Below are 72,089 nucleotides of genomic sequence, written 5' to 3'. Positions count from 1 at the left end.
CTGCAGCAACAGGAGCTACCTTAAGTAACCTTCTCTCAGCTTGTCTCTCTTACAACAGCTCTTTTTCACACTTGTAGCTGCACATGTATGCATGCACACACTTTATGAAGCTAATTTGAAGCCAATATCAATCCTTTAAAGAGATAGGAGCTGTCCCTTGAGCTGAGTATCCATCTGAGGTCCATATTGTGGAGGTATTTTAATGAGCTAACATAGATCTACATAAGCCAGTAAATGGGAGGGCATTAGACGTTACCTCAGTTCATCCCACGCATTTCTCAAACCAAACCACCAAACTCACTCTCTAAATCTTGGTAAAGGTGGCTGTGCTGTGAGAACTTTTGGCTTTGCTTTGCCATCCATTCCCCTGACTTTCCATGTCTCTTCTCAACCTTTACTCCACCTTTTATCTGTCAGAGCGGCATCACTGCTGAAGAAAGGCAAGATGAAGGATGAATAGCATCTTGGCTCAGCCGTGTAAGAGGCAGTTGGCTAAATACCCCCTATAGGCACTTTGTCAGACCATATAAAACAAGCCTAATGACAGTTCTGGAGTCAGTTCAAGCATCAGCATCAGTCTTTCTGCTAATGGGTTATGACTGGCCACAGTGAAAGCTAAATTTCCCCATCCACTACACAGCACCGTGTACACATTTGTGTGTGTGTGTGTGGGGTGTGTGTGTGTGTGTGTGTGTGTGTGTGTGTGTGTGTGTGTGTGTGTGCGCGCGCGTGTGTGTGTAGAAGGGTGGTAGAGCTTCCCGCATTAAGATTCCACTTGGCACCGTGTCCATATATGCCATTCAAACAAAAGCGTTTGGCAGCACACATATTCAGCAAGACTTTGGTTTCTCTGAGTGTCTCTTGTCACTTGAGGTTTTTAAACATGGTTTCAGCTCCCAGGATGATCAGAATTAATTTCAAGCTAAAAGACAGAAGGCTCTTGACTGGGTCTTACATTTTGCAGACTGTTCCTATTTAAAACATTTTGAAATTGAGATGGAGTTTAACACATTAGGATAGCTCTCGTCAGGCTCATACAGATTTATTTTCCTCTTTCTCTGAGGAAAGCTGATGAAAATTAAGTGAAGTGAAACTGTTTAAACATATAACCATCCTGAACTTGTGGAAATCCCAGTGTTTTTCTCATGCTATATTCATCAGGAATTAGATGGAGAGCTGATATTTATTTTGAAAGGTCTCTCAAATGTGTATGCTACTAGTGTTGTGTCGGTCATGAATGATTTGTTCGAAAGAACGAATCATTTGAGTGTACAAACTGACTGGGATCACTTCATGAACTGATTCGTTCCTTTCTTAGTTCAGTTGAGCTCAGCAGCGATCGTGGTGGCCGGGAGTGGAACTGCCACATTCTGTGAATTCGTTCACTGGCGCCGTCACTCACTCGCGAATCTTCGGCAAACGACGCCATCCAACGTGTGCCGAGCGGGGAGGGAGTGACTAGTAAGAAGAACTGTGTCTGCCGTGTTGCTGTGATTCGTTTGCGCTGTCAGTCACTGACTCATGATTCGCGAACTGACACACAAGAGAACTGGAGAACTGTGGCTGAGGACATGAATCTCGTTTGCGCTGTCACTCAGTCTCTGACTCAGGGAGGACGTGAGTCACGTAGCAGGGCACTGGGCTCCTGCGAAGCACGGTGAACGAATCTTTTAAACAAATCATTTTAATGAATGGATTCTAGTGATTCAGTACACTCAAATGAACTGCCGATCCCATCACTATATGCTACACTAATTAATACACTAGGTGCCTTATAGTTGCTATAGTTATTAGCAGTTTTGCCTACGTATGGGTTTGTAGTTGAGTTTTTAATTGCAGGACAGGACTTCTTGAGTGTGCATCAAGATATCAATCGAAGTCAGTAAACATTTTTCTTGAGGAGTTAATGGTCTCAATTGACTGTTGACATAGGCATTATTATGTTATCAAGACTTGAAATTAATGAAAACCAACTATGACTTTGGGAAACAGGGACAGAAAATGGGGATGTATGGCCACGTTTGCATATATGCTAATTAGGCTAGTGAAGCTTACCATCACAAACTGTATATAAGGGTGAGATGTCATAATTGACAGCTGAGATTGCTTCATGGTTGGTCGTGTGGATATAGGAGTAGGACAAAATGAGGATGCTCATATTGAGATTGAGATGTACTGTACTGTGGGAGGTTTAGGAACGTCATGCTGTATGGCTGTTATTTTTCTATTTAAAATAAAGTTGCATTTTCTAATCTGACTCTGGTACACACACAAATAATTGCGTTTCTCACAATATCAATCTTTTTAAAAAAAAATATCTATTTGTTCTCAATTCACGGCCAAGACTGGAGTTAGCGGTCCATCTGCTCTGTGTCCAGACTGAGCCCTACAAAAATAAAAGCTGAAAAAAGGAAAGGCAACAGAAAGAGACAAAGGGAGCTGTCATTACTATCGATGTGACCAAGAGGGCTCAGATTCACATAGTATGAAGCGGCAAATGGAGTGAGGTAATCTTGAAACACACAGAAAAGGAGGGACTGTCCCCCAACTCAACTGGAGCTGATCAATTAACTCCATTATGTCAATCTGGGATGGACTCCATGTTCCCTGTGGCTCAGTATACCCAGCAACCAGGGATAAGCCAAGACACAGAGGACAGGGAGACAAGTTAATTTCCTGCCGGACAGAGAATGAGGTCATGAAATGAGGAGCCAGGGGTCCTCCATTCTCTCGTGTGAGGTCCCCTCAGTGTCACAGACTGAAAATGTAACACATATGAGTGACCACATGATGCCTTTGGAGAAGAAATGCTTAAATGAGGATTTATCTTTTGCCCAAAGATTTTAAGCAGAATTATGCAGACCCAAATTAAACAGCCTTGTAGTCATTGTGATGGTTAAGTGTCTTGCTGCGGGGAGATTGGGGGCTGTCTCCACTCCCCCTACTGTCTGACAGCGGAAAACCAGCCTTGCAAGATCAGGGCCACTGACCTGGAATCCTCAGAATCAGGAGGTTGTGAGAAACACAAATTGCTTCACGGCAATACACACACACCTTTTTGAATGGTGAGAAAAACAGAAGCATAAAAAACGGATTGTGACCGGTATGGACTTCATGGCTTCGTGGCTTGTGTTCGCCGGCTCTGTTGAAAACAATTGCACATGGGAAGGGAGGGAGGAGTGTCAGCGGCAAGTTTTTACAACAGTGAGGATAAAGCACTAGATAATGGTTGGATGGATGTTTATGGAAGTTTCCAAAAAGGCCAAAAAGCAACCAGACTTGCAAAGTTCCACTTTAAAGGGATGGTTTGGAATTTTGGACATAAGACCTATTTTCCAACTCAGCCGGTGTGATGGAGACGTCTGGAGACGTTTTCAAGAAATTTCATTCAGTTCTTCTAGTTGCCGAGTTCGCTGGTGCTATGGCTAGCGCAAGTCAATGGTACAAGACTATCAATGTACATATCTGTGTTGATAGAATGTTTGAAATAAAACCAACCTTGCAATTTGAAGGATTTATGTCTCAGCAGCAGCAGCAGCGTGTCATACTTCCTATAAGGCTATGGCAGCGGCGGATATATCGTGATATCACCTAGCACTTATAAGTTACCGGTTCTATATCCATCCATATATTACCATATGGGGCCCACGGTTGGTGTAGTGGTTAGCACTCTTGCCTTTGCAGCAAGAAGACCCGGGTTCCTGGGTTCGAGCCCCGTTTGGAACAACTTCGGAACAAGGGCCTTTCTGCAAGGAGTTTGCATGTTCTCCCCGTGTGTGCGTGGGTTTCCTCCGGGTTCTCCGGCTTCCTCCCACAGTCCAAAAACATGCGATATGGGGATTAGGTGAATTAGGTGACTTTAAATTGCCGTAGGTGTGAGAGTGTGGAGAATGGTTGTTTGTCTCTATATGTGGCCCTGTGATGGACTGGCGAACTGTCCAGGGTATACCCCGCCTATCGCCCAATGTCTGCTGAGATAGGCACAGCACCCCCCGTGACCCTCTGGTGGAGGATAAAGCGGTAGATAATGGATATTACCATATTTCCCCGACGCTAGTTTTCCAATCTAATATTTTTATTTAATCCAAGTATTGTACAAGTATTGGGCTACTGTGTTCTGCCGGGTTTCTGTCACGTGCTTCTCTGTTGCAGTGTTGTGGTTACTTCACAACTAACCAGAGCAAAGTAAAATTATTATTCTATCAACACAGATATGTACATCGATAGTCTGCCGTTACAATTGATTTGCCTCGGTAATAATGCCATGCTAACTTGTACCATTGACTTGCGCTAGCCATAGCACCAGCGAACTCCAAAATTCCGAACCAATCCTTTTAATGGGACCAGATCGTTTTGTGCAACATATTAAACGTGACGCACTCGTGGAAAGTGTTGCATGTAAACATGTAGTTGCACATTAACAGTTACACAACAGAGTGGAAAAAACAGGTGCATTCTTGATTCCATCACATCCAGGTGACTGGTAACATCTGCAGCTTTCAAGAAGAACAAAGCAACACAAAACAACACTTTTTGTGTAGTCAGCAAGGTTGTTACTGCATTTAAGCATGGATCCCTAAGGTCATTCATGACAGTTAAGGACCCTGGCGGAGTTGATAGCTTTGAGCTGACACACCACATCAAAAGCACTTCAATGAACCAGACACATGGTCATGAGTAAAAATAAAGGGACAGAAAAGCCAAGAATAACCTCACCATGAGAGGAAGGAGTGAATTACTCCTGCGATAAGCCATTATTCCTACACATGCAGTTGGATCCCGATGTGGCGAGGGCATGCAAATTGGTACCAGCTGTGTGGCCTTGGAGTATGCTGCTGCGGACAGGAGACAGTGTCCAACTATGCGGATTAATCATTTACTCATATAACACAGCCACGTTGGAAACCTCAGGCACTCACTGCATTTATCTCCATTTATATGTGGTGGCACTCTTACTTGGCTTTGAGCTGCAACGCGTGTGCATGCGTTTGTGCGCGTGACTCAGATAAGTATCCCGGCCTCAACGGATAAGGTAGCAGAATAAGAATGCCCTCTCAGTGGATCAATAATTTCACTACTGCAAATCATGAGTGATACGATCGTTATATGATACCCGTCCTCCCCTTAGGAAACCTCATCCCATCTCCCACCATAATGTTGTCTATTGATAGTCCAAAAAATTCGCGGTGACTCCAGTTTCCAAGCTGGGCTTTCGTAGAATCCATTTGGCCCACATTTGGTTTAAGATGCATTCCTGAGATTTAGCACCCAGTTTTCTAGGAACAACATTTTCTGGGAAAACCGCATCATACAGTATTTCAGACAACTATATATTATATAAAATTTTGATTTAGGAAAGTGTGATTGAAGCCAGCGATAGATGCAGCCAACAAAGTTTATTACCATGAGAAACATACCATCAAGGAGAAGCTGAAATGTGAGCAAAGTCATGGCTGACGCTGTGCTAGGGAAACAACATCCACACTGCACTCTTTGGATGTGCAGCACCTACTGCCAGCTCTTCTAAACTGCTGGCTTCATAATCATAGAATCTCCCACCCAGCTTTACAGATGGGGGGTTAAAAACTCAGCTTCGTAACATCTGTGTTCACACTCGTATACAAAAATCATTGCCTCATTGAGTTGTTAGTTTACAGGACAAGACCCCCACATGTTACTCAGTGAAGCCTCTGTTTATGGTGTTGTTTTTACAGGTCTATAAAATATTAGTCTGAACCACTCTGCTCTTGTACGTGTGGAAAAGCCACATCTGAGGCCTGTTGGTTTGTCATGAGTGACTGTGGGGAATAAGAGCCGATGCCGTGGCTTGGGACCCTTCCTATAACAACACAGACTCTTTCGAGGGTCCTGCCATGACAGCCAAGACCACTCCTTGGGCCTTGCTTACTGTACATACTTCAAACATCAGACGATCTTCAGGGGACCTGTGCTGTGTTTACTGACCAACTGTCTGGCTGTTTGCCAAGAATATAAATCATTTGTCTGATATCACCACTCATCTCTGTCTGTGGGTGAATGATAGGTTAACGTTATTGGAGCTATAAGAAACCAGCATCAGGCATGTGCATGTGTATTACTGGTCTCCATAGGCACAGAACATTCAGAGATTATTTTGCAGTGGGACCATTTTACAGGTTTCTTTGGTAAAACAACACCTTTTTTTGGATGACTGGATTATAATAATCCTCCAAATCAGCTCTGGCTCCTCAGGGGACGCAACTGAGGCTACTCCCTCCTGAGACCATTACAGCTGTTTATCAGACAGAGAGACAGATCCAGAGTGACAAAGAGCAAGACAAGCACATATCTTTATCATATCTTTAGCTTCCATTTATTAATCACTCCCTGCAAAGTAAAATAAGTTCACACGTACCATATAAACTTGTGACAGAGCTCATTTTGCAAATCCAAGAGTTCAGGTCTTAAAGTATCTGTTGAGGTGAAGCCAGGACATACCAGCAGGTACACTTAAAACAAACCATGAAGACAAATCAACCCAGGAGATTTCTAATTTGTTTTTCTTGGAAAGACTGTGCAACTACATAAAAAGCATGTCCACGAGTAGCAAGTACAGCTCATGCATGGCCTTCAAAGGAGAATGCTTGGAATCTAACATACACAAAACATAAACAGACTGAGTTATATTTGTATATTCAGTGAATAGCTGCACATCTGGGAAATGTAAATAACTCAGACAGACAAACTGAATCTGTAGAGGGGATATTGACCATGAGAAAATGTGAACGCTGTCCCATAGGAGAGTTGGTGAAGAATTGGACAATGAGCTATTATAATGGAAGATGGCCCACGGCAGCGCATTTGGCATACACACCATATGCACCACTTTGTGGACTGCATACATCCATTTACCCCCACCCCACACTCACACATTACAAAGTGTATCCCATCCACTAACCAAGAAGGAATGTGGGTCCAGTAAATATCTAGAAGGGGAGAGTTGACAGATGGCAGTCCTGAACACAATAATTACCACATACTTCCCACCACTGTGCATGTCTGCTACATCCTCAGCTCCTCAGGCCAATTCCCTCTAACCCAAACCAACGATGCACATTCAACCAGCAGAGAGCCCACACAGCTTAGGTCTCACAAGCCTGGTTTTGGGTTAGCAGTTAAATCTAACCCACACACATACAGATCGGCTAGCTGTTAACCATAAGGATTAGCCCACAGACATATAGGTTTAAGCTAGCACGAATCATGTGATACCACAGCCTGGAATCAGTTCTGACCACACAGGCCTAAAACCACTGAGGCACCGGAGGAGCCATTGTCTGCCTCTCTCTCACCAAACCTACCGTGACAGACTCCACTAAGACCAACGATTAGACCCCAGGAGCATAAACACTCAACTTCAATTCACTAGCTGCCTGTAGCTCCTATCCAACCCACAGGTATGGCTACTCATGCTGGAATGGCCGAGTAATCATCAGATTGGGGTTGGAATCTGCAGCCATGAAGATGAGTGGCGCCCACCATCGCAATATCATGAAAACCAAACTGCACCTCACTGTGATGAAGCTCCCTGGTCCTTGAAACAGTCACACTCTGCAAAGTACCCTGTCCCCTGTTTAGAGAGTTCGGAGCCAAACACTGGAGGAAGACATCAACATTGCAATTACTACAAGTGCTCACAGGTCCAGTTTATTTCAAATCATTGCACAAGAGCAGCAGAGCTTCAAATGTTTACAGCAGATTTTTCAACCTTGGGGTTGAGATGCTATTTGTGGTTGCTTAATACAACCACAAACAAGCTCACAGGAGATTTGTCAAACCGATACATGGATGTCTGATATATTTAGATGAAAAATAAGGGGTTTTAAATCCTTCAAAAGTGATTTATTTGGAGTTCTTGAAAACAGAGGTAACATACAGAATTTGGTGACCTGAAAATTGAGTCAGAGAGGTTGAGAAGCCCTGATTCAGACATGAGAAATAACTTGTCCTGAAATCCAACCAAGCGAACAAAGAGCAGATTTATTACATGAGTCAATAAAAGGTGCTCAGAGGCAACGGATGAGAAAGGGTTTAAGGGATAGATAAGGGATTGTGAGAGGGATAAAAGTGTGTTCTGAGTGTGCACAAACAACTGAAGGGAGTCTGCTTCTTTCTTACTGCAATCTTTCAACACAACGTAATGAATTGGCCTAACAGGGTTCACTGAGTTGATCTACAAGCACTCTACTGACTCCCCTCTGTGCACTCAGCTCAAGGAATGTTCACACATACGGTTACAAACACAAACACTCAGGCATGGCCTGAAAACTGGTAGCAGGTTATCTAACATTCCTGACCTGGTAGACATTGGCTAAATTTGGAGACCGGTCCTTACCAGCAGACTCACAGCACTACTTTTTTGCTCAAATGCCTTAAATGACCTAGGCTTGATTTTCTGAGACGGACCTCGTGTGGCCATGTGAATTATAACTGTTGTTTGTCAAAAGCAATCGTGGAAGCAGTGCAATGTTGTTTATGCTCCATACAATATCCAAGGCAAAGGGTCTCTATTAGTGTTTGGTAAACCTTGATACCTGTTTACTTCCAGCTTTATTAAACCATGATATTATCATGCCCTAAACTGAACCGCACATTGTTTTAAAAACAAATCCTTTTTTTAATCTTTGCCCAAATGTCAGTCCACTGATTAGCTATGCCTTAATGGATCAGAACTAATTTGAGGAAGATACTGGTGACTACAGAGCATTTAGTGATCTCTAGATGATGTTTCATGTATTTTTGATATGGCACGTGTTGTGGAAATTTCTCTGCTGCTGGTGAAGAATGAAATAGAGAACTTCTGCAGGCCGACAAGGTTTTATTTTCGTTGCAAGAAAAAGGTCAATCTTCACAGGAGTGATCCTAGCTGGAGAAAGACCCCGAGCAAAGTGAGCACTCCACATTTATACCTGAGTAGCTCCCCTTTTGCATTCCTCCAATAGGCAAGAAATCTACCTTTTCAGGGCGTAGCTATGCAACTCCCCTTTTTCATTCCTCCAATAGACAAAGAGTCTGCCATTGAAGGCAGTGTTTTCACACCTGTTTGTCTACTGGCGGTATTGGGGAGCCGACTCCCTGCGGATGTTGTAGGAAGGTGTCAGTTCAGACTAGACACAATACACAATACACCATACACAAAGGACCTGGTATTCTGTACTGGGCAGGTATCATGGGTGATGGGCAGTTCTAGCTCTGAGTCAGATGAATTGAATTAACCATTACACACAAAATATTTAATGGATATTGCTTGGATTGCCTTTGTTGGGAAGTGTGTGTTTTTCTCTGGGTTCTCCGTTTTCCTCCCACAGTCCAAAAACATGCAGATTTTGGGATTCGGCAAATTGGACCGTAGGTGTGTGTGTCAGAGTGGATGGTTGTTTGTCTCTATGTGGCCCTGTGATGGACTGGCGACCTATTTATTTTATTCACCATCCATTGACCTCCATCAACCTCTGCATCTAATATGCAAAACTAAGATGCTGTATCCACCACATGAGGGTCGCAGGGCCGCTCCAATCCCAGTTGACATAGGACAAAAGGCACAGTACACCCTTGATAGATTGCCAGTCCATCCCAGGGCATAGAGACACACAGAGACAAACAGCCAGTGCTGTGTTTCCAAATTGACATTAGCATTAAGCACTGAGAGAGTTGTTACCCTTGTTTTAAACCTAATCCATGACCATTTTACAGCTGTAGACATTGTATTATTAATTGTGTTAACTTCATACAAAAACAATCGCAAACAAGAAAATCACCGCAGATAGAGACTCATTTGTTGTTAGCTGACAGTTGTAGGTTCTTTTTTTTTCAGCCAAAAGCTCTCACATAGCTTTTATATGAAGTTTTTAATGTCAATTAGCATCAGTAGATTTGCCTTTAACCTTCTCCTGGTCCCATGTTTATTCCATCTGCTTTTTTCCCTGCCTTTTTCTTTCTCTGGGATGAAATACAGTGGCAGGGAGAGAAACAGAGTAGAGCGCTGTCCAACCCCATAAGACCAGTCTCCATCAGTCACGCAGCGTCAGTGATGGAACCACAAGCATTAGTAACTGCAATTGCTTATGTCAGATATTATGAAGTGGCCATGGGGAATTATGGAGGTCCCCAGTGTGACCTCTCTAAATATGGGCTCTTTTATCTTGAAGGCCACTCAGAGTGGACCGGTTCAGTGTGACTGGAGTATTGACAGAAACTGACTGAATATTCTGTCCTTAAATATATTTGTATACATGTATAATCACTTGAAAATAAAAACTTAGGCTTCAACAAACAACAACATCTATTTTGGTATATGAAGGCCACTGTAGTTCTCTGACAAACTTGGGAAAGGGAGCGGTGAGTGGAGGAGTCCTGTGTTTGTTACAATCTCCAGTCTCACCACTAGATGTCTCTAATTCTTACACAGTGGACCTTTAAAGAAAAAAGCAGGGGCCACTTACTGTGATATGATTAAAGTGATTCACTACAGTCACAGTCTGACAGCAGCACTAATATAGGCAGTCTTTTCAGAAAGCATTGGGATGAGGTTGGGAACATATTGGTCAGCAAAGTTGTTTACAGAACTGCCAAGATCATAAATTTATCTTTGCTCACTGTGAGTTGACATATTGTCAAAATAGTAGCACTTAATCAGTGAGAGATTCCCCAAGGAACAAAGAGCAAACAGAAACACCCCTGCTCGGTCCATACCTCTCACGACTCACAGCACAGAATGTTTGTCCCAAAGCTCTCTTAGATGAATGGGCTGTACATAAAGCAAGGCTGACAATACTGTTAACCAGCTTTAACCTGTTTCATGTGAATGGGAAATATGAGAGCAAATGTCTTGATCACTGAATAATACTTTTTTATTATTATTTTAAGTTTTAATATTTTTTTATTCTGTATGTTCACAGTGCCAATTTGTGTCCACCAATCTCAATTTGTTCTTGTCAGATTTGTTTGTCTCTTTACCTTTAAATGCTGACCTGTGTGCCTAAAAAAAGGGCGGATAATCACCCCAAGACTGACCCAGACAAATCAGGCACAAGTTAGACTTTAGTTAGTTAGTATGAGGACTGTACATTTGGCGAACTAGCTGTTAAATGTGCTTCTTTATTTGGTGTTTCATGTATAACATGTTTACAGTGTTGTTTCCTGGTTTGCTTCTTCTCAGATTAGAGCTGTTTACAGCTCTAGAAGACCTGGTACTTGACATTTGACCGTTAAGGAACAAGCACAGCATGTGTTCAAAATACCTGCAGAGACAGAAGGGTAAATATTAATGACTGTATTACCAACTCTGGGTAATTCTTTGACTTTCGCACTACCTTGTCTTCCTCCCTTTATTTCTCCATCACTCCAGGACTGTCTTCTGGGATGATGGTAGTACAGGGGCAATCGGAATCAGAATACTTTTATTATCTCAGAAGAAATTGTTTTGTTACAGTTACAGTTGCTCCATATCAGACTCATAAACATACAGCAGAAGAGTATAAGAACAGCACATAAATTAAAAGGAAATAAATTAAAATAAATCAAATTAAAGAGCACCAAAAGATTAAAGGAATACTTCACTGATTAGCATGTGGCTTTGTATTGCTAGAAAGCAGTAATATTTTTTAAAAAATGTGCTTCCCTCCCTCAGTTTTTCACTGAGCTGTAAAAAATCTGTTCTCCATTTTCCAAGCGGACCCTATCAACGCCTCAAATGACGCATAACGCGTCATTTGAGGCGTTGGTAGGGTCCGCTTAGTTTCAGTGTTGAAACTACAACCCTTCTGCACTTTTTAGACTCACCCATAGGGGGACGAGACTTCCCAGAATGGACGAGACTTCATTCCCAGAATGTAAACACAGTGTCCACCATCTTTGCTAAAAGTTACCAACCGCTCTGGCTCTTTAATTTGGCCTTGTAAACTGAGAAGACAATGACAGAATGTAGTTTTCAAACTGATATGCCTGCTTTTTGACGGTGCCCGCTGCCGTAACCAGGTACCTGGAGAACTTTTTGTGCCGGGCTCTGGCTAGCAGCTCTGGCCAAGTGTAGCCAGAGCCAGGCCGCAGCGGAGCGGAGCTGCACGCACTTCGGCATGGCACTGGCCGGATCTGGGGCAACTCGGCCGGACGGGCAACGGGGGTAGCGGGCGCCGGCCCGGTGGATGAAGGAAACGGGATAAACGGCCGCCTCCGTATAAAGTGAGTATTTTGTTTTATATTCATTTTCACCACCACATTTATCCATGTTTACATGTAACGCCAGCTTAGCTAACGTTAGCATATTTATTTACATGTAAGAACAGATACTTCGATTCGCTAACGATATAATCATTGTTTTACAGACAGTCATATCACTAACAGCTTACCGTCACTGGAGTGGATCCACAGACTGGGGAAAGACGATCGTCTTGTTTTACCTGCCTGTGTTGTACATACGCAGCTCCTGAAAACAGTACTGTGTCTATGAAGACTGTTGATAATAAGTCAGATTTTTCTTTTTATGACTATTAATATTAAAAATGTAAATTCATATATGTTTTGGTTTATATTCTAGCCCTTAGTGTTGAAAAGTGATTTAATTTGGAGAAAAGGGTTGATAAACACTTCAGAATTAGAGCTACTTTGTTTACTGATGACAACTGCATCATTTAAATTGTGTAAATCTAACTTGTCTAGTATAGTAGTATAACAAAATTAGTAACTATTCAGCTTCCTTCCACAAGTCTTTACTTTACACAAGTGTACAAATGCATGCAGGGTGTGAAGGTGAAAAAAATAACTTTATTATTCACAAAGGAAAATGTTTTACCATCATATTCAAGAGTATAAATCAAAATAAACAAGGATCCAAATCTAAAAGCATGTCTAACACAATATGCAAACAAAAAATAAATAATGAAACGTGTAGAGTGGTGTCAGAATCTGATGTGGGACAGCTGGAGGAGTCTGGTGAAGAGGAGCAGAGCTGGATGATGTGAAGAGTTTCTCCAAGACTTGATTAATCCATGCTTCAACTGTAAAGGACAAGGAATACAATTACACATAAAATATGAACGAAGATTTTACTTTTTTCAGGAAAACAAACCTTTCAGCAAAATATACCAACTGGGTGAGCTGTGAACATTCTAATGTTGTCTATATAGGCTTCTTGAACAACCATGAATAACAATAAAACATTTGAATAACACTGACATTATTCTCCAGCGAAAGCAAGGTGACTTTACTTCGCTAACAGTTTACGTGTATATAACATGTGTGTAATTGTCTATCAAACGTTACGTTTACAAAGTTGTTGCTTCACTGCCGACAACTATATCACATCGATTATGAGCAGAAATAGAGTGGCATATTATCGTTGGTCCCCTCAGTGACGTCTTCCTGCTGGAAATGTAGACTGTGAACCCAAAAATGACAAAATGGACAACATGTACAGGACAGGCGTTATCAATATGATAATTAATAAATAAATGAACCGGATGCAACTACAGATGGGAATTGTAAAGTCTGATGGCCACAGACAGGAATGATTTCCTGTGCCGTTCAGTGGTGCATCTTGGTGGAATCGGTCTCTCACTGAACGAGCTCCTGTGGCCGACCAGCACGTCATGGAGCGGATGAAGGTTGTTGTCCAGTATTGTCCTTAACTTGGACAACATTCTTCTCCCTGACACCACTGCCAGAGAGTCCAACTCCACCCCCACCACGTTAGTGGCCTTGCGGATCAGTTTGTTGAGTCTGTTCCCATCAGCGACCTCAGACTGCTGCCCCAGCATGCAACAGCATAGAGGATCACACTGGCCACAACAGACTCATAAAATATCCTGAGCAGAGTCCGGCAGATGTTGAATGACCTAAGCCGCCTCAGGAAATAGAGACGGCTCAGGCTCTTCTTGTAGATAGTGTAAAGTAATGGGTAATGGAGGTGGTGGTGGGGATTCAGCTTCTGCTCTGCAGATGTCATAATTAGGAACTGGAATTCTGGGAATTCCTGGGAAGGTTGGACAGTCCTAGAGGGCTTTTTATCTGCCGCAGACCCAACCCCCCCAACCCCCCAGAGCCGCTGGCCATACGGAAAAATACAACATGTTCCAACACACACCATCACAGCAATCAATTACCGCTAACTGTAGAACACACATCGTTAACAACAAATATCCCAAAACATCCTACAATTGTAACCTCATTGCAGTGAGGTTCACAAGCATCTGTGACATGTTGGTTTGATCTGGACCCAACCACTAATTTATGAGCTGGCTAATTAACCTCAACTATTCTAAATATATCATGTGCTTTATACCACAATCAAAAAATAGTTGGCAGTTGACATTTTTTTCCAAGCAGGGAGAAAAAAAGCTAAATACATATGGTACTCCTCAACACAGCAATAAAATACTTCTTCTTTTCATGCAGGTAGACTTATGTAAAACTCTTACTTCAATGCTGTTTTCTATAAACACAGGCGCCAGTTTTGAAACAATGTTTTTCAGTGAAGCCATGTCAAATAACATTTTCTAATGAGCTACCTAACGGGGATATTATTTCTCACTAATGCATATTTCTGCAGAGCATTGGCAAATCACAGACACAAATAAAATTCTGGATTTATTCTGCTTCAGAATCTGCCTGTTTATACACCAATAACTCCAAAGAACCACATTAAACCAAGCTGACAAGTTGGTGAAATGAAAATTGAATATTGTTGCTTTGGGTTTTGGCACTGACAACCAGCAGTGAGTCAGCTCATTTTGCCATTTTTAGTGTCTGGTTTACAATTTAAAATGGGGCTTTGGTTAAAAGCCTGAAATTATTTTTGCAGTTTACACAACTTTAACTCAAATTTGTCCTTCAATGTGTAGACATTCAGTGCATCAAACATACATTTGTACAATGTTCAGAAACCATCAGGAATGTTTTTTGTTTTTTACAGAATCGTTGTTACCTAACTAGGTATGCAGCAGAAAGATGCCGTTCACGTGGCGCAAAAAAACCATGACAAACACATGAAAAACCATAGTTGTAGGGTTGCTCTTCTGTAATGTTTGTCGTTACTAAGCAACCAAAACCTGGAAGCTGCTGTGATGACTGCAGCTGTTCCAGCTTAATTAACACATTACACTAAGAAAATTAATATAACTAAACAAAAACAATAGATCATCAGCGCAGCCTTTCCCTCACTGAAGCTTTGCTGCTGGATGCATGTGTGGAAAAGCTGTGTCTTCATCTGGATGATGGAGGTTCAAAGCTCATTTCTGAGTCGAAAAAAGACCAGTTTGACCAACTTCTTTGGCCTGGTATGCTTTGAACACGGTCGCTGTTTTCCAAAAAGTTTTGATATTTTCATCTCGATGTGACTTGGAAGCACCCAGAAAAGCAGGTGTGTCACAATGGATGTACTGCGACTATGTGGCTTTCATTTGCACATTACAGAAGAAGTCCTTCTGGAGTGTTTGCGCTGGCAAAGGTCACAGGCCTGCACCTCAAACAATTTATATTTGGCTGTGATCACCCAAACATGTCTACAGGCCCTCACCTGCATTCTGTCATGTGAGTGGTTGCAATTTATTACACACAGTTGGTTTTACCCAGATTTTTGGGCACCATTAAGTTGTTTACTCCTCATTTAGAGGAAGTGAAAGAGTTGTGTCTGTTCCCAACTCATTCCAGTGTGGATGCCTTCAAACACAGAGACCAGGATTAACACCCAGTAGCCTAGACCTCACAGTGCCATGTGCAACAGACATTTCAGACAACTGCCAAATTCACTTTGGTTTGCCAGCCTTCCTGATGCTGGAGGCATGCAACCTATTAGTTTTTCACAGGTTGGCCTAACATTAGCTTTTATTTGCTATGTTTCAGCCAGTGTTGCTTTGTGGAGATAATTACATAATAACCACACTGAAAAGCATGAACAGATTTTCAGCATTAATGCAAGAACATCATTTTTCATAAAGTCATTAAAGGAATAGTGTGGGACATTCAGGGATGATGGGAGAACTCAGCACCAGAACACTGTATTTTCTGGTGAAGGATTCAAAATTGGATCTGTGCGGTGTGTGTGTGTGGACCACATGGTGGAATAGTGGTCAGTACTGTTGTCTTGCAGCAAAGAGAGCTGGGCTTGTGGCCCGGTCGTATCAAAGACCTTTCTGCATGTTCTCCCCATCTGTGTGGGTTTTCTCCGGGTTCTGTGGTTTCCTCCCACGGTCAACATGCAGAGGTTAACTGGATACAATAAATTGCCCATAAGTGTGAGAGTGAATTAGTGTTGGCCCTGCCTAGGGTGTGACACCGCCTTTTGCCCTGTATCTGCTGGGATTGGCACCAGACAAATTAACTGGCACCAACCGTTCCATTTTTGGTTCCCTTCCCTTGGGGTACCAGAGTAATGGTACGGTACAGGTAAAGCTAGACCCATGACAGTAAGCTGATTGAGCAAAAGAAAAGCCTCACTCCTTTACAACACGCGCAGTCTATTCTCATACAAAGCTTGACATCTTGTTGAGACAAACCGAGCCACAAACCGAGCAGAAAAAAAGAGCTGCTGGATGTCCTCCATTGTTGTCCGTTGTGTTGTTGTCTGTTGTGTCGCTGTCTGTTGTGTCGCATTAATGTCGTTGTTCGTTGAGCGTACTGGCCTCTGCTGGGCTGGGGGGCTGGGTGGGCGGGGATACACGGTCTGCTAGTCAGGAAGCTAGCAGCCGGCCCGGGTGGCCAACCTTGCCTGCCCTCCGTACTCCCCCACCAGATCTGGTATATCACTCTCACACACACAACTAGGGTATTGGGGGAGATACAGGAAGACCATTGGGGGGGTTGGGGGGCGGGCCCACCAAGTAGTGGGCCTATCCCCCATCTTCCCCTCCAGGGGTCTCCGCTCTCCCCCAATATTTTATGGCATATTAGACACTAGGGCCTGGGGGTGGGGTGGGGCATATCGACTACCCCGCTGTCAGCAAGCAGCGGGGTGTTGTCACCTCATCCTCCCCCCCACATTTTTAATGCATACTAGATACCAACATCCGCCATACACACATCCCACAGCACACATACATACACACCACACCACATCCTGGTGGGGGGGGGTGGGGGATGGGTGGGGGGGGCCTCCCGGGTACCTGTGTCCCGCCCGCCTCCCGGCTGGGCTGGGGTCGGTGGTTTGGGCTGGGGGGCGGTTGTGGGGCTCCGGGGCGCTGGCGGCTGCGGCGGGTAGTTGGGTCGGCTGTCGGTCTGTCGGGGGGAGCCCCGGGGGACCTGGCCGTGGCTCTCCATGACTCCTGGGAAGGGTGATGGTGGGCGGCGGGCTGGTCGCTCGGCGGGGGCTGACTTTGGGCGCCCTGCCCTGGGTGGACGGTGGGTCCCTGTGTCGGGTGGGCGTGGGGTCCGCTGTGACAGGTCTTACGGCCTCTGACCCATACCTGCGTGAGGGGGCTTGCCCGGGGCGGATCTGGGACCCTGCTGCCTCCTGTTCCTTGGGGGCCCCCGGCTGGGATCCCTACATGAGCCTCTGCCGGCTCCCCTCTGGGGGGGAAGTCATGTGGTTGGCTCCGGGGTAGGCGTCGGGGATAGCTGTGGCGGGCTCCGGCCTGCCTCCTGGGGGGGCGTTCTGGGGGAGGCTCTACTGTCCCTGGTGATGGGCTGGGCTGCCCTGGGGGCCTGGGTGGGTCCCGGGTGTGGGGACCTGGGGCCTCAGGACCTGCCTCGGCGTGTGGTGGGCTGGTCTGTGCTTGTGGTGCCGTCGTCTCCTGCCCCCTCGGGGCGTGCTCTGCGCGTGGGGGGCGCCGGATCTGCGGCGCCCTGCCCTGGTCCTGTGCGGGGTGGACTCGCGGCTGGCCCTGGGTCGGGCGGTGGCGGGTATCTCCGGGCCCGGGGGGCTGGTGGACGCCCCGTGTGCCTGGGTTACCGCCGGTCTCCTTCCGGGGGGCCGGGGGGCGGCGACACGGTTTCACCACCGATTCCCGACCACACCAAGTGACAACCTCCGCACATACATATATATGGATGCGCGAATACACAGACATACAGATACACACACAGACAAACTCTGGTTCATGATAAAACCAATATAAACTGATACAACCGTTATATACAAGATCACCTTATCTATATGTGGTTGTTAACAAATTCTAATGGTACTGTAATACAAATGCATATCAGTGTTATTAATGTTGTAATGTTGTCATTACTGCCTTAGTGTGTTATGCTACTAATTTCTATCTAGTGTCTCTCTTTCCCTCCCTCTCTCCCTCCCTCCCTCCCTCCCTCCCCCTCTCTTATCTCTCCCTCTTTCTCCCCATCTCTCTCACACCTCCCTTGTCTGTCTACCCACCCTCACCCCCACCCCCCCTGTCTGGCCCGGTCCTCCCACACAACCTAATAAATAAAAACATAAATAGCAGGACGGGCATTACAGCGCTGTAATCACTCGCCCTGCAAACAGCAAAATCTGTTCAACACCAACAGACATGCAGTCAACCATAGTGCATGCCCAAGGTACTGGACAGGACAGGTTAAAAAAAAAAAAAAAAAAAAAAAAAAAATGTCGTTGTTCGTTGACGCGCACCGATACAACACCACGCTATCATAACGACCATCGGGCACAGCACACCTAACAAGTAAAACAGTGGTACAGGTACTGTTCTTAGTCGAAACGCAAGCCTGACCGGGGCTTTACCTTTCCAAACCATGCCGTACTGTACCAAACCAAACCGCACCATGATGGGATCACAACTTTACAGTGGGAAGAGGCATTGTTCCTCCGCAAGAATACTGTGAGCCAGCTCATCATCTAAACGAGTCGAATGAGGCAGGAACAAATGACAATCCACTCTTAACACTCTCCCTCTCTACGTGCACTTCCCTGAATGTTGTCAATTATCCCCCATGCCTTGGCTGACCTGACTCTGAATGTGGGTCACAGGCCACACAATCACCTGGTAATTACTACAGAGTAAACAAGCCAAACCAGGAGAGAAGTTTTAATGATTTTCAGGCTTCCACAAAGGACCCTTCATCTCTAATGAGGGGTAAGTGTCATATTATGTTGTACCAATGTTGCACCTGTCCATCCGGACAAATGTAGCATCCCTGGATCCAATATTATGGGATCAAGGCAAATTTGGGGGATCAGTGTGAGCCAGATAGGCTCCCTGTGCCTCGCTGATGCTGTCTAAACTGACCTTACACAATAAACCCTTTGCCCAGTTCTTGAATTGGATGATTAATTGCTCACCGGTCTTTTCAGCAGCTATGACACCATGTGCCACCCACGGAGTCTGCGCTGGCCTCATGTCTCACTCTCATCAAATGGGGCCTTTGTATCCCAGCTGCCTGCTTTTGTGCGAGCATGTCCACCTATCAGAGGGGTCGACCCCTGTGTCTCCAGCAATGATGACATCACCTCTGCCCTCATCGGGCTGTAGCAGCCAAGGTGAGGGCTCTCATGTGTAGCTACGGCCCATCTCTTTCTCCTTATCACTCAATCACTTCTTTGTGCTGTGAGGCCTCTGGGCTTATATGGACAGTAATGAGACAGGGGACTGTGTAATCTGCCAGCACTGTAGAAATATAAACCATACAGAGCAAACTCTATAATTGCACACTGTTTGAGGGAAGTTAAGTGAGGGTCTGAGATGTGGTGCTTTCACACTGACTGGAATCAGAGCCCAGTGCTGGCCTGATGAGCTCTTTCGAGAGTCACGTCAGTTAACACACCATACATTGCATTAATGGTGATGAGCGGAATGTGCTTTGCAGCGCACTGTTTGTGTTTTTTCTGGTTCTAAACAAACAAACAAACAAGCAGAATGTGCCCCATTTTGCTTTTTGTTATTCTGTCAATCCTGCCCAGCAGCCAGGGTTTATTGAAATAGGATGTGAGTGCCTTTGAACACACTTTCTGCATTTATTCTGCTCACAATGAGGCTTCCATGCCCCTCAGTGAGGTCAACCACTCTCTCTTGAGAAACTCTCTTGTCATTCTGCTGGAACAAGAATGTTTTCCCCCCCAACTGCCGTTCCCATGTCAACATTCAGGAGAGGAGATGTAAGTTTTTCTCACCTGACACCATCACACAGATGCATATACATAAACTGAGACAAATTTAGAAACTAGGCTATCATGTTTTGAGTTCCTCGAAGACATTGGTATATAATACTCTATAGGCCCTTTCTAACTCCCAGTTATTTTTCCAGTCAGCCACATGATATGAGCTGTTAGTGCTACCAAACTTTTCAAGTTACTATTATTTTTATTAGGGGTGTCAAATTATCGCGTTAATTGTGATTAATTTATTATAGTCATCATAAACACGTTTTAACCGCGTTAATCTCTTCTTTACTGTTGTCCCCAGTATCGGGGGCAGCGTCAGACGCAGCGACAAAAGCGTCATAAAACCATGTCTAACTTTAACAAACACAGACATGCTGCATACCCACAAACTCAGCTAGAAGCTCATATAAACCATTCTTCTGTTCACCAAACACAGTTAAAACACCGATGGATCAAACCCGCAAGAGCGAAAAAAAACATTACAGCGCACATGTTTAAAAGCGGCACCGGAGCGTCAGCGTGATTATGTAAACAGCGGAGAATCCACAGATTCTCACGGTACCATTTTTATCACTCTACGACCAAGATTCGCGGATCCAGCCCCAAAATAAGAGCAAAACAGCAACTGACTTTCAAGAAATACAAGCAGAAATGTTGTCTTACCTTTGCTGTTTATCAAAACAGTGGAAAAGTTATTTCCACTGGAACGAAACTGCTTCTCATGAAGAACTACACTTCCCAGCATGCTTTGGGGACAAATCCCAGTCTGGTTGATCATTTACTTTGTATTTTTCAACGGTATTATTTTGTTACATAAAGGAGAGAAATCTTTGGTTATGTATTTATTAATGTTCAAATCTGTTCACAGTGTTCCAAAATATTTGTTATTAAATATTACATTAAGTTGTTCATTATGCCACATATAGAGACAAACAACCATTCACTCACACCTACGGTCAATTTAGAGTGACCAATTCACCTAATCCCCATATCGCATGTTTTTGGACTGTGAGAGGAAGCCGGAGAACCCGGAGAAAACCCACGCACACATGGGGAGAACATGCAAACTCCTTGCAGAAAGGCCCTTGTTCTGAAGTTGTTTGGAACAACTTCAGAACAAGGGCCTTGTTCTGAAGTTGGGGCTCAAACCCAGGAACACGGGTCAAACCCAGGAACACGGGTCTTCTTGCTGCAAAGGCAAGAGTGCTAACCACTACACCAACCGTGGGCCCCACATTAAGTTGTTATATAAGTAAATGTTGTTTAAATAAAATGTTTTTTCAAATTAAAAAAAATTGTTGAATGTATAAAACCGTGGGTCAAAAATCGTGATACAAATCGAATCGTGAGTTTGTGTATCATTACAGCCCTAAAACTCTACAATCTCATTCTCCTCAGTCCAACACTGCTTCCCTTTCGCACTCCTACTCCTCCAAGGGATTGTATATGTTATGTTCACAAAGCAGGGCTTAATGTGCAAACCTTTATTTGTTGTTCACATTTATTTCTTTAAGGAGATTCACATTACATTTTTGTCTCAATATTTTAAAAGTCTGAATTGACCCTCTAATTTACTACTTTCTAGTTTTCTACTTTTCTATTTTGCATTACAATGTTTGAGTAGATGCTTTGAGTAGATTCTGGGCCACAGACAGAAGGGCACAATGGGGGAAAAGTGAGGAGCTGAGGGTTTACCTGTGGAGGAGGACACCATTCATGGCATAAATACTCTGACTCTGTTGTGGATTTCCACTGGCCGCGGAACGGCCGCGGAACGGCAGCGGCACGGTCGCCGTTCCATTCTAATCAATGAGAGCATTTCCACCGGCCGCGCTGCGGCGCGTCTCAGCAGCGGCCCAGAAGCGGCTCGCTGCGCCGCAGCGCTATCGATAGAAATCAGTTCTATTTTTTCCGTTGCCGCTGCTGAACCTCGTAAATTTCAACGAAGCAGATCGCACAAGACAGGAAGTCCGACACAGAATCAAAGTAAAACATTTCCGCCCCCCTTTCAAAATAAAACACAATACGCAGGTCATATAGCCTGTCACAACATTACGTCGTGACCGGTGCTGCCAGGTCAACAGTCAATTAATCAGAGCGTCTCTGAGAGTCATAATGTACGACGAGAGACTGATTGTTGAAGTGGAGAAACATAAAATCATTTATGACACCAGATCAACAGTTCTTCCACGTCGGAGAATGAAAAGAAGCTGTGTTGTTGTTGTTTACTTTATACACACAGTCTATCGCTGGATCTCGCAAACTCGCGTCCGTTCAAGATTATCGCGCGATCTTCCGTGAATACCGCCGGCTCCCAAGGCACCGCGCCGGTGCCGTAACGCGCCCCGGTGGGGATTGCCGCCGGGCAGAGGACGAAGCAGAACCGCGCCGCTGCCGTTCCGCGGCCGTTCCGCGTCCAGTGGAAATCCGGGGTCTTCACCTGGGAATGTGGATGAGAACACTGAGGCTGAAGCTGCTCCACCACGCCTGCCTATCGGCCTCCTGCCTGCATTAAACATTAATGTGCCAGTGCTCATGATAAATATTTCTTTACTAGCCTACATGTCTGACCAATAACTCAGCGGTGCACATGACTTTTGTTTAATAGTTAATCCACCAATCTTCTACCAATCCTCCACCCAAGGGTTGCGGGGGGGGGGGGGGGGGGGGGGGGGGGGCACACCCTGGTCAGGTCTTGTTTAATAGTGCATGTGATATTGGTCTTTGTGAACGTGAACTGAAACCAGCTGGAAAATGAAACACTACATCAAACTCAGTGCAGTTTGGTGCAGACCAACAACGCAGCCCATTAGGTGTGAACATACCATTAACGACAAGATTAAGTAAAAAAAAATATATACATCTATTTCATTCTTTAAGTAAGAAGCTCGCAAAAAATGCTCCCAACCTTTGACTGAAATTTTAAGTGAACTATTTCAGTGTTCAGTTTACCCACATTTACCTGTGGAGAAAAACAATAAGGCATGTATTCCTTCTTATCTGTGTGTGCTTTCTGACAAGCACAGTTAAAATCAGCAGCAGTTGTGCATACAAGAATAGGATAAAAACTCTAGGACTGTTCGAGGTCACATTTCCACATTTCAAATACGTTTCAGATTACAACAAGATAGAAAGTGACCCAAGCCATATCTGACCATGTCTTAATCATTGTTGTTTTCAGATTCTGTGAGTGAGAATGATCTGATGTTACAGCAACAGTTGACCTTTTGCCAAATTGCACCAAATTATGCTTCAGGATAAGTACTGGTTGTATTGTAGTATGAGAAGTATTCATTGCTGGCCTCCCTACCAGTGAAGTGGCCCCCACCCCCATTCACACACACACACACACACACACACACACACACACACACACACACACACACACACACACACACACACACACACACACACACACACACACACACACACACATGGTTTGTGCAGCTATTCTTCTTAGACTACATTGACTCCCATTCATTTGGACAGCCCAAACAAACCTCAATCCTAAGCAGCTAATGCCTAACCCTAACCTTAACCTAACCACAATTTAAATATTAGCCCTAAACTTAACCATTACTTTAACCATTAAATTTGTTGGTTTTGACAAGGTCAGTGTTCCTGCCTGCAAAGGTAAAGAGGTAACAAACACAAGCACACACACACACACACACACACACACACACACACACACACACACACACACACACACACACACACACACACACAAACACACACACACACACACACACACACACACACACACACACACACACACACACACACCAGGCCTGACCTCTCTGTTATGGTTTCATTGGTGGATCTCTTGCCAGGGCCCAGGGGTCCAACTCAGGACACATGTCTGATTTCTGTATGTTTATAGTACAGCAGACACAATGAATGAATGTTACTGCTGTCATCATATACTCATCTATTTTCTGGACTGTGTCACCAAGAGGAGACGATGCTGTGACACATCACAGAGCTGAAATACGCAGTCTTAACACTGCTGAAACAACTCAAAGTGAATATAAAATAATTCAAAAGAAAAAGAAAAACAAATGACATGCACTGTCATGTGACACATTGCAACCATTTTAGACTGTGGTGAACTCGAGATAAGCTTGTGGAAGACTGAGGATTTTCATATAAAACACCACACTGGCGTTATTAAAACATTACAACCCATGACATGTCAGTGGTAAAATAAAATTACTAAATGTTGAGGTTGGGATGATATTTTCTTGATGAAATACACTGTATAACATTTCTGCCATAAGGGGTCTGTCAGTCAAAACGCCAACAAAAGGCTTGGTTTGATGATGTCATGAAGGGAGCATGGGAGCATGGGAATTGTTGTCTCGATTGGTTCTACTACAATTTACAGCACCAGAATGTGTAGCAAACACCAATGAGTAGTCATGAACTACCAAAGTGACAAATACATATATTAACAAAAAACAACACACTGGCTAACTACAAATACTGAGTATTTCCTTCTTCCCTCTGATGTTTCATATTAGGTTTGCCTCAGCAGTTACAACAGAGAAGGATAAAGCAGATGAAATCATTAAAAAGGGAACCAAAATCAAAATGTCCCATATTTCTTTGGATTTAAAGAGTTCTGGAAGTAAGTGCACTCCTTTTTAGATATTTTAATGCTGAAATTGTAATGCTGAAATTAGAGGTTGCACCAATATTGTCCAACTTAAGGCCACATTATACTTCTCTGACTGCGTGATGCGTTATCCGACTGCGTAACCACGGAGACCCCTCGAGCCTTCATACTTCTGCGTAGTGGACGGATACGTGCTGCAATTTCCCGCCCGATCAGTAGGGGTCGCTGCGCAAGGTTGTTGTGCTTTTGGCTACAGTGAGCAATGGCGTCCGAGGGAGAAAGACTGTTGTTGTTGAAACAGTGGCCATTTCTCACTTTTCTGTGTCACAGGACGCAGTTGTAAGATAATTTGAGGCGAGAAATTGACCATTTAGAGACTAAACATGTGCCGTGTGTATTAAGATATGATGTATTTATAGTTTGGCAGCGATGTTGTCGGCGGTGATCAGCTTCTGTGGACGCTCGGTGCGCACAGAGCAGCTTCGCTCGGCCTGTCCTGAGGACCAATCGCAGCTCTTGCCGTCTCAGTTATCCCTTGATGGAGTGACGGACACAAATATTTCGTACAGTCGGAGACGAGGCAGAGGCTCTCCGACAGGCTCTGCGTCGACGCAGAGCACTTTACACAGGAGTATAAATTGGGCTTTAGGGTTGCCTATGATCTTTCCTTTGCCTTCTGCTGTAAGAGTAAGGGAGTAAACGACTACTATCAATTGTAAAAGAAGGAAGAGGCTCCAGACGAATTTGATTAAATCGGAATCCTGTTAGAGACAAAAGGTGATCACACGTTCATTGTTAGAAGAGACAAAAGGTGATCGCACGTTGGAGGAGACTTTGGTCCCAGACCTGGAGATGATGGGACTGATTGAGTCAGCCAATCTGCACATGTGGGTGGGCATACTCATTGACTGTTTGTATACAAGTGTGTATGGCTATGTTGAGTGAGGAGAATTTCATTGTGAGGAAGTAGTGCACTCAGACAGGACTGAAGAGACAACACCAGATAGAGTATGCCTTAAGCCCAATTTATACTCCTGCGTAAAGTGCTCTGCGTAGGCTACGCAGAGTCCTCTGCGTCGACGCAGAACCTGTCGAAGAGCCTCTGCGTCGTCTCCGGGTGCACGGAATATTTTTTAAGTGTCCGTCACTCCGTCAAGGGACAACGGAGACACCATGAGCTGCGATTAGTCCTCAGGACAGGCCGAGCGAAGCTGCTCTGTGCCGGCTCACAGTGAGCACCGATCTTCCACAGAGGGCGGAGCTGAACACCGCCAACTTCGTCGCTGCCGAACTATAAATACGTCATATCTTAACACACACAGCACGTGTTTAGACTCTAAAAGGCCAATTTCTCGCCTCAAATTATCTTAAAACTGCGTTCCGGGACACAGAAAAGTGACAAACGGCCGCTGTTTCAACAACAACAGTCTTTCTCCCTCGGATGCCATTGCTCACTGTAGCCAAAAGCACAACAACCTTGCGCAGCGACCCCTAGTGATCGGGCGGGAAATTGCAGCGCCTATCCTTCACCACGACGCAGAAGTATAAATGCTCGAGTGGTCTACGTGGTGACGCAGACGGATAACGCATTACGCAGTCGGAGAAGTATAATGTGGCCTTAAGCAAGGCATAGGGTAAACCATGCTTTCATTGAACCGTTGTAATCTTTGTAACTACCTTTAATGTAATAAACCTAAGGAATGTATCAATCCGAGAGACGAAGAAGACCTTCTCGTGTTTTTTTCTTACACATTCATTCATTTGGTCAAACCAATGAATGTTGTTGTTTTGTGCGGTCTTCTGGTGACGTAGTTGTTAACCATTTTACTTTAACCTATCATTTTGAATCCAGTTTTTACAGCTTGTAAAATACTTTCTTGATGGAGGAAAGTGTCAAAAATCTACTCAGGTCTTCCTCAGTTTTGAGACATTATTTAATTATCATTAAAAACAGAAAAGTTACACTAAGTTAACGCTTCCGTCAGTCTGCTCCAGAGCAGCTGTGGCTACACGTAGCTTACCACCACCAGTGAGAATTAATAATAGCCAATTTGTAAAGTGCTTTGGGTGTCTAGAAAAGCACTCTAGAAATATAATGAATAATAATAATAATAATAATAATAATAACTAAGGTGTGTCAGTGAGCATCTCTTCTGGAAACGAGATATTTGGTAGAAGGTTACAGAAAAAAGCTAGTTCAATTTGTGCCAAATAATTGTAGCGTTGTAACAATACTATAATCAAAGCAAGGATGTATGAGTCTCTAAATAATACCAGTATTGGGGGAGTTCCATGCCGTTGCTCTTGGATTGAAGCCTCCCTGCAGTTTTTCCCATGTGTCTTGAATGCAGCACCAGTAGGCAGCAGTGACACACATACTATTACAAGCCTGTGGACCACTGCAGCACACTGATTGGGCCAAATCGAGGGTGTGTTCACAGCGTGGGTATTTTTTAACAGACGTGAATAGAGCAGGAGATTCCAGTTTGTGGTATAGGTAGGACTGGAAACACACTTAGCCTGTGTGTGTGTGTGTGTGTGTGTGTGTGTGTGTGTGTGTGTGTGTGTGTGTGTGTGTGTGTGTGTGTGTGTGTGTGTGTGTGTGTGTGTGTGTGTGTGTGTGTGTGTGTGTGTGTGTGTGTGTGTGAGTGAGTGTGCTGGAAATTCAGCGGACTGTGTGAATACTGCTGCATTGCATTTTCTGGTCTCTTCTCCTCAACCATAAGCCAATTTGTGGCACAGACACTGGAAGATCTTTTTTTTTGGGGGGGGGGGATAAAGACTGAAGTGATGGCATGTTAAATTTAGATAACACCAGACTCATATTAAACCAAACCTTTGTATTAGAGTAATAATAGAGGCATAAAAGACAAGATTATCATACATTCATGGCATAATTACGCTTCCACATTCACCATAAGTATATAATGGGAATATTGAAATGTTGCGGTTTTCTACGCTGCGCATCTCCTGGCCAAAATACATCCCATTTCTCAGCAGTGGTAACGTCTCCGAAATTTCAATCCACTGATGGAAAACCTCAATTAAAACGATAGATACTGAATTCTCAAGATAATAATTATCTCTATTTCGAGCTAAAAGAGATTGCCATTTTGGTTAGGTTGGCGTGGAAGTCCAATTCCCCTCTCCAGGCTAATTTCATTGATGGTCTTAATATAGCCGGGGTTTAAGGTTTTTTCTTCTTTCCAGCATCGAGAGCAACAGCTTCCCTGGAAAAATGGTGGTTTATGAACATAAATGAAATGTTATGATAAACAGATTTCAAAGTCACAGCTCTATGAAACTCATCCAGATACCCGTCTCTCCCTCTGTCTTTCACACACATACATACATAGGTTTGCACGGCTATTCTTTTTAGGAAACTGCATTATCTTTCATTCATTTGGACCTAAAGAAGGTGTTATCCCTGAGCTCAAATATTAGCCCTTTAATTAGTTCCTCAGAAATGAGATTCTGATTCTTTCATTAGGATCAGGTTTTAGTCTCCATGGTGACTACTGGTCCTGACAAGGTCAGTGTTTAAGAGGTAACACAACCACCAATTGTTTCCCCATGTTCATTTATGGGGCGCCTGAGCAGTGGCGTAATGTATTTATCTCCGGTTCTGGGTTGTAGTCGGGCCCTCACCCTTTACCCGAATTCCTCATTATTCTGCCACCCAACCTGAGAATTTTAACAGTAAACTACCAGTGACATGTTTTAAGAGTGTGTGTGTGTGTGTGTGTGTGTGTGTGTGTGTGTCATCTCTGTGCCACCCTGGGTTTCCTCCAGGTGCTCCCACACTCCTCAGGCACGCAGCAAGTTAGGTGAAGAGGAAAATCCAGATTGTTATGGGGCCTTTTCATTAAACAGTTCTAGCACTACTCAGCTCGACTTGACTCTACTGTACTCTTCTTCTTTAACTTGCTTTTCCATTAGAGACAGTACCTGGTATTTCTTTTGCACCTGCTCTGGCTAGACTCCAAGCGAGTTGCGCAGATGGCACGGATCCACCAAACGGATCCGTGCCTAAGTCCAGACGCACAACGGCCCAATAACAGCATGGATCTGGATTGCGGATCTGCGTCTGATATGGGCCGGCCCAGTTCAGTTAAAAAATCTTTTCGATCTAGGCCAAATGCGGTTTGGATGTGCTAACCACATCCAGATCATATCAGGGTTTTTTTTGTTTTGTTTTGTTTTTGATTAAAAAATTTGGGCCGCATTCTGCTGGGATCTGTAAAGCACTTTTGGCCCAAACCTGTAAGCCGGCTGTGTAGTCATGTATAAAACAACGTCATGGTAGCCATCCTGGGTTCCTGCAAAAAGCTGACAGGGGACACTTGTGTATTTTACTCATGGCCAAGATGCACACTGATGAAGTAACTATAGCAACACTCTCGCCTTTGCTTGGCATCTGTAACCTTCCTGTTCCGCCCGACAGGCTGCATTTGATAAAACTTTTTGTTGCTTGTCACGCTCTTGTGGTGTTTGTTGTTGGAGTCTGGGTTGTACTGGTGGCTGGTCTTGTTGATATTAGTAGTTTCTACTCAGTGTTGGGGTAGTTTTAAAAAAAAAGTAATTAGTCACTAGTTACATGTTACTGCTGTAAATTGTAATGAGATTATTTTACTAGTTACTGGATTTGAAAAGTAACTTCACTACTTATTACTTTACTTTCCTGTTTCTTAATTTAGCTTGTAAATATATGGACAAACATCACTTAGCCTGCCCACATAGTGTTTATATGACGAGGATCGAGCACAGTCACGATGAAATACAGGGGATCAGAGTAGATCTTAGTAAAACATGTTGACAAATTCTCAAGAGCGCACTTTTCATTGTTTTCAATCTTTGTGTAGAAGACATTTAACGCTGTAATTAAGGGAATAACAGATGCATCAGATGAGCTGATCTCTTTAGTTAACTGCTCAAAGGGGGGAGAAGAGAGTCATAATCTGCGCATGTGCGCTTTGACCTGCATAATGTAACATATTTTAGATTTCCGTGGAGAATCCGATCCAATTCGTATACGTCAGTCTACCGGCCATTGTGGGCAACAGAGGAGGTTAGAGAAAGTCTAATTTTTGTAAGTCACGTGACGATTTGTCTTATCATAGCTAGGTATGGCACAATACCACTTTTGTCTGTCAGATAACAATATCACAAAGTAATTTCAAGCTATTGTCCAGCTGTGTAACAAATATTCTTCTCCCATAAAGAAGATTGCTGATTTTTATTTCCATTTTTACTGTCTTAGCATAGTGAAGCATGCCATTTTACATTTTTGTCTCTTCGATATCCAATCAGACTGGATCTAAATATCAAAAACAGAGAACTAAATCTAAAATTAGGTGAATGAAAACATGTGTAAAGTGTAATTAAAACAGAGACATCTTTAAAATGAGGAAATTAATGATTAGTTAGAGTAACCAGTAACAAACCCATTAGAAGGTGATTAACATATTTAACATAGTGTCAGCACTTAAGCCCAATTTATACTCCTGCGTAAAGTGCTCTGCGTAGGCTACGCAGAGTCCTCTGCGTCGACGCAGAACCTGTCGAAGAGCCTCTGCGTCGTCTCCGGGTGCACGGAATATTTTTTAAGTGTCCGTCACTCCGTCAAGGTACAACGGAGACGGCAAGAGCTGCGATTGGTCCTCAGGACAGGTCGAGCGAAGCTGCTCTGTGCCGGCTCACAGTGAGCAGCGAGCGTCTACAGAGGGCGGAGCTGAAGACCGCCGACTTCGTCGCTGCCGAACTATAAATACGTCATATCTTAACACACACAGCACATGTTTAGACTCTAAATGGCCAATTTCTCGCCTCAAATTATCTTAAAACTGCGTTCCGGGACACAGAAAAGTGACAAACGGCCGCTGTTTCAACAACAACAGTCTTTCTCCCTCGGACGCCATTGCTCACTGTAGCCAAAAGCACAACAACCTTGCGCAGCGACCCCTACTGATCGGGCGGGAAATTGCAGCGCCTATTCATCACCACGACGCAGAAGTATAAAGGCTCGAGTGGTCTCCGTGGTGACGCAGACGGATAACGCATTACGCAGTCGGAGAAGTATAATGTGGCAGGAACACTTCGGGCAATAGAACATTGCCATCATTGACACATGAAAACGTCACATTTTTTCTTTCATTTTTCTAAAACAATTTTTCTCTTGGGCTAAAGAGCGCAGATGCTCACTTATCCCTGCAGAACTTAGTCAGATTAGTTGTCACACTTGTACTGTCACTGAGCACTGACTGCATCCTCATTCTGTTTTGTTTGTTTTTAGGGTTTTGGAAATAAAGAAATCCAGCATTATTTTCTGTGCTGTTGTTTTCCCTACATTATATTTGACTGGCGCTGACCCACATTTTGACCTGAGTGTGCAGATATCATCAGTTAGATAGTGGAAAGCAAAAATTCAACATACTTTAAAAATGTTTTAAAGCGGAACTAGAAAGTTCCTTTTATCGCTGTTTTTTTGGTGTGTATCTGCGTCATTACCTTGTTTATGAAGCCCTGATGGTTCGAAACAAACAGTTCAGCCCCTGCTGAGAACGTTGTGTTTTATTGTAATCTAGGGGCTCAACAAGATCACTGAAAATCCCGTAATAGTTACGTAAGCAGCGGTTCTCCTGAACAACCGATCGTCCTGCTCCGGGCGGTAGTCCGGGCACATCCGGTTACGTACATTGAACCGCAGAAGAAGAATAACGTCCGTTGTGGAGGTGTTTCACGAGCAACAGTGTCTTCTGACTCTGGGTCTGACTCCGGTTTAAAGTCATAAAAGCTATTTTTAAACACTGTTAAAACAATGTTTTGATAATGAGGAGCAGTGCATCCGCCGTTCCAGAGGGGGGCACTGCGCTTCTGAGAACGGATGTGCTGGATAGTACTGGCCAATCACAAGACTCTGTCTTCTGGGGGTGAAAGTTCACTCTGAAATCGAGCAGCAGAAAAACACTGTCAGAAAAGAGGATTTCTATCGGCTAGTTCACAGCAACTAGGAGGTTTTTGACCATAAAAACAAGTTAATATATGTAAGTAGACCTCCATAACTAATATTTATGTGCAACAGGACCACTCTATGTGACCTTTAATATGTAATCATCAAAAAAAAAAAAATACATTTTTGATTAAAAAAAAAAAAAAAAAGTAGAAAAACACTTATTTATCTACAATCAATGTTCCCCCCTTTGTCAGTAGGAGGTGCTGCAGCAGCCTCAGCACCCCACTGTCACGGGCCATGTTTTCATTATAACATGAAAATAAGTGGTGGGCCACCAGTTTGACACCTGTGAATAATATGATTAAAAACCTACCAGGAATGTTGATAAAAATTATGTCAAGTAAGTATTATGGTTTTGTCTATGGAACTATTTTGCATGTTTCATGTTTTAACATTTAAAGGGGAAATAAGTAGTTTATAGTGCAATCTAGAGGAGAGGCTGAAATTTACAACAAAGACCTGCTGCTCTGCTCACCCCCTCCCTTCCCTGAGCGATACGGTATCCGCAGCTGGTCAAATGTCGTCCTCGTCGTCTTTCTCCATGTGTCAGCAGATGAGGTTCGTGAGGCGAGGGAGAGGGCGAGCTACCGCGGCCGTAGCAGACGAAGCAGAGAGAGAGGAGGCGGGACTTCCGCTACAAGTAAAGAGACGCTTGTTTTGTTCTCTCGCGTTTGTCCTTACAGGCTCCGGTAGAAACATGACGTCTCGCTGCTAACAGTGGCTATGCAACCGCGGTCCGCGGTCATGTTATTTTACATGACTTTTTGAAACACTACGAAAATGAAACAAAAACTATTGTACAGCGACTAGACAATGCAGGAGCACATAATATGTATAAAAAAGTGGATTTTGGGTTATATAAACCCATAAATACTACACATTGTACCTTTAATGGCAATCCCTCATGGTTTGTAACCTGCATGTGACCCCCTGTTAACATCTTGCTCTTTGTATTTAAAACAAGGATTGCCATAGTTGAAATTAAGACAATGGAGAAACAATTAGTATCCGTAGGCCCCCTAGAGGCTGGGGAAACAAGTGCAGGTGCTTGTGCCCAATGCACCCTGCACCTTGACAGTCGTTTCCTGCAGCCTCGCACCATGCCATGTGAGTGCTGATTAACATGGTGATGTGCATTCATGCACGTCTCACTCTGCTGCCTATAGACCGTTATCTTAAAGCACAGTTTACAGCATTAAGTCACTGGAAACATTTGAAAGACAAGGGACTTTATGTTCCTCCTACAAGCTGGGCCTGTTTGCTGTTATTCCACATGGCATCCTCAAGTGTTGCTCTTGAAAAATATTCCTCAAACGTCTCCAAATGTGCGGCTCTGCCAACGCTGGCCCTCTATTCTTAGCTCTCTCCCTGTAGTAGTGGTTAGCAGACCTCATTGTCACAAACTAAAAGTGGGCTTTGTGTAACAGACCTCATCATATTCACTCCCTCCATTAAAAAAGGGTTAGGGTTAGCATGCATTCTATTTATAGCACGTTTCTATTTAAACACACAGTTACTGAGGCATTGTATTAAAATCACTATAATACAAAGCATATAAAATGATCTTTATATTGTGTGCTGTTGTGTTGGGAGCTATGTTTGCTGCTGCTGCTGTTGTAACTTTTCACCCACTTTCTGTGAAAGAAACGACTGCAGACATCTTGGAAGCTGCAGTTAATTTAATCACTACCTTGCATTAATGACTTAGTCGGGTCGCAGACGCACACACAGCTAAGCCTATTTTATGGAGAGTATACTTGGACATGAGATGCCTTAATTTTCTCCAGTCTGTTGGCAGACTGTACTTCTTGTTCCTCCCACCACTGCTCTCATGCATTATAGCATCGCAGCCTGAATACGTGTCAAACAAACTGTTGACTTAAAAAAGAAAGAAAGAAAAAAAGAAGTCTTGTCATATATGTAAATCTGTATGTGTGAGTTAGTGGACATGATGTTGCATGGCATCAGATTTGATTACTTTCTCACTCAGCAGCTATCACAGCACATTCACTCATGAATATTGCGTGGTAGAGACACTTTTTTTTTTTTTTTTTTTTTTTAAAGAGGACTTTGACAGGACACTCCCCTAAAACCTTGGACGTGGATGGCTGCGTCTCTGATTGGTCGCGAAGCCCCGGCCGACAACACCTGCTTAACTCCTTCATCCAAATTGACACCCAGGGCTCTGAGGAATATAGGCAGCATCCCTTCCAGCTCATGCACTCAGTCTCACAGCTGCCCCGTAAGACACCAAGAAGCCGCAGCTGCGCTGAGCACTGATCCAAGGTGAAGGCTCACACACACACACACGCACACACACGCACGCACAGACACTGTCGGATCCTCGCTGGGAATCGAAGCGCACTGTCACTGGGAGACGCGATGTTGCTCAGACTGGCCATGGCTCTACTGGTTTTGTCAGTGCTGGAGCAAGCAGTGGGATCGGATAATACTGATATTCATGACATCCCGCCGGAGAAGCCTGTGAGCCATAAAGGACGTTTGTCCCTGCAGAACACAGGTAAGAACACACACACACACACACACACACACACACACACACACACACACACACACACACACACACACACACACACACACACACACACACACACTCTGTATATGGGTGCCATGTAGATTATTGTGTGCCAAACACTCACTCAAGTCATCTGCGTGGGGGGGTTTGTGTGTGGACACGTGTTTGCGGTTTGAATAGAAAACCCCCGTTTTTTAAACCCCGGCGCTGTTGCGCGAGTCAACGCGCGAGCCTTTTCGATTATATACCACCGGAAATACGATCTCCTGTAAATACTCTCAGATAGACACCCAATATGTTAGTAACTATTAATAGAACGGTAATAGGTAATGCAACGGCAGCGCATCTAGGTGTACGTGCGTGCGCACTGCATGGCTGCTGTACGTGGTGCGCGCGCCTCATCAGTTTGAGTGGGAATCTTTCTTCTTCTTCTTCTTTTTTTTTTTTTTTTTTTTTTAAATTAGCGTGAATTCACGTATAGACAGTCTGTGTTCACATGATGAATGAGGTCAGTGGAGCAGCAGCGACGATTCAGCAAAGCACATTTCTACTAGTAGGCTAATAATTGTTATTTATTTATAGAGCTAAAAAAAACATCAACTTGATTTTCAAAATAAAATACTTTATTTTAGGTTAATTTTCTGATGCAATGAGTAAAAAGTAATTTAAATGTTTAGAAAAGCGCTGTTGTTTTTATTAACGCACTAACACCAGGCTGCGGCACCGTTCTCTCTCTCTGTGTGTGTCTGTCACTCCACGGGACGTGAGACGCGCTGCGTGAGCACGTGTGAGATTACTGGAGGATTGTTGTCAAGTCCCTTATTATTCAGACCCACGAAGGGACGAACACCCACACGGGTTCCTTCCTCCACGGAGAGCAAGTGAGACTAACGCCGCGAGCTCACGCCTCTGTGTAATCCAAGTCTCGTTGCGGCTGAAGACTCGTACGATCCAAGCACATTCCCGCGATGCCAAAACAAGCACTGCTGACAGCGGCTCACTTTTCCTGCGCACTAAAGTTCACCTCAGTGCCTACAAACCTCCACACACACAGCAAACAGAAGCTCTTTTGTTGACAGCCGTGATTTCTAATAAGTCACATTTAATGCTCTATATCACCGAGACTAATAATAACTCTTTTTTTTGGTGCGCTGCAGAAGGAGACGTTTCTCACGCCCAATCACTTATCGTCTCCAAGATAAATCACGCATTTAATGATGTTTTACTTTGGTCAACAGTTGGGTTTTCATGGCCAAACTGAAACTGTAACCCGTCTGTTGGCTCCCGGCTCCCAAAGTTTCCGTATCAACTTTGAAATAAAACGCTGTGACATGGAAATAAGTGGCTGTTTACAACAATAAATGACTCACAAGAAGTTGATTCTGCTGAATTTTTACTATCAGTGGAGTAAAGAATGGAGATGATGTTAATATTTCAATTAAGAGACTTGGGAATTCTGTCTAGCTTGCATACATGCAGTCCTCGTTATTTATTTGTGCCACAAGGGGGAGCCTGTATCTCTCCAGTCATTCATCCTCAAAAAGATTCTATTATTTTCTTCACGTAGAAGTTTTATATGTATAAATACACATTTGTGACACACTTTGCTCATGTCATCTTTGTCTTTTTTCTTACTCTGGTATCCCTTTTTGATAATGTCAGTACTGGTTTTTGGACAGAATGTCTATATTTGTGCACATTTTCTCTAAGTTTATGGATTTGAACCACATGGACGTAGACTACGGACAGAAGGCTCCACCCATTTACACTCTAGAATCTAAAAAAGAAGCCTATTTTATTACAATTATTGCAATAAAAATAGAATTAATTTTGGTTAGATATGAGAAGGAACTCACTGTCACTGCAGTTGTACAACAAAACTTTGTTTGGCAGCAAAGTTACAAAGAAGATATGACAACAAGCACATTAAAGATAATTGGGACAATACATTTTTCTTATTGTTCCATAACTACTAGAAACTTCACTTTATTATCCCAGCAGTGTGAAGGAGCTGACTCCACGTGACATTTTTTGTGAGTCTGCTCCGCTACTTGATCTTTCACATTTGTGTTTCAAGGCTGCCTCTGCAATGCACCATCCCACCTCAATGCGAGGCACTGCAGATGGATCATGGTGCAGAATGACACAGTAATATCTCTGTCACAATAGTGCTTCTTCACAGGAACCCCTCGGCTTTGGTAAATTAGACTTTTTCTTCCCCCTCCTGCCTGATTTGCAGCCCGCTTCTCTTTCAGGCAAAGAGTATCCAAAACAGACTCGAGGCCGTCTGTGTCTGTGGAAGCAACAATCAGCGTAGAAGGAGTTGTGCCCCCGAGCTGTTTGATCTTCCTCACCAAAGCGCCTGTGACAATGTCCTGCTGTGAACAGAAGATAACGTTCTCCTCCTCTCTCTAACCTGTTCTCTCTTTCCAGCTGAGATCCAGCACTGCCTGGTGAGTGCAGGGGATGTCGGCTGTGGTGTGTTTGAGTGCTTTGAGAATAACTCCTGCGAGATACGGGGGCTACAGGAAATCTGCTTGACGTTCCTGCACAACGCTGGCAAATTTGACTCTCAGGTATTAAACCAGTCTGTATATCTGTCTGTTTGAAAAGAAGTGGTATAATCAGCATTCATTTGCATTTTCCTTTTCGCTGCTTCCCCTTCATCATCCATGAATAGATGTGAACACAACTACTTTTTTTCTACCTGTACCTCAAAACATTTCTCTCAAGTGCAATCTCCCAGTCTGTTTTCCTCTTGTAGGAAGTTCACTTCCTTCTCAGTGGACTGATGCATGTACAGTTAGGACCAAGGGTCAGGAGCCAGCTGGCTATAAGCCCGGTTAGCTCCCTATTCATACATAGCGGAGGTTGAAGCCCTGCCAAGCCAGCCCTGACTGGAGTCTTAATGTGTCTATAGGCTCACTGAATAGGAACTTACATCTCCCAGAAGATTTCAGTCGAACAATAGTAAGATTTATTGTCATTCACGCAGAATGGCATCTCCAAAGTCAGACATGTATATTTGGGTGTTTATTCAACATTTCCTCTAACATGGCCACACATACACTCCAACACTACTGAATCATGTACACATCAACTAAAACTAGTATGTGCGTGTAAAAAGTGTTTCCTTCTGCCTTCAGTCTTTGTCTTGCGAGTTCAATCAACAGGTGTGTTTCTGTGTGTGCGCAGGGGAAGTCCTTTATCAAGGATGCTCTGAAATGTATGGCGCACGGGCTACGGCACAAGTTCAGCTGTATCAGCAGGAAGTGCGTGTCGATTAAGGAGATGGTGTTCCAGCTCCAGAGAGAGTGCTACATGAAACACAACCTGTGCTCGGCTGCTAAGGAGAATGTGGCCGTCATGGTGGAGATGATCCATTTCCAAGATCTTTTCCCTAAAGGGTGAGTTGCTGGTCCAGGTTTTGCAGGGCTACAATTTCTCCAGGCTTCTCTGTTCTCTTCCATCTCCGATTGTTTACCTTCCCCAGACTCTTCTGTCCTTCCATGTTTAGTCATAGAACAATCCTATTCCTGTCATTTGCTAGACCTCATTGTATTGTGCTTCCAAACATTAAATCACTGGCGTCGTGTGAGTAATCTGCTTCTCTCTGCCCCAGTCCATATGTGGAGCTGGTGAATATTCTCCTGAGTTGTGGAGAGGAGGTGAAGGAGGCGCTGACACTGAGCGTCCGGTTACAGTGCGAGCAGAACTGGGGAGCTCTGTGTGATAGCCTGAGTCTCTGCTCCTCCCTCGCCCCGTCTCCTGGCGGCTCCGTGAACGAACATCACCGTCGCACTTTGCCCTCTCACCTTGAGCCGGAGCACCCACGGCCCCCACGGAACGGCGAAAAGGACAAAGCTGGTAAGGCGGGATTCAACGCCCACCCACGCAGTCGCAGTCAAGGACCACGTCGCCAGAGTCCAGAAGCTGGAACGGTGGCTGACCAGGAAGACCCCGCGGCCACTGACATCCGGAGGTGAAAGTGCAGAAGACTGTCTCGAATTTGAACCCCTACTCTGTTAAAAAAAAACAAAAAAAAAACACTTATAGACTTATGCACCTTTCTCTCTCTCTTTCTCTCTCCCTCTGTCTTGCACACACAAACACACACAAACACAAATTCCCAGACAGACTGAGCAGAAGGAAACAAGCCCCGACCTTTCCTGTCCTCATTCCGCCCTCTCCAGTCATTCCAGCAGTCCCACATGGTAAACGTGCAGGGTAATTGTGGTGTAGCTTGTAATGTTATGCCAGACTGTAGGCCACAATTTAAAAAAAAAAAAAAAAATTGAATAACAATTGTTATTATCACAATAATGTCAACTATTTTGGCTCTAATATAGCATTTTTTTTTCAAATCATACTTGCAGTAAGATTTGATATATTTGTATTATTTATTTTTATTCTTGATGCAATGTTGGAATATCAAAATGTACATAGAAATTTACTTATCTATATTTATATGAACATGTATAAATATAGTTACAATTTGCAATACTGATATACTATAGATGACATAGTATATGGTCTGCTGCCTGTTGTTCTCTCCACAGTATTGCACCATCACACATTGGTTTGTAGATATGTAACATGTTGTTTTTTCAGAGTGGGAATGTATATTATGATTATAGATACTTGATGATTGAATACAAATTGTACAGGTTTCAAGTCCAGTTCTGGCACATATGGATTGTAGTGCATGGTGGCCACGAAGCCAACAAACGTGTGCATTCTTAAAGTGGAAATCCACTCTAAAGAGAATGCAGAGGTAATACTATGAATATTATTTAACCCTCTGAACGTAAAGATCATAAAGCTAGAATTCAGAGAGTGAGACCGATTTCTGATTACATCAAGCATGACCGTGTGGCAATGATGAATGGAAGACCAACAAAGAAGTCACCGGTCTCTCTCTGTTTCATATGTATCAGTGCTTCTCTGACGTGTCTGATAAGCTTGACCGAGCTTATGAAACGGTGTCTTTGTACAGCTTCAGGACGATTCACAAATAATCGTGGAAAAATGTCAAATATTATGTTTGAGCTGAGTTTTCTGACAGCCGTCAGTGAACTGAAGCAAAGAGATGACATCCTGTGCAGTTTTCACCTTTCAGATGTAAAAATCAAAAAAGATCAAGGTGCCTAAACTTACTTGTTATTGTCCACAGTGACCGCTTCTCTGTGATTTAAGTGAATGGATGATACTGTGTCATGTCAAGCTATTTTTTACCATGATGTTGAGCCACAAAAGTTTTAGATATTGCACTTTGGATGATTGTCAACTTGTGTTTGACTGCTGCAGGTTGAGAACTGAGACCAGGCTTGCAAAGTAGTCACATTCAAATCAGAGGATATTTAATTTGAGCGAGCCTGTTTTTTTTAATTATTATTAATCAAATATAGCACCAAAGCCTCATGTGCTCCTAAGGTCCCTTATTCCTCTCTGGTCCATTACCTAGTTCAAGAGAGACATGGAGCCCTGTTATCCTACCTGTTAGAGCCGCAGGCAACACAGCGAGGGCCCAGGAACTGGGTTAAATCCACACATGAGGGCTCTGGTGCTGTTGTTGTTAATGTTATATTTACCAAGGCCACCAGAGAATTCCTCTGGGCTACAGCCAGGAACCATAGCGAGAAAAATAGCGAGGCAGAGAGGAGAGGAGCAAGAAGACAGCGGTACACTCAACTTTTTTTTAGAAAAATCTTTGTGTGCTGTAACTGTAGAGGTGCCATTTGTGAGCACATGGTACGGAGTGCTTGGTACTTAAAAAAAAAAAAAAAAGTAAAATGTTCAGATTTTGTGGCTCAGTTGAGGGTTTTATCCTGATGTACTTACAGTATGATAGTGTTTTATTTTCTCTTAATCCTCTTGAGCAGTGGTTCTCAGACTTTATACCAAGTACCACCTGAGAAAAACATTATCACCAGCGTTAAAGTACAGTGGTGTAAATAGGTGGAGCAGTCTATCTACGGACTATCCAGAAGAGGCAGATTTATTCCCAATAATATTATTTGCTCTCTCATCATCCTCCTCTTCCTCACATATACTTCACACACTAGTATAGTGAAATTAGATTAAGATGGAGCGAGAGATAAGGTGACTCTAAGTATTATTATTATTTCATTTATTATTATTATTTTGTTACTTGTTTCCTTTTCTACGCACACCCATCAACTACATTTCTGATTTTTCTCCAAGTACCACCTGAGACAGCTAGCGTACCACAGGTGATACACGTACCACAGTTTGAGAACCATGGCTCTAGAAATGATATAAGCTCCAAGGGGTCTACTCATTGGTGAGACTTTCAGGCTTTTTTTTCTGTTATGGAAGCTGGGATTCCTGTGACATCCCAGCACGAGACATAAGCTAATCTTTTTGAGAATGTACTGTATGTGTGTAACGTGACAATCTGTTCAGCTCTCTGTCATTAGGTTCGATATGGCTTTTTGTAATAATATAGTGGCTTGAAATGGCTATTATTTGTGTGTTCAGAGGAAAATAAAACTAACCATGTCTCCTGCAGTGCTTCGTCAGAGTTTTTCTCTGTTAAGCACATGGACTTAACTTTCACTGCTGAAATACAGAACATGGTCTCGAGGTTTGTAACTCACCTGTAACACATTTGAGCATATGATCCTCTAAATGAACTCATGAAACCAGCTGTATCTTGTTATCATTAAAATATTTTTGTCTGTATTTTCTACATCTTGTGTATTTCAATATATTTTTTATCGATATAGAAGTCTCGCAACATTATAAAACACGTCTAAGTTGCGCACGGTAGACGTACGGTAGATAGTTGATGAGGCATGTATGCATGTATCATGGATCCATGGCATGTATATAGGTCTATGGGAGTCACCATAGGTCTATGGGAGTCACCATAGGTCTATGGGAGTCACCATAGGTCTATGGGAGTCACTTGCAGGTTGGAGTGTTCAGGACAGTATCCACTAAGTGTTCAGGAAAAGAAAAATACTGTGAAAAACGGGGGGGGGGGCGGGGGTTGCACGAAAAACAGAAAAGAAAGTTAACTTCATTAAGGTACATGAATTTCGATTTGTCCAAAGGATCCACTGCTGACACGTTACCTCAGTGTGCAGTGATGCTAATTCACCACTAGGTGGTGACATCTCACTTCTAGTTGTAAGAGCAGATGGCGGAAGCAGGTGCAGGTTATTTGAATTTTTAAAGGGCTGAGATCAGTTTCTGGAGCTGCACATTATTTAAAGCTGGCATCAATGATTAGTTGTAAGGTATAGGTTGTCTTTCAAAATGTGTCCCTGTGTCCTTTTGTTTGCCTCTCTTCTCTTCGATCACAGGAAGGACACAATTGCAGTGTGTCTCTGAACTACCAACGATCAACAGATGCATTTTTGTGCTTTGTATTGAATTGACTTGTGATTCTGCTGCTGGTGTTTATATAAGTGTAAGTATAAGAATGACACCCATGGTGTCATTAGGGTTTGCCCAGGCAACAAACAGAAGGCATACGTGGATATTTTCAAATGAAAGATATTATCAAACCATATAACATTTTGGAAATGAACCAAGGCTAAGAAATCAGTTATGTGAGAACACACAACTTCTCAATGTGAGGGACTTAAACAGTAGTGGATCTGTTTAACCCTCACACAGAAAAATACTGTTGGGAAAATTTGAAAAGATGATCCAGTTAGATATGTTTTTTTCTGATGAAATTTTTATTTTATTTTTATGGAACAACATAACAATATATATATATATAGAAAGGTATATAAATCCACAAAAGTAGAGCATAAAATATACACACACATACATACCTTTACATACACACAAATAGACAATTTGAAAAAGATAAATAATATATATATATATACATATATAAATAAAAACAAAACACAATCCCAAAAATATCCCACCCACCCCCTGGATCCAAAACTTCATAACACACAAATTACACCTGCAGCCCACGGAGGATAGGAATGAGTTCCAAGATTCTATTGCTGAATCTTTAGCTCCGTGGACCCGAGCTGTCGACAACTCCGAATAAACAATATCCAAGTATGTTAAAACCCATGCTTGAAAAGAGAGTGAATGTGGAGGTTTCCAATGTGTGGCAACCAGTCTTTTTGCGGCCGTAAGGTGAGCCAACAATGCTCTTTTCTTAACCAGTGTCAAATCCAGCCTCGACAAATCGTTCAAAATGAGTGTGACAGGCGAACAGGGCAGGCTGATCTTAAACAGTTTAGAGAGATTCCAGTTAGATATGTTGAGTCAAATGACTCAAGATTCAAATAACTGCAATGAATCTTGCAATGGAGAGAGCCACAGTCATGGAGCTGATCACTGATCTGACTCGGCCTCAGAGCATGAGGTGGCATATTCTCTGAGCCTGCAGTGTGTGTGTGTGTGTGTGTGTGTGTGTGTGTGTGTGTGTGTGTGTGTGTGTGTGTGTGTGTGTGTGCGTGCGTGTGTGTGTGTGCGCGTGTGTGTGTGCGCGTGTGTGTGTGGTAGGGGGAATAATGCAGCGTCACACTCATCTTGTTGTAACAACACATCAAGCATGAGATGGATGACCTAACCCTAACCCTCCTGGCTAAACAATAACCTGCTGGCCAGACCAGCAATCTCCCAGCTTGCTTGGTTGGTATGGCGACCGTGCTCTATGAATACCGAGGCTGCAGATATCACATCTGAGAGGAGGTGGAGCAGTGCAGAGAGGCCGTGCCTGTGAGCAGAGAAACCTGAGATAGTTAGCTGTGGGTGCTGTGTGAATGTCTGCTCCCTGCTCCAGTGAGAACTAATTAATTAATGACTGGGTGTCTCGGCTCCATGGATGAATCTTTTAAGAAGTGTCCAGGGGTTCCATGGGTGCACCCCACATCTGTGTCCTATTTGTGTCAAAAGATAAATTCACACCCCGCTGAATAATCATTGTCTGTACCTTTTTAAGCAATGGAAAAACGAGTGGAACCTCTGCAGCTCTCCTCAGTTTCAGTGGGGATAAAAGTGTGTGTTACTCCCAGGGGGAGAAAAAAACAGAAAGAAAAGGAACGCTGACACCACCACTGCGTGTGCAGAGTTACTGCCAGCCTCTAAAGGCCTGTATTGAACAGAAGCATAAATGAGAAAGTGGAACATGCATTCAAACACGAGCACATGCCAAAGCCCGATCACTAAGTTAGTGGATACTGTCCTGAGAATATCAAACCAGTAATGCCTGGACCAGCAGTCTGTTATTTTTAACCAGAAACCAGAAGCTCAAGCCAAACAGTGCTGTGTTGTTAAACCACCCCAACAGGCCCTGCAGTCCATGTGAGTCGGGGTGGGGTGATGTGTGCAGCTACAACTGCAGGATACAAATAAAGGCTGGGTCTGCCTTAGGGGAGTGAACACTGTGTTAACAAGACTATCTCAACCAGCAGGCAGTAAATGATCCTCGGGTGGAAAGGCAAACTTGTGTCTTTAGTTAAGGGATTGTTGGTGTTGTTGAGTATTAATAATACTGTGTTTAAAATTACAACGCATCTAATTTTCCTTTCCAAAATAAACATACATAGCTGTGTTGGAGTCACTGCAGTTTATAGGAGTAAACTTTGCTCGAGTGGGTTTAACTCAAGTAATTGTACTCCCACTTGTGTAATGTATACTGTCAGTGCAGTAGGAGTACTTCTTCTGAGCAGGATACTCTTTCCCTTCTCAGTAAATGATCATTAAAGAGAACTGACACCTATCTGATGCCCTGGCCTAAGGTAATGTTGTCATATAAATAATATTGTCTATATTGAAGTGAATCTGTCTGTCTGTCTATCTATCTATCTATCTATCTATCTATCTATCTATCTATCTATCTATCTATCTATCTATCTATCTATCTATCTATCTATCTATCTATCTATCTATCTATCTATCTATCTATCTATCTATCTATCTATCTGTGTTGAAACAGATGTTTATCAGTCTGCTATTTTTTCTCTTTGTTAGGGGGTTTGATAAAAAATTTCCTTAGATTAATCGTGTCTTCTCTTTTCCCTAAAACTCCTCCCATTGATATGAAGGTATCCTTATTTGGGAGGAGAGCGTCTTGTGTGCATGTGCTGTTCAGCTAGAAGGCGTGTTGTGGGCGGGACTTATCTGCAAACATCCTATCAACTATTAGACTATATCTAAGATGGGCGGGGCTTGTAAGGGAAATCCTAACGCCGAGTGGCTGCCGAGTGATAGCGGGGGCGGGGCCCACAGACGGAAGTGTCTCCCGACTGGTCCAGCTGTCATCAAGAAGAGAGAGGAGACCATTAACACCGGCTGCCTTGGAAATACTGAAAAAGGAAAAACACAAAAATATGGCAACACCAAAACGATAAGGTCATGTCGCTGAACTGAAGGTAGCTATGTTCGACATGTCACCAAACACATATGCTTGTCGCTACGTGCGAGCTGCGGCCGCGGTGGCGTTGCGTTATTTCGAGCCGTGAAAATGATGACAGGAATCGGTAGGGCTGTGTGACATTGAGCATACAGGACACGGAACAGACGAGGTCGTTTAAAGAGCCATATACACGATTTCTAACTTGTCATGTAGTGGAAATTCTTGCGCCGTGTTGTCGTAGGTGACGATGCCGTGAGCGTTAACGACATTTCGAAGGACGTCGTCAACGTTGCATTCGTATTTATTGCTCTCCGGCTGTTTTCTCTAATATGCTTCAACGTCGCTGCGGTTGTCGGCTATTATCCTAGCCTAGCGGCTCGCTGTGGGGAACTACCCCAGATTTAGAGCAGACAGGAGACGTCATCATTTTCCTGTATTTAAGTGGTTGCAAACGAGGAGGTCATTGCTGAAAAACGAAGATAATTCGGTTGGTGTCCACTGTGTGGGCCAACACAGCGCCCGAGCATGCAGTGTAATGCATCGACGCACTTTAAAATGGACTGCCGGGATCTGCATGATTAATATGGCACATGGAAGGTGGCGGAGCAGCTGTTAGCTCTGCTGCTATCTGCGTAACGACCTTTGAAGACGTCAGGCTATAAGCTGCCTGCTCTGCTCAAGGCTGGTTGTTTACCGTGGTCGCCTGCCTGCTATCCAGTGTTATATTTCATGTAGGCCTTCAATAGCCAAGCAAGTCAATTACTTAATCTCATTGATAACATCACAAGACCAGAGTGCAGCCCAAGCACGTTCACTGCGTTTGACGAGGCTTGGTATTTTTTTTTGTAAGAGACCTTATTAACTTAATGTGCTAATAGTCTTCTGCTCTCCTGCCACACTTCTCCCTCTTCTCCCTCAACCTTTATTTTAGGATAAAGAAGACGGTGAAAGCCAAGTCAACTGAAGATTTACTGGGCGTCCTAGATGGGGGACTACGGGTTTGGAGTTCTGGTGAAGAACAGCAGTGGTAACAAATCTGCTTTCCCTGTAAGGATCCCTCCTCACCTCCAAACCCAGCACCCTCACCACCCCTCAACCCCCCCCAGCCCCCCCTCCTTCGTAAACAACACCTGCTCCACCAATGGGGGCAGTGCTTGGCTGTTCCCTGCCGTAGCCCAACACAGTAACATGCAAGATGAGATTCTGGAGTCGGACAAGTCCAAGGCCTTGGACCTCCAGGCAATGCAGGAGAAGTCTCAGGTTCAGGCCCAGCCTCAGGCCCTGTCTCCAGGTCAGCAGGAAGTTGGCGGAGGCCTAGGAGAGCTCGAGGGAGCACTTCCTGAAGACGGTTCCCTGGAGAAGGGTTCTCTGGAGAGTTCCGGTGGGAAGGAGAAAATGAGAATGGAGTCTCCGGTGCTGAGTGGGTTTGACTACCAGGACAGCCTGGGAATGGGTACGAGCATTGCACAGTCCACCTCCTCTTCATCTTCACTAACCAGCTTTAACAACTGGTCCCCTGCCGTCCCATCCACCCAGTCTCCAGTGATCGGAGAGGACATCGGAGGTTTCTTCGGTCCAGCTGGCTCTAATGCCAACGGTCCTCCACTGCTGTTCCAGAACTTCTCCCACCATGCTGGGCCTGGTTTTGGGGCAGGGGGCAGTTTCTCCCCTCAGATTGGACCAGTCTCTCAGCACCACGCTCCGACACCTCACCCCCAGCACTACCACCCCCATGGTCAGGGGGTGCCACAGCAGCACCGGCGCTCTCCGGCTAGTCCTCACCCACCTCAGCCTTCCTTCCCTCCACATCCCCATCGCACTGGACCGTTCACCCAGCTTCCCCATCTGACTCCTGCCCAGAACAAACCACCCTCTCCTTGGGGAAGCTACCAGAGTCCATCCACTCCCACAACCACCTCCTGGAGCCCTGGTGGGTATGGAGGCTGGGGTGGGCCGCAGGGGGTTCGAGAATACCGGCGGGGAGGTGGTGGAGGCATGACGGGCCTTAACTCCATTTCACCACTGAAGAAATCCTTCCCTAACAACCAGGTACATGGGATTGTCACAGATAAGTCTTAGTAGAGCTATTCATTATTTCATATGTTCTCATTCTATAGATTTTGTCAGGAGACTTAGAAACATCTACTGTATGTCTTCACAGGTTCCCTCCCAGAAGTTTCCCAGAAATAGCTCTGGCTTCAATCACAAGGGCTGGATGGAGGACAGCATGAGCCGCAGTGAAGGCATCTACCCTTTCCAGGTGAGCATATCACTCGGGTAATATTTGTGCTGATGTTAAGGGATTTATTGTATGGGTTCTCGAAAAATAAACTCAGCAAAGTTGACGATCATATGATAATATAATAATATCTAATAATATCAATATCAATCATGTTAAACATGTGTATCTGTGTCAAATTCAACAAGTAAGCCATTGAGGAAAAACAGGATACATGACCGTCAAGCAGACTAAAGGGATGAATTGAAATGTATTGTGCATGCTTGTGTATGAGGTCTTATCTAGGTCATAAGGGTGAAAGAGAGCATCAATATCATCTGCTCTGATCACATGGCCTTCCTCTTGTCCTGATTTGAGAAGTCTTGTGCTCGGCTGCAGCTTTGCATGCTCACAGCCCATTTAGACACAATGTGAATCACCCTCATTTGTGTTACTCATGACTTTTCTTTGTTTTGTGAATTGTTTTAAATATGAATTTATGTAAAAATGTAATTTTCTTCCTTTCCATTCTATTAACATGTGTGGTAGTTTGAAGTGGGGGTATGCATTTCTGGCTTCTGGCTTCTTGAGTAGAACATATTCTCTGATATGATTTGATGGCAGAGATGCAGATAATGTTTTGCAGGAACCATTTTCTATTTACAGTGCTCTCTCTTCTGACGGTCTCTCTGGGGATATTCTATTTTTTTTAATTCAGCTAATTAGCACTGTAGCAAAATTTGTCAGAGCTCTTGCATCTTGTGCTACTTTCGATGTGAAGAAGTAAAGATGCTCACTGTTGTCTTCCTCTCTTTCAGCAGGAGAGAACACGGTCCTTTGATGGTTTCAGTATGCATTCTCTGGAGAACTCACTGATTGACATTATGAGGGCTGAGCAGGATTCCTTGAAAGGTTGGTTCACACACTAACAGAGGGGTAATTTTCCTCCCTGCTTGCAGTTAAGTTGAGGTCTATGGCGCATGCATGCTGCTTTGCTGTTTTTTAACAATTCATGATTAACACCATGTTATTGTAGCTCTTACATAATGTTTAATTTTGGGTTACGATTTGTCCTGAATTTTTGTGTAAATATTTGACGGTAGTAGTTGTGTATATTTCCACTGTTTCTTTGTTTTCCGTACATTTAGTAGACAACAAAACGTGTACTTGTCAAATTCCAAGTCACCCTATATCCGGTTAGACTCCTTTAGTATTTATTACTTATTTAAATAAAAACAAGGGCTGGGCTATAAAGTTGTAATATTATCACTATGAAAATGTCGGTGCAATTTAATTAAGCCAGTTATGGAGATATTATATCCTTAAAGATAACATTTTGCTGAATTTGAAGAAGCTACACAATTATGGTTTTAAACTTCTTTATGGGTAGAAAATCAATATGCAATTTAATAAATTGTCAGTGTTAAGTATCAGTGTTTTTTTTGTGTTGGTAGAAAAACTACATATTACAACTTGCATCTGAGTACACATAAGTCGGATCACTTATTATTCAGGCCTTTCTGTCACATCCTCAGTAACCCCTAGAAACCACCACCTGCAGCAGTTTTGAGACTCTGTGATCTCATTAATAAAACATTGCAGTTCTGTTTTGTACCCATCTCAAACAGCTCTACTGTTCCTAAATTAAGCTGATTAATAGTTGTTTTTTTGGCTCTCCTCTTTGATAATTTATACAGCTGCCATGCCATTTGTCATGAGTGTGTACTCTGTCACTTAATTTGCAAGTTATGCTCAACTATCTAGTAATAATTTGCAGTTTTCAAACTAACACTTTGCCTTGTAATGACTGAAACCTTGTTTGACAGAAATCGTGTTTGTTTAAATGTGAGAATAACCTGAATGAATTTGCTGCATATTACCAGCTAACTAAATACTCTTATTTGTCTTCTTGAAAGGTGACATTTACATTTTCACTAAAATTCTCTTCGTAGGATTAGGAATCATTTCATTTTGCAGTGTTCTGAGTTCTCCTCTGTTTTATCATACAGGACGTTACAGCTTTTCTCACCAGAGTGGAGATGGCCCTCTACCTATGAACGGTATGTAAATAACATGCATACAATTTGGCAGTGCTCTAGCAGAGGTCAGGTGTTTGAAAATAATGCCTGTCTATAGTTCCTAAAACCAGTCTGTACTTGAAAAAACTTGCATAAAACAGTCAAAACGTCTGGATATCATAAGATCACACTGAGATGTACTAAATAACAAGTGGTAAAAACATAAAATGATTTAACTCACATTACTTATTTTATTGCACTCTAATCTGCTGTGCCATTAAATGTGGTATACGTCTGAATTTAATGTCACTATCCGAAGGGAATTCAAATAAAAACCACAGATCTGCTTTGCCTTTTCAAATATGTTTGTAGTGTTAAAAAAAATCCTTATTGCCTTTTTTTTTTTGTAATTTTGGTTTTTCTTACATTTTATTTTAAACATTTAATATCTTTGTCTTGTTCATGCTGGACCTAAATTACTCTCAGTGTGATGTCTGCTGCAGCCTAAATGGGTTAAAATAAAATTACTGTAAAGCATTTTGGTCTGTGGTTACACAGAATGGCTGCTGCGGCAGCCATTTTGTGTAACGGACTGTAATCCAACAAATTGTTTTCCAGTCTCGGCTGACGAGTGCTTGTGCATATTTTATTTATGATGTACCTGATAAAAAGCTATATCAAAAGTGTTTTGTGTCGTTTTTATATGCAGCGAGAAGTTATGGCAGAAGACGAGGTAAAGTTTGTGAATGTGTCTAAATTTCTTCATTGTACAGAAAGCTGCAACAACCCCTAAAATTATGACTCTTTCTGTATTGCATCTGTGTTTGTCTGCTTTATTTTGTTATTGTAACCAATTATTTCTGCCTTGATTTTTGTGACGTTTTAGCCTTTTCGGGCGTTACACCCTGTCATATGCCAAGATCTAGCGGTGATAATAGTCGTGCTTTTATTGTGCCATTAAAATTGTAATCACAGCTGCTTTTTATATGCATTTCTTAAAACAATTAAATGAATCTGCCTCTGATCATATTCCCTGCTCCCTGTATTAATACCTTTTCAAATCAGAAAAAACTGACATTGGTCAGCCAGTATGTGTAATCCAGATTATTCTCCCCATTAGGTAATTCCTCTCTGTTCCCCATGGAGGATGAGCGCTCCTTTGGAGAGGATGAGTCAGGTGACCAGGGGCTTCCTGGACTTGGCTCCACCCACTGTTTCCCCCACCTCAATGGGGAACGCGTGGAACGTTATTCTCGCAAGGTGTTTGTTGGAGGGCTCCCACCAGACATAGATGAAGGTAAAGGCTTGAGAAGGTAGACCACGATCCCTACAACAAATGAACATTCATGACTTCCCCACCCTAACGTAAGGATTCGCTTTTATGGTGGTACCTATCAAAGATAGATTTACATACTGATTCTCTGTTTCAGATGAAATCACTGCCAGTTTCCGTCGATTTGGTCATTTGTTTGTAGACTGGCCTCATAAGGCAGAGAGCAAGTCCTATTTTCCACCAAAAGGTGAGTCAAACCAGTTTCAAACTCATTCATTACCAGTGTGTCTGCAGTACAGACCTGTGATAATGATCATTTTCTTGTGTGTAAACTTTACAGGATATGCATTTTTGCTGTTCCAAGACGAAAGCTCTGTTCAAGCTCTGATTGATGCCTGCATTCAGGAGGATGGCAAGCTTTACTTGTGTGTTTCCAGCCCCACCATCAAAGACAAGCCTGTGAGTGCCATCTGTTGAGCAGCTTGGTAATCCATCCTGCCCAAGAAGTACAAAACTAATACAAATGTTAAGTTGATAAATAGTGGCACTGCTTGTTGCTGTTTTACGTTTCAATTGTTGTTATCATAGAGGTAGGCTCTTTTTCTGTTGGTGTTCCTGTCAAATTGAGTTATTTTTTTCAACTCGCAGAGTTGCCCCCTGGTGGTCAACTGCTACCTGCTATCTCCAAACTTCAACTAGACCAAGATGTTCATGTTTTTTTTAAACACAGTCTATGGTTTCTTAAAAAACCTGACTGAAAAGTTAAAATGACAACCATGGTTTGTAAATAAGAGGCGTGATTTTAATAACACCTTTCTGGTGTTGGAGTGTCTCATCATATGTGAAAGACAAACTCCAGACCATGTCTTAACCCAAATCTGTTGACAACAACGTAGTCTGTGTATTGAATTGTCTTTTCAGTCATTGGAGGAGTTTTCATTTAAAAATCAGATTTCATTGTCACAATGAATTAACAAGAAAATTAATGATCAATCATCATTTTTTCTTCTTTGTTAAAGGTCCAAATTCGACCCTGGAACCTAAACGACAGTGACTTTGTAATGGACGGCTCTCAGCCATTAGATCCTAGGAAGACCATCTTTGTAGGAGGTGTCCCTCGACCTTTACGTGCAGGTATGTACCTCTAAATAAAAAAAGTGTGCATTCTCATGACCGGAATCGTTTGGATTTCATTAACTTGCATTCTGTGTTTCTATCCTAGTGGAGCTTGCGATGATTATGGACCGTCTATATGGGGGAGTGTGCTACGCTGGGATCGACACAGACCCTGAACTTAAGTATCCAAAAGGGGCGGGGCGAGTGGCCTTCTCCAATCAGCAAAGCTACATTGCAGCCATTAGTGCCCGATTTGTTCAACTGCAGCATGGGGAGATTGATAAACGGGTGAGTTGAACTGAGATTAGCAGTGTTGGTCAAGATACTCTAAAAAAAAAAGTAACTAGTTGCAGTACTAGTTACTGCTCCCAGAAAGTAACTAAAGTAGTAACAAATTATGTTACAGTTACAAAAGTTACTTTGGAAAGAAACTATTGCGTTACTTTCAAGTCATTTTTAAATACTCGTGTCAAATAATTTGGACCCCATCATCACCCCTCACACGGAACTTGTGTGCATGTTCAAATATTTGTGTGTGTATGTGTATATATATATATATATATATATATGTGTATATATAGTGGATTAGATTGGAGTGTAAATTAGAAAGAAAAAACATTGACATACTGTACGTATGTTTTTATGTAATGTAAGTACTTTCTTCCTCAAATCTTCATCGTCCTCCTGCACACTAAAACCACTGAAGTGGTCTTCTTCAGTGTCAGACTTGAACAGCCTCAGAATGACTTTGTCAGTCTCTCTTTCGTTGTTGCTCTCACTGTGATTAATGCGTGTGCCGTTCTCTTCATCATGCAGCAGTCCAGCCTTTCCAAACCCGCTGGTGATTGTGGATTTTTTCACACTGCCCCACACTGTCAGGATTCACTGGCAGACTTGAGCAAAAGTTGCTCTTTGCACTTGCGTCTTCTTCAGCGCATGATCTCTTCCACCTGTCTGTCGCACTCTTGCGCTTCCTGCTAGAGCGCCCTGTGGAAGCCGTTAGCCTGTAAAAATCTATAGATTAGTCGCATCATTATATAAGCCGCAGGGCTCGCCATTCCTTTTTCTACTGCGCATCTTTGCTGCGCACAGTGTGAGTTAGCAGACTCAGCACCCGCCCAGCTTCACCTCTGATTGGCTTAACATTTTTTAACAATTTTACTCAACCTCAGCCAATCGTCATCACTTTTGCGATCGTCTCGTGCCCTCACCAAAGACAAGGAGGAACAAGACATTTCTCTGTCGCTCGGCTCAGAGGTCAGATGTAAAACAACTGCCTTCAATATAGTAACGCGACACATTTTTTGGCAGTAAAGGTAACGGAGTTATAATAATGAGAAGATTAATCAATTAGATTACTCGTTACTAACGCTGCTAATCTCCATCACTGGAGATTAGCAGCTTCCTTAAGGTCTAAGTGAAGAGTGGTTGTCCATAAAATATTCATTTCCACGTACCTAACATGGTGCTGTGCACATTAATTTTTTCTTCGGACCTCCTTTTCAACATTTTCTCTGTGCTTCTCAGGTGGAAGTGAAGCCATATGTCCTGGATGACCAGCTGTGTGATGAGTGCCAGGGAACCCGCTGTGGGGGGAAGTTTGCTCCTTTCTTCTGCGCCAACGTGACCTGTCTGCAGTACTACTGCGAGTATTGCTGGGCAGCCATCCACTCCCGAGCTGGCCGCGAGTTCCACAAGCCGCTGGTGAAAGAGGGCGGCGACCGACCTCGACACATCTCCTTCCGCTGGAACTGAGGCGAGCACAGGGCAAGGGAGGGAGATCATGCAGGTTCAGGGGAGGGACTGAGAAAGGGGTTGTTATGGAAGGGGTACGGGCTATGGTATGAAAAATAAATGCACTTTTCTTTTAAGTTAAAAAAAAAAATCAACATAATTTATTTTTTATTTTATTAATTGGCCCTCTAAAAGAAGTAAATGCTAAGAAGAAAAGAGTGAAAATCCCATTTACGTTTTTTGACTTTAAGTGTGCATGAACATATGGGTGCATTAGATTTGGATTTAGACGTTTTCTGACTTGACTGTACTTTCTTTTCACGTTAGCTGGTGAAGCTGCTTACATTTGTTTTCAAGAGTAACATAAAATTTAAGTGAGGTTCATCATACCTTAATCAGTATACTAACAATGGAGGTTCAGTTTAAGAGGGGTGCATTTTCTTGATTTTTGCTTGCAGGATTAGAGAACAACTGTACCATTTACCAAAAGTTGAGTGCAAATAGTTGGGTTGTACAGAGAAATTAGTTTTTAAAGCAGCTCATTGTATAGCATCTGGCCACGTCCTAAAAAAAAAAAAGAAAACAACAATGACAAAATCTCTTAAAGAGCGTGAGGTTTTAGGTTTTGGTTGAAAAGTTGACACTTTGTAACCAGATAGGGCAAACCAAAGATTGGCCTAAAACACATCATCAGAAGCAGACATCAACCTGAGGGTTTTCAGGATAATGTTGTGTCCTCTTGTCGTGTGACGTGAGGAGAGGCTGAGAGTAGTTTGGAGTTTTGGTTTCTGAGTTTCAGCTAATAAAGACACGGCCCTCAGGGCTCAGGTATTGGCAGTAGTATTTGCTCACTTTATGTCAGGGATATTAGCACTGGAAGCTAACATGCTAATGTAGTACAAACTAATGGGAATGCACAGTCCAGTCTCCCTGAGCTGTCCTCATGGTGTACCACTGCACGCTCTACTATGACTGGAGCTTCTATCACAAGTGTTGTGGTTGGAGATGGTAGTAGCTAGAATTTGCTGTCACAGAGATAAAGATATTATTTTATACATGGCCTGCTGATTTTTGTACAGTGTTTTATAGCTGATTATTTTGTCATGAACATATATACATTTATTATGCACTACTTTTCTAAATATTTTTTTCAATAGTCATTTTAGGCACATTTTTCACAGATGGGAGAACTCCTTTTGCAATACCTCATTTTTTTCACTTGGTGAAAAATAATTTTGTACCTTTGTTACTAAGAGATCTGCATTTATGGTAAACTTAATTTAAAAAGAAAATGATGAATGATATTAATATAATTTTCAATTAGCTTTTATATATTTAAGTGCTGGTAAATCTGAAAATTGTCTGGTGCATTGGTGTGATTCTGTAGATAAAAAATGAGAAAAAAATAAGGCTATTATTAGCTAGTCTCCTCTGTCCTAATAAACATTATTACAGGATCCTAAGGCATGACAAGACCTTTCTTAACTGATTTTGATAGTCTTGAAACTATAGTCTGATATTTCACCCCTAGGTTCAGTCAGTAAGAGTATCATTAGGGTAAATGTTTTGGCTTTGTTCAATGTGATATCTTCCCTTCTCTCACTGGAGTGGATGTTGAACATATAGATCCTCTTTCTGGAACTGCCTGTAAGTTCTACGTATTCTTGGCATGCATAATGTAATACAGAAATAAAATGGCTAGTGTTGATGCAGGACCTAATGTAATGCACTAGATCTCCTTTTGACTTCCTTTTCCTTATCTCTTTGAGATCACCTCTCTCGTAGCCTCTCTTAACATGATGGAGTCTGCCTTCCTTACACAGACGTGATGTTTATGCAATCAACACAGTGACAACACTTTGGATGTGATTTTTGTAATGTAGAGGACACTCAGTAGGACATAGGTGAGAAGAGTTGATCACTTGACCCCCCTTTGTGATGTGGCATGCTTTGGGACATAACCTGAATGTGATTTAATGTTGCAAATTAACTTTGAGCCATTATGTGCAATACTTATTCTTTCCAGAAACAAGTCTCTGCAGTGTAAGTCATTTAATCCATATAGACCATGCAGTCATTTAACACATTTGTCTCCTATTGTTCATGCTGATGTCTGCAAGAAAAAAAAGAACTAATTTATACATGAATTTATTTTTGAACATTAGTTTTGTGCTTATTTACTTATTTTGCTACAACCATGCTACTGTGATTGACAACATTGTATATACTAGGTCGATAATGTATTTAGTATTTGCTATATTTTCATTTGAAATGTTTAACTATGATTTTGATCAGATTTTGTGTTATATTTTTGGGGTGATGTGTTAAACTTGTGTGTCTAGTTTTTCTAATTGCTGTATTGTGCTCCACATTTTCAGATGAAAAGAATATTGTCTGTTAGTATTACTTGATTGCAAAATTTCAATAGTTTTTAATTGTATGCTGGGAAGGTTATATTTATTAACTTTTTTTTACCTGATATTTTGATTTTTATTCAACCATTTGACATTTATATGTAAGTTCCAATTTTTATATTTTCTTCCTGATTAATTTACGCTACAACACAGACATCAGTTTTTATAGTTGGTTTGTAGTATTGAAGTAAAACAAAGATCTAATGTCATATATTCATTTGCTGCCAACTATTTGTAACTGTATGCATACATTTGAAGTATTTGTAATGTGAGATGTTGAATGAATAAAACAGCTGTGAGGAAGAATTATTTGCCTTTTGATTCTCAATGGTTGATAAGAGGTCTGTGTTAAGGGTAAATCACTGGGCTTTCTTAATGTTTCCTTGTAAATGAAAGTGATGTGATTGTGAGGGGAGTGGAGTTGAATCAGGTCATGGCTATTAATAGTCTGATTTATTTCAGGTCTTAGTGCCTGCTATTTATTGCACCACAAACCTGTCTGAATAAAGCATTTGACAAGGTATTACATTTAATGTTAAAACAATCAATGCTACACTTCAAATAGATTTAACAAATAAGATATGATAGGTCCATACACCACACAGCCACAACAATAAATAACTGTGTTTAATGTTGTGGCAGAGCAGTGCATTTCTGTGCCCTGTTTTAAAGGAGGTCATTCTTAACCGACTATAATGTAACTACTTCCTTTCAAAATTCAGTTATTCTCTGTGGCTTAGCAAATTGGTGTAAGTTGGTTGGTAGATATGTTTTCGTACGATAATATTACATCACTGTCTTCTGTGCAGTACATGTTTTGATTTGAAATGACTGGTCACCTTGGCTTTGATCTGACTACTTTGGCTTTGATCTTAGCTGGTTAAACAACACTACTGAAGCCAACTGCAATAAAACGCCAAAGTACATCTCCTGTCTTCGATGGGGTAAACTACAGCCACACATGTAATCTGATAAATGTGACTTCTTGAGATACAACAATTATCTAATCAATGCTAAACACTTTAGCAGTAGTATATCAGGACAATACTGCTACCAGACTATGAACCACACCATTGACCAAACCATGGCACTGGATCTAACATGGCACCAGGCCATGAACCAAACTGTGGACCATCGTGCAGATCTGGACCAGACCTCAGACCAACACTTGGACCAGACCAAGGACCTGGATGAATCTATGAGCCAGACCATGGAACAAACCATTGACCAGACTGAGGAGCAGATTATAAACCTGGACCAGACCATGGACCAGTCTGTAGAACATCCTGCGGACCTGGACCAGACCATGGGTCAGACTGCATACCAAACCTTGGACCAGACCATGGACCAGAACATAAATCTGGACCACATCATGGACCAGACTGTGGACTGCACCATGGACCCCAACCAGAACCTTGTCCAGACTGTGGCAGAGATTATAAACGTGGACCAGACCAATAATCAAATCCTGGATCAGACCATTGACCAGACTGTAGAACATCCTGCAGACCTGGACCAGACCACAGACCAAACCATGGACCAAACCATCGACCTGCATCAGACTGTGGTTCAGACAGAGCTTAACTCTCCGTGCCAGTTGAAAAAGAGTGAGAACAAGAGACCTAGAATTGAAAAACCACGGTTCACTTTAAAAGTTAAATTCCCAATATTCGACGTTTTGGCTAAGAAGAGAGCCATGAAGAGGGCCATGACACTGGGAACTGAACCGTCTCCGACTGTCGAGAACAGAAGCGAATCACCTGAGATCCCAGGTAATGTAGCTGCTAATGCGAGCTAACAAGCTCAGCTAGCTAGCGAATATTTGCTAGCAAGAAAAAATTCAGTTCAAAAATGTGAATAAGTGAAAAGAAAACAGAAAACTATATAACGTGTCTACAATTTTTGTTGTTAATTAAAAAAGTGTCTTGTTTTCACTTCTGATGGCCACCAAACGTTATTACGCTAGTCAGTAATGCTATGGCTCTGTACGATTTTCTTTTGTGGGCTGCGCAATATTCGTCTCAAAATAATTTATATAGCAACATGGCCACGTGCACTATCCAAATTGACACTATATTTATGTAGTAATGATAAATTGTGACAGCATTAAAATACAACTGTATTGCAATATTGCACAGGTTCACTGAGCCAAAAATGTTGACATTCAAAACATGTAAAAACAATAAATGATAATCATGAAGAATGACACATGACACTTTATTATTCCTACAAATTGTGAATCTCATCACAGTCACAATATATCAGTCAAAATAATCACATTTTGTTTTCTTTAACCATTTCATGGAGCAAGAGTTTCTCTGATATTAATTGTAGACAAGATTGTATCAAATCCTTCTTTGTTAAACAAACTGTCTGTCAACTAACATGAGACTGATGTATACAAAGCTGGAATAATTAAACATCAATATGAAAGCTATTTTGCAAAAGTCTGCATCTATAAGTATTACACTCTCATATTTATTATGTATCAACTTTTTTTTCAGGTTTTGAAACAGATGTTGACTCTGATAGTGGAGATATTTCCTATTACTCCCAGAGATCCACTAAAAAAAGAACATCAAAGAAGGAGAAGGCTAAGGTAGGCCTGTTTACTAACTATACAGTATGTTCAATGACAATCAGTACACAGGAGAGCATTTGTCATTCAGTTTTTTTTTTGTAATGAAAAAATATAAAATGTGGTAACCCCTTCAGTCTGTAAGCCCACTGCACAGACTGTACATCAGAGTACACCTTTTTGACTGTGGAAATGGAGATTAGAAGTGTAGTGGTGACAAATGAACAGCAGGGTGGTTTGTGGCTCCCACTGCACAAAATAAAGATAAGCATCTCTCCCTGTAGTAGATATCACATTATTCTAAAGTATGTATTACAGGTTAAAAAGACATACAACTATATACATTTTAACACATTTGTCCATGTAAGTTAACTTGTAGTAAAATAATGTCCATTACATTCAACACATTGTCAATGAGTCCACTCACCGCTGATTAAGTCTATTAGCTCCACATGACTCTCCCAGTTTCTCAGTATGCTGCAGTCGAGTTTGGGTTTTTGTATCCGTGGTGACACAGGGTGATTCATTTTACATCACGAAGGATGGAGGGCAAAGGCAGAAGCGCTACAGTTACACTGGTAAAGTGAGACGGCAGTGAAACCGATTTAGAGATAGAGAGATGTTGAAAGTGAATGGTCGGAATATGGACTTAGCTCTGCAGGCTCACCTGAGGTGTGGGTGCAGCGACATTAGCAGTGTTTTGGCCATAGAAGTTGCACACGGGAGCTGTAATGTTAGCCAGCAGAGGTCAGAATGATCCTTTGCTCTCCGTACATTCTTATCCACCATACATCTAGGTCACCTTGTAGCATGATCTATGAAGCTCTTATATTCCTCCCTTTTTCTCCTGATGTTGATGTGACCCACGTCCTGCATAGGTGAAGCTGGCAGTTCTCAGGACCATGTCCAGGATGCTGGAGGAGAACAAGATTATCAGGCAGAAACTTGGCGCCCTCACCAAAGCACACTGATGCTGCAGAAATAGCTCACTTTCTCTGACTCTATTTTAAGACAACATTTGTGTTTATTTATAAGGGTTTTATTATTATTTAAAGTCTTATTTTAATAGAATTACTTATTTGTATTTCATCATAATTTGCAGTAGTGGATAGTTATAGGTGCATGTAGTTCATATAGCATGTAGTGTTGAAAATAACTGTTTTAATATAGAGTAAAGAATGAAACTTTAGTGTCGTGTCTGTATTAGTCTGTTAGTTGTTCTACTTGTACTGTGAGACCATAAAGCAATAAGAAGAGGAGTATTTTACACAAACCTCAATGAAAAATGTTAAGAGTTTATATTTTGAATGATTGTGCTATTTTTTGGAACACTACTCTGGTATCAGTAAAGATTGTACAAATACTGTATTAAAGTAGAATGTTGCCATATTATAGAATACATGCAACTTTCTTAAAAATCTGAAATCCATCCACGACTGAGTTTTGCTCAATTACCATTAGTTTAACCCAGAAACAGCTCCCTGATTTGTCCACAAGAGGGCACAACACACTCCATCATCACTGTGTGCGGTTTATACCCATGAGGAAATACATGTCTTTGTAATATTGTCTCATTTAATTTTTGTGAACTGAAGAATATTATCTTTAGAGTAAAAGCTTGGCTACAGTTAAATAATGAATACGATTACAAAACCGGCTGGACATGTTTAACAGCTTAAAAGTTAACAGTACATATTTGTTCTATAGAATGATTCGGCTTTTGTGTGTACTTGGTTTATCTTGATCTATTGACCTGACATTGTTCATCAAAGTTTTCAGTGATGAATCAGGTTTCCTCCCGTTATCAGGATTTATGTTTGTTAATCAACTCGAGAGCAGCATATGGCAGTGATTATTTGAACTGTGAAATAGTTGTTGTTAAACCATGGACAATTTATTTCAAATTGTTCCACAGTTTCTTAATGTTTTGATTGACGAGCCTCATTGCCTCTGTGTTTAGAGGCCAGTTGTTCTACCCTGAACACAACACGGCAGCTTTATCAGCTCTCACTGAAGTTCCCGTGAGTGTGGAAGTACAGTGTGTGCTTGATGTTGTTTAGTAGTATACTACTCGTATATACCACAGCTGCAAGAACTTTACATTAAAAATACATATTTTTTTGTAGATTTAAAGTTGTATAGGCTTGTCCGATACACTATATCAAGGCTATTCAACTTAAGGCCCGGGGGCCAGATCAGGCCCTTCAAGCAATTTGGACCGGCCCGCGGCCCATTAACCCATAAATAATCAATGTATTATTAAAAAGCCAATAAAAGCTTCGCCTATTTTTGGCACTTTGCGACACTTTGTGATACTTTTTGTCCCTTTTTGGCAAATACTAGTACAGCTGTAATTGGCGGCAGCCTATGTATGTATATAAAATAGTAGTACAGGGGTTGACCGGCCCACTGGCTGGACAGCCTTCTGAAAAGCTGGCCCTCCGGGAATTTTCGTTGAATAGCCCTGCACTATATGGACAAAAGTGACCATTATGACTTATTCAAATACATGGAGTTGGTCTCCCTTTTGCAGCAATAACAGCTTCCACTTTCCTCAAGATTTTGAAGTGTTTCTATGTGAATTTGTGTCCATTTATGAGGTCAGGCACTGATATTGGATGAGAAGACCTGGCTTGCAATCTGTTCCAGTTCATCCCAAAGGTGTTCAACAGGACTGAGGTCAGGGCTCTGTGCGAGCCAGTCAAGTTCTTTTTCATTTTCACATTCATTTGGTATGTTACTATGGGACACGCCCCTACGCGCTTGTCCCCAGAAGCTTTTTTTCATTACGCCAGTCCTGACTGGCCGGAGGACGTGACGTCTGCCTCCGGAGGAGGGACTCCCTCCTCCATATATTAGCCCGACGTCACGTCATCTCTTCAGTTTAATACCTCTTCTTGCTCTCAGAAGCATCTCTCAGACTGCAGGTGTAGCTAACGGGATAGCATTGCAGTTTACAGAGTGAGCTCACAACCTGCCTGTCGGAGAGCCTCTGCGTCGTCTCCGACTGCACAAAATATTTTTAAGTGTCCATCACTCCGTCAAGGGACAACGGAGACGGCAAGAGCTGCGATTGGTCCTCAGGACAGGCCGAGCGAAGTTGCTCTGTGCTGGCTCACAGTGCGCACCGAGCGTCCACAGAGGCGGAGCTGATCACCGCCGACAATGTCGCTGCCAAACTATAAATACGTCATATCTTAATACACAAACCACATGTTTAGACTCTAAATGGCCAATTACTCGCCTCAAATTATCATTAAAACTGCGTTCCGTGACACAGAAAAGTGAGATACGGCCACTGTTTCAACAACAACAGTCTTTCTCTCTCGGACGCCATTGCTCACTGTAGCCAAAAGCACAACAACCGTTCCGCAGCGGCCCCTACTGATCGGGCGGGAAATTGTAACGCGTATCCGTCCATGACGCAGAAGTATGAAGGCTTGAGGGGTCTCCGTGGTTAAGCAGTCGGATAACGCTTTACACAGTCGGAGAAGTATAATGTGGCCTTGACGTGCGCGTGTGGTCGCAAGATGGCCGGAGTGGACACCCATGCCACTTGCTCTGCGTGCCTTGGGCTGCAACATGCCCAAGACGCCCTAGCATCTCCGGTTGCCTGCGAGCACTACCCCCGTCTTTCAAGTAAGACCCGCCATCGCCGACTAGCACGCCAAGCTAGTGTGTCGACCGCGGATCCTATGGTGGGGGTATCCATTCCTCCGCCACGCTGCCGACCCACTCTCCGACGCCGATGATCATGTTCTCGACATGTTTATGGGACAAGATGACATCGACAACTGTGACTCCGAGATAGACGACGAGCACGGGACCGGTCTCTTTCTCCTTTCACCGGCTGCAAAGCCGACGCTCGGCGAAAGCACACGCATCGGCTCCCCAAACCCGACTGACGGTGCGGACCTGCATGTAGTCTGTAAGAGGGTAGCTGCAAAGCTGGGCATTACGTGGCCAGAAGTCCCTGTGGATACTACCACGTCTCATTATGAGGGAAAACGGCTACCTAAAGCTAAATCAGCCTCAAAACAGCTTCTGCCGGCATTCCCTGAGTGCCTGGAGGCGGCGACGCGGTCATGGATGGAAAAACCTCCTCTCCACCAAAATCCACATCCAGGGAGGGTCGGCGTTTGACTAGGTAGGCATGGAAGAAGATAGTTTCTCCCACCTTCCACCGGTCGAGCCCCGGCTGGCGTCTCACCTCCACCCCACACGGAAGTCAACCTTGACTCCAGTGGGCCCAGCCCTCCCCTCCAAAGCTGATTGCTTTCAGTCGTCGCTCGCTGAAAAGGGATACAAAGCTGTGGCCACGTCCGTGAGGGCGCTGAACGTGTCATCGCTGCTGCTGGCGTACCAGGCCGAGTTACAGGATGACATGTCAACCTCACCCACCCCGACTGTATGAGACGAACTATGCGTGGTCACGGACCTCTGCCTCCGTCTACACAGATGTGTAGACACCTAGCTCTGCTTGGATGTGCTGTCCAAGCAGCGCTAGGTGGCTGAACCTGTCTAGCCTCTCCCCAAAGGAGAAAACACACCTCCTCGACGTTCCTGTGGACCCGAAAGCGGTGGCCACGATGCAGAAACGCTGCGAGGAAAAGAAAAGGGAAGGTGAAGCGCTTCAAGTGTGTCCCTAAGGTTCAACCACAACCCCAGCTGGCTGGCCGAGGTTGGGGCAAGCGTCCAGAGCTCAAAGGTGCCTGGGCAAAGAAACCCTTCATCCCCGGCCACAGTGCCGGCTCCTCAGGCACTGTGGGCGCGAAGAAGAAGCGGCGTGCTACCTAGAGCTCTGTCACCAGGGAGGGAAGTCGGGTGCAGTCAGACACCTGCTCTTTCCCCCCGAAAGATGTTCTGTTCACCGAGTTCGCAAGGGCATGTTCCAGGCCCTACAAGAGGCATGCATAGGCCATGTCGGCGCTCGTTGTTCACGTCCAGGTGAAGAGGGAAAAGGTCGGACCTGCACAGAGTTCAGTGGGGCCACAGCACAGCGATCAAGCACACACCAGTGTTTTTTCCCCATACCAGAATGTTCAATAATAATGTTTGCAGGCGTGCAGCCAGGCGATGTACCTGCTGACACCCCTCCCCCTCAACTCCTTCCTGACTTTACCCAACCTGTCCCACCGATCCCCACCCCCCCGCCATCACCTTTCCCCCCCCCCCATCAACACACACAGCAGACAGACCTTCACTGCAGAGCAGGTGAGGAAGGAGCTCTGCAGACTCCGCCCAGGCAAGGCAGCTGGTCCCGACGGTGTCAGCCCGAGGGTCCTCAAAACATGTGCGACCCAGCTGAGCGGAGTCCTGCAGTACATCTTCAACCTCAGCATGAGTCTGGAGAGGGTCCCGGTGCTGTGGAAGACATCCTGCCTGGTACCAGTACCGAAGAAGGTGCGTCCCAGCACCTCCGAAGACTACAGACCGGTGGCGCTGACGTCACACTTGATGAAGTCCCTGGAGAGGCTGGTCCTGTCACTTCTTCGGCCCCTGGTCAGCTCATCACTGGACCCTCTACAGTTTGCCTACCAGCCGAGACTGGGTGTGGAGGACGCCATCATCTTCCTGCTCCACCGTGCCTGCGCCCACCTGGACAGACCGGGATGTACTGTGAGAATCATGTTCATGGACTTCTCCAGTGCGTTCAATACCATCCGGCCTGCTCTGCTGGGGAGTAAGCTGACGACGATGCAGGTGGACCCTTCCCTGGTTTCCTGGATTACGGACTATTTGACGGGTCGACCACAGTATGTCAGACTGCAGGATGGTGTGTCTGATACTGTGGTCAGCAGCACTGGGGCTCCAGAGGGAACTGTTCTTTCCCCCTTTCTGTTCACCCTGTACACCTCAGACTTTCAGTTCCTCTCTGAGTCCTGCCACCTGCAGAAGTTTGCTGACGACTCTGCAATTGTTGGCTGTGTCAGTGAGGGGAAGGAGGAGGAGTACAGGGGCGTCGTGGACTCCTTCGTCGACTGGTGTGGAGCTAATCATCTGATTCTCAACTCCACCAAGACTAAGGAGCTAGTGGTAGTTTTCCGCAGGAGGAAATCTACCCCCACACCCATCTCCATCAACGGTGTGACTGTAGATGTTGTCCAGGATTACAAGTACCTTGGAGTATACCTGGACAATAAACTGGACTGGGCCAAGAACACTGAGGCTGTGTACAAGAAGGGCCAGAGTCGTCTCTATTTCCTGAGGAGGCTCCGGTCATTCAATGTATGTAACACCTGAGGATGTTCTACCAGACGGTGGTAGCCAGTGCCATCTTCTTTGCTGTTGTGTGCTGGGGCAGCAGGCTGAGGGCAGCAGACGCCAAGAAGATCAGCAGGATCATCAGGAAGGCTGGCTCCGTCCTGGGGGTCCAGCTGGATTCTTTGGTGGTGGTGTCTGAGAGGAGGATGCTGTGTAAACTGCACAGTATCCTGGACAACAACTCTCACCCTCTCCACCAGCTGCTGACTTCGAGCAGAAGCACCTTCAGCAACAGACTCATTCCCCCCCGGTGTAACACAGAACGCCAGAGGAAGTCTTTTCTTCCTGTGGCCATCAGGCTGTTTAATTTTGCTACTTCTGGCCGCATTAGGAACAGTGGAGACACTGTGTCCTGATCCAAATGTCACTTTACCCATATCACTTCATCACTTTACTTTGTTTGCACTATGCTGATATCATTAGTCACCTTATCACTGTTTATCACTTTCAACATTTGCTCACCATATTTAGTTGTACTTATTTTACTTCCGTGCGTGCTGCTGTATATTATATATACCTACGTTGACTGTGATTCTTTTTTTGATTCTTTTTTGTGGCATTGTTGCATTTAAGTTACTGTTGTAAGTTACTGTTTTTCCTTCTGTTTGGCACTTTGTTGCATTTGTCTTATTTGTTTATTTTACTTTTATTTTTGTTTTATTTTTATTTTATTTTATTTTATTTTATGTATCTTTTAACTCTTGTACATCTACACTTTTACCTCCCAATTGTTGCACAATAATTTCCCTCGGGATAAATAAAGCATCTTGAATCTTGAATCTTGAATCTTGAATCATATCTTTATAGTCCTTGTTCTGTGCACTTTGGCACAATCATGTTGGGATAGAAAAGGGCCTTCCTCAAACTGTTACCACAAAGTTGGAAGCATAGCATTGTCCAAAATGTCTTGGTATGCTGAAGCGTTAAGATTGCCCTTCATTGGAGATAAGGGACCTAGTAGTACATAGTATTTATACATGTGAATTGGTGGAGGGTTATGTTGTTGGACCTGTGATCACTGATCACACCATGGCATGATATATGGATTTAGACTTGTTTCTGCAGCCAATCTCTTCATGTCACACTCTCGGATTAAAGCAAAAACTTTAATCCAGGTTTGTACCACACTGTCTAAACTGTGATTTGGGTCAATTTCAGGTTATGTTCTTTTTTATGTTAGTTCTGATTATTTAATGCTACAGCCCGCTTTTGTGAACAAACAATATCAGATGCTTTGAAACTGTGTTTCAGAAACAAGCCATTAGGTTTGTGGTATGATTTACTCTGTAGGAAATAGATCTGGTTGGTGGTTTGAACAAGTAAACAAGGCAATTTATCCTGAGTGTTTTGTTGCGCTGAAAATAAATGACTGGCTGTGATTAGCATTTAAACAGGTCTTTTAATCAGAATTGTGGTCTGCAAGGAGACTGGCAGGCTGGTGAAGCTGTACCTTCAGACTGCTGTTGATAGGAGTTTGCTGCATTGTTTATGCAGGCAGAGTAGGCCCCAGGATGTTGTACACTTTGTTCAAAGTTGACTTTGTTGTTCTGAACCTGAAAGACAATAATGCAATCATCAGAAATGGGGAGTAAGTTGAGGTGCATGAAAGGCACTGAGCATTAAATTATGTATAATGAAAAGCGAATGAGGTTACATGATGTTACCTTTGTTGTCATATTTTTAAAATACAAAGCCACCATACAGACTCTAAATGGCTTGCTTAGGCTAGATTGATTGTTGGGTTTATTCATACTAGATAAGAGTAGATAAGAGAGTAGTGTTGTGCTTCTTTTTTCTTTTTTTCTTTTAACACATTGTACCGCATCCAGACTGATATGGCTCAGTGTGAGAAGCAGGACTTAGAGGTGATGTAGGTAGTTTATAGTGCCATCTAGAGGAGAGGCTGAAATTTACAACAAAGACCTGCTCCTCTGCTCACCCCCTCCCTTCCCTGATCGCTACGGTATTCTCAGCCGGTCAAATTCCGTCCTCGTCGTCTTTCTCCGTGTCAGCAGATGAGGTTCATAAGGTGAGGGAGAGGGCGAGCTACCGCAGCCGTAGCAGACGAAGCGGAGAGAGTAGAGGCGGGACTTCCGCTACAAGTACAGCGACGCTTGATTTGTTCTCTCGCGTTTGTCCTTTCAGGCTCCCGTAGAAACATGGCGTCGTGGCAATGCAGTATCGGCCCGCGACCATGTTATTTTACATGACTTTTTGAAACACTACGAAAATGAAACACAAACTATTATACAGCGACTAGACAATGCGGGAGCACATAATATGTATACAAAAGTGGATTTTGGATCATATAAACCCATAAATACAACACAGTGTCCCTTTAATGTAATTTAAGAGCTAGCAATGCACAAAACCATTTTAGGTAAAATGCTCCTGCAGAGTTTGCTGTGCTGTGTATTTTTTTTTTTTGATTTACAGACAGAGCAGTAGATAGTAGGGTAGAATGGTTAATGGTTTCAAAATGAAATCACAATTTGAAACTATGCAAAAAGTATTACATGTTGGAAAGCAGTTATATCTTTAAAACCTCATTCTGAGCTCAGGATGAGATCTGAGACCTGAGATCATGACCCGGTTGGAACAAAGGCCTATGTCTCCTCACTTGTGTGAGTGTGAGAGTGAATGGTTTGTTTCTGTGTGTTATCTTTGTGATAGACTGGTGACATAATTTCACTGTATTCAATACAAACAGGATATATGAAAGCATTTTCATGTTTTCTTTTTTTTCGGTATTAATCGTTACAGAACAAACTAGAAACTGGCAATACCTGAATTTATCTGTCAAGCCAGACAACAGCATGACAACTGTTAACAATTTATGATAGATTACAGTGTAAATTGACAGAGCTCGTGAGAATAGATTTACAAAAAAGACTTCAGGGTGAACCCGGGCCAAAATATCAAACAAAAATACCAACTTCCCACCAACCAGAAAGTGACTAAAGCCTATCAAACAGAACAGAAAGCAAATACACACACTAATCCCTACCTCCCGAGCCAGATAAAAGGGAGAAAAGAGGTGCTTAAAACAAAAGTGCCGAGTCACCCCTACCGTACCGTGACTAAACGCACACATGTAATTTACAACAATACACCACAGGTCTCTGCCAGGTTCAACTGTGTTTGGTCACGGTCTCACAAACACAGTGATGCCTCCACAATCATCCCCCTCTTCCGGGAGGACACCTTTGTGCCTCCTGCCACCAGGCATCAGCCAATGCCCGGTCTCCTGTCACCACATCTGCATCCCTGGTACTCACTCCTGTCCCAAATGATAAAACAATAAACTATAAATACAGAACAGCACAGCCTTAACAATATTCTGTATGTACATGAAGTCATTTCCATCGTAAACGATGTGCTTAGCCTTCGTTTTGGGCCACTTGACAGCTCCTTTGACACTTATTGAATAGTGTTTGCAGCTCTGTCACACTTATCCACAAAGATCAGTTCCAAGTGCAGTCATCTCTTCAGAAACATCCACAAAACTGGATTTTTATTTCACTGACTTAGACTGATCATGTGTGGCTCTGTTGTGTGATGACTAATAAGAGTGTGTATGTTGTGTAATACAAGGGGGTTTCACGAGTACTTGGAATGTCTAAAACTGTGTAATCTCTTAAAACAATTAATGCTTATTTATACAATTGATGTCACTGCACTGTGTGAATCACCAGAATCAGCCACCACTTAAAGTGACAGTGTTCTGGTCTCAGTGACTTAACATCAGCCGCGGGAGAAAAAAAACAATGACAGAAGTTTTAAGCCAAGCTCTAAACCACTGAGGAGGATATTTTGGAAAGGACACCATTTGTCCCTCATATTATTCTTTGTGTTTGCCAATAGTAATTTCAAATGGGTCTTGAAGTCTTCTGAGGTGTTGGATATAATATATATAATATATATATGGAGTTCTATGTGAGGGATCATATATACATACATATATATATATATATATATGTATATATATATATATATATATATATATATATATATGTATATATATATACATATATATATACATATATATATATATATGTGTATATATATATATATATATATATGTGTGTATAGCCAAAATTTGAATGAAACTTTACATAGTGATGGACGAAAAATAAAAAATAAGTCATATCATTTAATTATCATTATCATTTAAATAACACATGGTTCTCAAACTGTGGTACATGAGCTTCCTCTGGGGCACTTGAGTGAATGGGTGTGAATGGATCAATGGCAAAACTGTAGTGTAAAGCAGCTTTGAGTGCTCATCAAGACTAGTAAAGCACTATATACAGACCATTTATCTCTGACTCCATCTTAATCCATTCCAATATCACTATACCAGTGTGTGAAGTACATGTGCAAGAGGAGGATGATGAGAGATGATGAGAGAGCAAATTATCTAATTGGGAATAAATCTGCCTCTTGTGAAAAGTCTGTAGCTGACTTTGCTCGGTCTATTTACACCACTGTATTTTAACGTTTGTGATAATGGTGTTATGTTGAGAGCTCAGGTGGAACTTAATATAAAATATGGGTATCTAGTCATGTTATTTGCTGATCCAGAAGCACATATTTACTGTTTGTTCAAAGTATTGAAATTAGAATTAGAAAAATTGGCTTTGGCTTTCTTATTAGTCCATTCTTGCCTCACTGGTTCGATCACCGTCTTATCCAACCAGTGCGTGGCTTGGCGTCCTCCCCCTTTTTATAAAGACAAGAGCTGTTGCTTCATTGCCTTTCTAAGCTGTTTGAAAAGTGGGCGTGAGCGATTGAGAGGATGGTCACTCCCTGGCTTTTTTTCAAAATCAGACACTGGGCAGAGTTATCCTCAGAGGAAGAGTAAAGCTACTCTTTAATGTCCCAAATTCTGAGACTCCACAATGTTTGAATCTACCTAAAGGTAACGGCAAGTCACCTGAGCCTGAACCTGAAGCTCCAACTTGTACAGCATGAATATGACAACACTGTCAGCTGCCAAGTGATTAAAAGCACCTTTTAATAAAGTACATAATATACTGGTAATTGCACTTCTTATTGGATTGACATTTTTAAGAGTTAAAGAGCTGTGAACAGTTTCCAGATGCCATAATAAATACTTGCACAATGGTTTTGTCAAGGTGATATTTTAGCTGGGGATTAGCTGGCTGCAGTGTAATCATCACTCCGCCTGGAGCACCACTCCTCGCACATGCACATGGTGATGACTAATATTTCTCGATTGTTGATGTGGTCTGAACGTGCACACAGGGAACCGCAGCTCATTTCTTTTTTAATGATAAGTTTGTAAGATCATGTTTCTGAGTATATACCGTGGTGTGGTTTTTCTCAGCAAATGTGGGTCAAATTAAATACCACCACATACCATATCATATTGCACATTAGCATAATTGTTGTGGTGAGATGTTCCGGGGGGTTAAGTTGAATTTGTTTTGACTGTATTTTTATTGGGCGACACAAACGGTTACAAATTGCAGCGGCGGAAACGAACAAAGCTGCTGAAAAATATCCAGAAAGTAAATATTGCTTTGAAAGAGAACTGACATTGCTAATGTGAGAGAACACATCTATCTACCTCCAACACCATAGGACACAATGACCTTTTCAGATTGAAGCTAGTTTGCCATATGATCTGAGTTGTTTTCAAGCCACAGTGTCTAACTACTGGAATGTTTTATATATAATAATTAAAAACCCTGTTCCTGTAAATTGTTGCTGCCTCCTGGTGAGGATTATGACTGTTTGGAAAATGTGTTATTGTGACCTGATATATTAAAGGAGTCATATTATATCCTATTTCTCCAAGTTAACCTCGTTCCCTGGTGTCCTAATGAACATGTGTGTGACATACTTTGGTCAACATACCATAAGGATGACGCACCACAGCAGTTCAATCACTCTGCCAAAACAGCCCTGTTCAGAACACTCTGTTTAGTAGTATCTCTTTAAGAAAAAAAAAAATAAAATAAAACTAACAGCAGTTAGCATTTGGAAAAGTGATCATTTGCAGGCTAGTGATGGGATTAGCAGTTCATTTGAGTTTACTGAATAACTTTTTTTTTTGAACGAAAATGATTTGTTCAAAAGAACACGTTGGTGCACGTTGGCTGGCGTCGTTTGCCGAACATTCACGAGTTAGTGATGGTGTCTGCGAACGACTTCACGAGTGATTCACAGAACGTGGCAGTTCCACTCCCGGCCACCACGCTCGCTGCTGAGCTCAACTGAACTAAGAAAGGAACGAATCAGTTCATGAAGCGATCCCAGTCAGTTCGTTCGAACGAATCACTCATGACCGACGCAACACTATTGCAGGCTCTAGCAGGCACATTGCTGTCATATATAACATGTATTCAATGGACAGATAAATCCTCTGAGGCTGGAAGTTTGTATATGACTCTGTGCTGCACTGTGGAGCCAAGAATTGAACTTTTTGCGGACTTCGCAGCCTTCCTGTTTTCGGATGCCATTGCCCTCGCCAGCACTCTAACATGTTTTATGATCAAAGCAGAGCTCCGCGATAGTGTTGTGTCGGTCAGGAGTGATTCTTTCGAAAGTACGAATCATTTGAGTGCAATTTAGCGTCTTGTGACGTGCCAATTCGTGCGGAAGTCAACATTGCATGTTTTACCTCCTGTACTTAGACTGAGGAGGACCACAAACACATGAGTGAGTCTTCTTTTTTCACACTTTGCCGACTGATATGACCTCCAGAGTCCCAAATATAAGGATTTAAATTATTAAAAATTGATTTTGCATAATATTTCCCCTTTAACACATGTAGGCTGCTGCTTATAAAAGTGCAGTTAAATCGTGGTGCTTCAGTAAATAAACAGTGTTGGGAGTGGTGGGTGTGAGCTTTACAGTACGGGACTGATTTGAAGGCATGCAGACCGAAAAGCTGCATGGGCAAAACATCACAAGCTTTCATTTTACTCTCACTCACTCATTGTCTACCGCTTTATATTCTACATGAGGGTCGCAGGGCTGCTGTCGCTAATCCCAGTTTACACAGAGCGATAGACAGGTTGGTGGTCCATCATAGGGCCAACACATCGCGAGAAATGACCCACGGTCAATTTTCGAGTGTCCAATGAACCTCTGCATGTTTTTGGACTGCGGTAGAAAACCGGAGAACCCAGAGAAAAACCACACACACACAAAGGGGGGAGAACCTGCCAACTCCATTCAGAAAGGCATTTAATTTGATCTTTTTGGTATAATCCACCAAACCTTATATTTAGTTACAGTGTTTAAATATATTGATAAGAATTGTTCATAATTACCACATATACCTGTGTAAGAGAAAATAAACAGCATATGATTGTGGTATTAAATTTCTGCATCTTTGAAAGATTGTGATTTTTAGCTCATGAGTTAATGTTTATGTGTGTGTGTGTGTCCACACTGGCGAAAGAGAAAGGAGTTGTAATTGGTGTTTGCGGCGATCATTAAGGCCACATTATACTTCTCCGACTGCGTAATGCGTTATCCGACTGCGTTACCACGGAGACCCCTCGAGCCTTCATACTTCTCCGTCGTGGTGATGGATACGCACTGCAATTTCCCGCCCGATCAGTAGGGGTCGCTATGCAAGGTTGTTGTGCTTTTGGCTACAGTGAGCGATGGTGTACGAGAGAGAAAGACTGTTGTTATTGTTGCAGCGGAATAACAGTGGCCGTTTCTCATTTTTCTGTGTCCCAGAACGCAGTTTTAAGATAGTTTGACGCGAGAAATTAGTCATTTAGAGTCTAAACATGTGCTGTGTGTGTTAAGATATGACGTATTTATAGTTTGGCATTGCACTGTCAGCGGTGATCAGCGCCGCCTCTGTGGACGCTCTGTGCCAGCTCACAGTGCGC

The 72,089-nt window shown here is 43.0% G+C and overlaps 2 protein-coding genes across 3 annotated transcripts; both read left to right on the top strand.

The window, feature by feature from the left end:
• Positions 1–34,080: 34,080 nt before the first annotated feature.
• Positions 34,081–38,220, top strand: stc2a (stanniocalcin 2a; the record flags this gene model as incomplete). Its single annotated transcript, XM_083891176.1, has 4 exons — positions 34,081–34,219; positions 36,668–36,810; positions 37,430–37,641; positions 37,857–38,220. 4 exons carry the CDS (start codon positions 34,081–34,083, stop codon positions 38,218–38,220), a joined length of 858 nt encoding a protein of 285 aa, XP_083747302.1.
• A 6,299-nt stretch (positions 38,221–44,519) lies between these two features.
• Positions 44,520–55,609, top strand: LOC310928480 (cytoplasmic polyadenylation element-binding protein 4-like). Of its 2 annotated transcripts, none has more exons than XM_083891030.1 (12): positions 44,520–44,610; positions 45,526–46,643; positions 46,756–46,854; positions 47,634–47,724; positions 48,822–48,872; positions 49,540–49,563; positions 49,951–50,127; positions 50,261–50,350; positions 50,444–50,562; positions 51,123–51,237; positions 51,326–51,507; positions 52,747–55,609. In XM_083891030.1, exons 2-12 carry the CDS (start codon positions 45,579–45,581, stop codon positions 52,972–52,974), a joined length of 2,241 nt encoding a protein of 746 aa, XP_083747156.1. In that variant the 5' UTR covers positions 44,520–44,610; positions 45,526–45,578; the 3' UTR covers positions 52,975–55,609. The 2 variants fall into 2 exon arrangements, with proteins under 2 accessions (XP_083747156.1, XP_083747155.1); XM_083891029.1 differs by having other exon boundaries at positions 47,631–47,724.
• Positions 55,610–72,089: the final 16,480 nt, after the last annotated feature.

The sequence above is a fragment of the Microchirus variegatus genome (assembly GCF_963457635.1).
Source record: "Microchirus variegatus genome assembly, chromosome: 6".
NCBI classification, from domain to species: Eukaryota; Metazoa; Chordata; class Actinopteri; order Pleuronectiformes; family Soleidae; genus Microchirus; species Microchirus variegatus.
Note: the sequence above shows the minus strand (reverse complement) of the source record. Positions and strands in the feature narration are given on the sequence as shown.

What these genes read in the sequence shown, in the direction of transcription:
- LOC310928480 (XM_083891029.1), top strand. Translation starts at nt 45,579, where the DNA reads ATGGGGGACTACGGGTTTGGAGTTCTGGTGAAGAACAGCAGTGGTAAC. An exon ending in TGGCCCTCTACCTATGAACG is followed by an intron (nt 48,873 to 49,539) that starts GTATGTAAATAA and finishes TTTTATATGCAG; the next exon opens with CGAGAAGTTATGGCAGAAGA. An exon ending in ATGGGGAGATTGATAAACGG is followed by an intron (nt 51,508 to 52,746) that starts GTGAGTTGAACT and finishes TGTGCTTCTCAG; the next exon opens with GTGGAAGTGAAGCCATATGT.